The sequence below is a fragment of the Trachemys scripta genome, chromosome 9, assembly GCF_013100865.1.
Source record: "Trachemys scripta elegans isolate TJP31775 chromosome 9, CAS_Tse_1.0, whole genome shotgun sequence".
NCBI classification, from domain to species: domain Eukaryota; kingdom Metazoa; phylum Chordata; order Testudines; family Emydidae; genus Trachemys; species Trachemys scripta.
Window position 1 is genome coordinate 75,758,955 of NC_048306.1, and position 72,089 is coordinate 75,831,043.

Below are 72,089 nucleotides of genomic sequence, written 5' to 3' on the forward strand. Positions count from 1 at the left end.
TTTCCCAAGACCAGAAAAAAAGATGTTGCAAAAATCAAGATGTGAGACAATGAGAGCCTGGAAGGGAGTTCTCGATGTGTGCATGGATAGAAAAGGCCATATCTTAGAGACGTTACGCAGAAAATCGGTAGGACTTGAACATACTTTGGACATGAAACTCTAGAAGGGAAGGCCAATTTGCTCTTGAAAGAAATTGGTGAGATCCTGTGAAGAGGGAGAAGCATAACACACTACATTTATCTGAAATGGACAATATAGTGGCTGGAAGGGATCTGAATTTTCTGCATCATATTAGTTGTATATGGAAAAAGCAAGCAGAATACAGCTGATAGGAGAAAATCAGCTGAGAAGGGGTCACCAGAGAATCAATTAGGATCAGCTGAGAGGGAGTTACCTGAGGTCAATTAGGATCAGCTGATTCCAACTAAGGGCTGCCTGAGACCTTTTTAAACCCTCCCCTGTTGGGAGAAGAGGGGGAAGAGAGAAAAGGAGTCATGCCGCCAGTAGGTTAGGAGCAGCGAGACAGCAAGCCTCACCAGGAGGGGAGGCTGCATTCCCTCCCATAAGGGAGAAAACCAAGCCCAAAAGACTGGTGGAGAGAAGGAATAGACTTCCCCTGTGCAACCAGGCTGTTTTATCCAGGCCTATCTCGCCAAGGCTAAAAGCAGCAGAGGCTGGTGAGACCGAGAAGGTGCCTTGCCACACATGGTGTTAGAAGTGGGATCTGTGAACGAGACTTCGTGGCAAACCATCTCAGGGCAGGGTAAATCACCCCCATCAAGAGAAAAAAAAATGGAGAATGTAGCGAAGGCATTGGTGCAGGCCACCGCGGCCCAACAAGAGGCTACCCGGGTTCAGATAGCTACCGAGCAAGAGTCAGTGCAAATACAACAGGAGACAAATCAACTACTGATGAGCCAAGTGGCCCAGGATTGAGCCATCCTGTATGAGGTTGTGAACCAGCTAAAGGCCCTGATAACTCTGACGCACGGCCCCCATGGGACCCGGCCCCTGCGGGCAAGTGGCTACTTACAGAAGATGACAATGGACGACGACGTAGAGGCGTATCTCCTCGCATTCTAGAGAATGGCCCAGCGGGAGGCCTGGCCCCAAAACCAGTGGGCCATTATCCTGGCTCCTTTTCTGTGTGGGGTGGCACAGAAAGCATATTTTGACATGACAACAGAAGCAGTTACAGATTACCCCAGCTAAAGGCGGAGATCCTGGCAAGGTCCGGCGTGACGACAGCTATAAGGGCGCAACGGTTCCACGAGTGGAAATACTGGGACAGCAAAGCACTGAGGTCCCAGCTGTTTGACCTGATCCACCTCGCCAGGAAGTGGCTGTGCCCCGAGACCCATGGCCTGGAGAAAATTGTGGAAATCATAGTTTTGGATAGATACATGAGAGGGCTGCTATCGGACATACGAGGATGGGTCAGTCAAAATGATCCCTCCTCCTATGATGAGCTGGTTGCCTTCGTAGAGACACACCTAGCAGCCTAAGAACTCTCTCAGATCACCGGGGAAGGAAGGCGCCAGAATAGGAGGCAAGTTTCTGTGCCGAGGGCCCAAGTTGCCATAGCCCTGGGCAGAAGTATGGAGGGGAGGAAGGAGGCTAAAGGGCAGATGAAGATCACGGAGGGACTTGGGGACTGGGAGAGAAAGACTCCGGGGGTAAGGCCTAAGAGCCCAAAAAATAGGGGGCTGCCCCGAGCAGGGTACCGATGTTATTCATGTGGGGAAATAGGGCATATAGCTGCCCAATCCCTGAACCTAGAAGAGCCCATGCAATGCGACCTGAAAGATCTAGAAGGACTCTGTGACCTAATAAATGTAGTAGGGGTTGCAATGGTCCCTCATAGATATACTAGACCAGTTAAAATGAATGGCATAGAGACCACCGCGTTAGTGGACTCAGGAAGTGCTGTCATGCTGATCTCGGGAAAGTTGGTTGGGCAAGACCAACTATCCCGGGCCAAGCTCACAGGAATATCCTGTATTCATGGGGATGTCAATTACTCCCCGACCATCCTGGTAAAAATAGAAGTCCTGGGAAACCTCACTAAGGTCACGGTGAGGGAAACTCCCCTATCCAATCCTCATAGGACGAGACTTCCCAAGGTTTGGTGGCTTACTTCCCGGAAAGGAGTCAGAAGAAGGTAATAACCCCAAGAGCAATGGGATGACCCAGATAGCACACCCCGGGTCTTCCATGAATTTGCCCAGTATTTGTTCTCTCCCCCTGGGAAGCCCAGGAAGACTCGGCGAGAAAGGAGGGCAGATAAGAGGAGGGGGACAAGAATCTTGGCCCAGAACCAGAAGCCTTTTCTTGTAGGGGAAAGAGTTGGCCCAACTGACAAGGGGATTATGCAGGGAGTCAACGAACCAGCAGCCGGACCCAGTTCCCCGGGGACCTCCCTTGAGAGGGAGATGGAAATAGAACCCCCTGAGTTTGGGCAAATTGGACCTTCACTGGAGAATTTTGGGCAGGATCAGGCCAATGAACTGATATATAACAATATTTGCAAAGAAGTAGTTGAAGTGAATGGGGTCCCTGTAGAAGGGAGAGGCAAGGGCCCAGGATCATATTATATGATAAAGAGGGATCTGTTATACAGAATAGTCCGGGTCCAAGAGCAAGTCGTGGAAGAGCTCTTAATACCACAGAAGCATCAAAGGGGTGTGATGGATCTAGCCCACAGCCATCTGTTTGGGGGGCATCTAGGGATAGATAAAACCCTCGATCGAATTCTGCAGAGGTTTTTTTGTCCTGGAATTTATGCGGTGAGCCACTGATATTGTGCCTCCTGTCTGGAATGCCAATTACATGACCCCCGACCACACTTAAGGGCTCCTTTGGTACCTCTGCCGATTATTGAAGTCCCATTCAAGCGAATAGCTATGGACCTAGTAGGGCCATTGGAGAAATCAGCCCGAGGCCATCAGAACATACCAGTTGTTCTAGATTATGCCACCTGATACCCTGAGGCCATTCCCCTATGGAACACTATGTCCAAGACCATAGCTAAGGAATTAATCAAAATTTTTTCTAGAGTGGGGATACCCAAAGAAATCCTGATGGATCAAGGAACCCCCTTTGTGTCTAAATTAATGAAGGATTTATGTGCAATGCTCCACATATGGACCATAAGGATGTCAGTCTATCATCTGCAGACCGATGGCCTCGTCAAACATTTTTAATAGAACATTAAAGAACATGATACGAAAGGTGGTGTGCCGGGACAGGAAGAACTGGGACGCCCCTGCTGCCATATCTAATGTTTGCTATAAGGGAGGTTCCTCAGACTTCAACTGGGTTTTCCCCATTCGAGCTGTTATATGGTCGACACCCCCGAGGCATACTGGACATTGCCAAAGAGGGTTGGGAAGAACAGCTGAACCCAGGGAGAAACATCATCGAGCATGTGCTGCAGATGAAAGACAGGATAGCCCATGTCGCCCCCATAGTATGGGAACACATGGAGAGGGCGCAAGAGGCCCAACAGACATATTACAATCACCAAGCGACGATCCGAAAATTCCAGGTGGGAGATCAGGTAATGGTGCTTGTACCCACAGCAGAGAGCAAGCTCCTAGCCAGGTGGCAGGGGCCATATGAGATAATAGAAGCCATTGGAGAGGTTGACTATAAGATCCAACAGCCTGGTTGCCGGAAGCTGGAACAGATCTATCATATAAACCTATTGAAACCTGGACAAGACAGAGAAGCTTATGTGGCCACTCTAGGGTCACCACCCCCGAAAGCAACCGGCCCGGCCAAGTGGAAATATCCCTGACCAACGAACTGAAGTGATCAACATGATCAAACGCAACCAGGACGTATTCTCAGAAAAGCCAGGCAGGACAACTGAGGTTCACCATCACATCCTCACAGAGCCTGGAGTGAAGGTGAATGTCAAGCCATACCAGATCCCGGAGGCAAAAAGAGAAGAGATCAAGACAGAAGTCAGGAAAATGCTGAAGTTAGGATTCACTGAAGAGTCTCAGAGCCAATGGTCAAGTCCAGTTGTCCTAGTACCTAAGCCTGATGGCAGTATGAGGTTCTGCAATGACTTCCAGAAACTGAATGAAGTGTCCCAATTTGATGCGTACCCTATACCCCGGATAGATGAGCTAATTGACCGATTGGGAAAAGCATGATTTTTGTCCACCTTTGACCTGACCAAGGGTTATTGGCAAATCCCCCTGGCCAAGACTGACAAAGAGAAGACAGTCTTTTCAACACCAGAGGGACTGTATCAGTAAACTGTCCTCCCTTTTGGTTTACATGGGGCTCCCGCAACTTTCCAACAACTCATGGACAAACTGTTGCGTCCACATGGCAAGTATGTGGCAGCCTATCTCGACGACATCATTATACATAGCCCAGACTGGGAGACGCACTGGGAAAAGGTGGAAGCAGTCCTGGACACCCTGAAGAAGGCGGAGCTGACTGCAAATCCCTCCAAATGTACGACTGGGCTAACAAAAGCCAAATACCTCGGCTATATAGTTGGGAGGGGAGTGGTGAAGTCCCAACAAGTTAGAGACAATACAGAATTGGTCCCGACCAGTCCGGAAGAAACAGGTCAGCACATTCCTGGGACTAGTTGGATACTATAAGTGGTTCATCCCCCACTTTGCCACCAGGGCATGCCCATTAACAGACCTAACAAAAGCCCGTGGCCCAGACATAGTAAGATGGACAAGTGTGGCCGAGGAGGCTTTTGCAGATCTGCAGACTGCTCTCTGTACCGACCCAGTGCTGGTAGCTCCAGACTGGGAGAAAGAGTTTATCTTGCAAACCGATGCCTCTGAGGTTGGGTTGGGAGCAGTTCTTTCACAAATGGTCAGAGAAGAAGAACACCCAGTCCTGCTCCTCAGTAGGAAACTCCTGCCCAGGGAATGTAAACATGCCATAGTAGAGAAGGAATGCCAGACAGCAAAGTGGGCTGTTGAAAGCCTTTGCTACTACCTACCCAGATGGAGGTTTACCCTCATCAGGGACCATGCCCCTCTAAAGTGGATGCACCAAAACAAAGAAAGAAACGCAAGAGTAACAAGGTGGTTCCTGTCCTCCTTCCACTTCAGAGTACAAGATAGGTCCAGAATCAAGCATGGCAATGCGGATGGCCTGTCAAGTGTGCACTGTTTGCCAACCCAAGTAGCCCAACCCCTTAGTGTTGAGCTGGAGGGGGGGGGGGGTGAGGGAGGGATATGTGATAAACTAAGGACAGATAGCTGCAGGGGAGGGGGTAGAAAACAGTCCCAGAAGGTTAAAAGGCCCTCCTCCCTATCAACTGAGGGGGGTAACTACAGGTCAATTAGGATCAGCTGAGAGGGAGTTACCTGAGGTCAATTAGGGTCAGCTGATTCCAACTAAGGGCTGCCTGAGACCTTTTTAAACCCTCCCCTGTTGGGAGAAGAGGGGGGAAGAGAGAGAGAGAGAAGGAGTCATACTGCCAGTAGGTTAGGAGCAGTGAGACTCACCAGGAGGGGAGGCTGCATTCCCTCCCATAAGGGAGAAAACCAAGCCCAAAAGACTGGTGGAAAGAAGGAACGGACTTCCCCTGTGCAACCAAGAGGGACTGTTTTACCCAGGCCTGTCTCACCAAGGCTAAAAGCAGCGGAGGCTGGTGAGACCGAGAAGGTGCCTTGCCACAGGAGTTAATACAAAGCTTTAAAATAAACTAAGGAGGGGTATATTCTGGCTTTGCTTACACCAATATAATCCCCACAACACCAGTGAGGATTACATAGCTGTAACTGAGGGAAGAATTTTACCCTAAATTATTTAATATATTGTGGGTGGGATTTTCAAAACCAATTAGTGTTGATCCAATACTGTTTCCGTTGAAGCCAAAGAGAGTTTTACCATTGACTCAATGAAAGCAGTTAGGCTATCACGGAGTGCTTTGAAAAGCCCATCCTACATATATTCATGGAGAAAGTCTTTTAAGGACGATGGAAAATTAACTAAGCAGAATAATTAGAACACCTAGGATCACTTTATCACCAAGTCCTTGGCTTTAACAACTTGGCCACATGGTGCACATCCCTAATTAACATTAATGGAGAAATTCAATGTGATAAAAAAACTGCAACCTCTTTTTTTAACCCGCAATGGAGATTTCCACTGTCTACCAATTAGAAGCATCTTAATCCACTTACATGCCTCCTAAAAGGCTTAGCATGTGGCAAGTGCGTATTGCCGTACTTGCTCTTCTACTTCATTGCTTTGACTTTTATTTATTTATTAACTTTTTCTGTTTTATAATCTTTTGGGCCTAGATATTAACTTCCTTTGCCCAATGAGCAGTAGGATAGGAGGGGAGGGGTTAGTGGTTTCCTACAACCCTACAGTTAAGGTGACCATATTTCCTAAAAGGGAAAATGGGACACCACACGGGGCCTGAGCCACTCACCGAAGTCCTGCCCCGCCCAGCACCTGGGGCTGGCTTGCTCCCACCCCATCCCCACCACAAATGGGGCTGGCCCATACCCTGGCCCCCACCCCTCCACGCATGGGGCTGAACTGAGTTCCTGGCCCAAACCCTGCCTCCCCCATATGCAGGGCTCTAAGCCAAGCCCAGCCTGCTCCCCACGTGGGGTTGGTGTCACTCCTCACCCGAGCCCTGCTGCCCCTGCCCCATCCCCCCCCACACACACACGGAGCTGGCACTGCTGCTCACCCGAGCCATGCCTACCCCCCACCTCCATGCCCCTGGCATCACCACTCGCTGGAGTCCTGTTCTGCCTCCCTGCACCTCCCATCACCACTCACCCCTCCCACATTCCTTTGTACCCCACTAGGGGTGCACGCCCTACTTTGTTGGCAAAAGTTTGCTCTTGGACAAATGCTCACTTTTGCCAAAAAAAGTCAGGACGGCCAGACCGGGGCTTAAAAAAGGGACTGTCCCAGTTGATACAGGACATGTGGTCACCCTACCCTACATGTAGCCTTTGCCCAATGTACAGTAGAACTATATTTCTTCCAGTTTGAAGTTAGCCAGGCATATAGTTTTTAAGATATGGAATTTTTAAAAAGCAAAACCAAATCCATTTTCTAAATTGCGCTACATTTGTCAATTCAACACAAAACAGCTTATTATAGAGACTGCAGGTTTCTCATAGGCAGAGTTTCTCAGTAAGAACTAATGCAAAGGACCATTTTTAATTATTTAGGGTCAAATGATAAAGTTTTCAGATATATTGTAAGTTCCATGAGAAGCTTTACAGATGTTATAAATAGCGTGAAGTGTGGCTGTAGAACTTGTAATTTCTTTGACTTCTGTAAGTACAATTCATGGACTTTACAAGTCTTGTGGCATGGTGAGTAAATCTGATTCATGTGATCAACCATTTTAACTGTTGGAACCACCGTGAAGCGCCCTGTAAAGGTTACAATTGTCTCCACTGCTTAGCAAACCTGGATTCTAGCCCCAGTTCTGTCACAAGCTCATTATGCGACTAAGAAAGTCACTTCTTGTCTCCGGGTGGGAATTTCAAAAGCACTTCAGGGAGTTGGGAGCATAAGTCCCACTGAAAATAAAATGCACTTGTGTTCCTAACTCCCTGAGGTCCTTTTTTTGAAACTTTAACCCTCTGTGCCTCAGTTTTCCCCAGTGTAAAATATTGACGGTTAATTACAATGGAGAGCAGAGTTAGACCAATACTGAGCACTTTTGGAAATCCAATCCTCAGTGTTCACTGCAAATCTTCCACAAATTACAATAGTGTAATCTGAGTTGGCTCTTGCTGAGGACAAGAAACCTCTGCTAACAGCTGTTCCTATTCCCAGAGTTATTCCCAAAACTGAATCCAAGTAAAGGGAAAACCTGGTCTTTGTTCTGCGGACCTCTTCTCCTATATCCCTATTAAAAGGTAAGAAAGCTTATTGAAAATGTCATATTGTGATAAGATGTGCATTTTTTTTAATTACTTCCAGCCTCATCACTACTTTGGTGACATGGGAGATAAATTGCTGTATTTCCTGAAAATATGGGCTTCCGAATAGCTTGGCCGCTTGCTGTTGCTGCTTGCTGTGGCCGCTTGCAACCTATTTTGGGATATAAGTGTGAAATGTGTTCCGTAACTCTACATACAATTCACACAATCAGAAAGTCTATTCATGTACTCTGCTTCACTCACATACAGATGAGAAATGAAGGAGCACTTCAGAGATAAAGCACAGCTGGCATCAGCTTCTTGCTGACCTTCCCTTCTCTGTAAAGTGAGGGCCATGGTGAATATGTGACCAATTTTGGTCTTTTTTATTAAACTAAATTTAGTCATTTTAGGGCTGAAGACCTGCCTTTTTGCTTGAGAAGGCTCATCCCTGCTGAGAGTGACTCTCTGTGTCAGCAGCAGGAGGCAGGGCTAGAAGCAGCCTCCTGAAAAGAGAATACAACAAGCTATTATTGCTTTATACAGGAACATCCACAGCCTCAGGTTGTGCAAAGGCAGAAGGTACACTTGTTTCTCCCTTCCCAATTTTCCTCCTCCAACCTATCTATTTAAGATACTTATATGGCCCCCATCACTGTAGTATCTGAGCACCTCATAATCTTTAATGTATTTATCCTCACAACATGAAGTGGGGAAATGCTATTATTCCATTTTACAGATGTGAAACTACTAAGTGACTTGCTCAAGGGCACACAGTGAGATGGTGGCTGAGCAGAAAAGCAAATCCAGGTCTTTCAAGTTCTAGGCTACCCCCCTTAAACACTGAACCATTCTTCCTTTCCCATCCAATCTCCAAATAATTTGGTGGTCACAACACGGTAGAAGGACTCAGGGAGAAACACTCCCTCTTTCCAATCCAGGCAGGCTAGCTGCAGAGAGGCATTTATGCCTCCACCCTGAGATAGTTGGAAAGCTAGGCTGGAGAGTAGAAGTACCAAAGCCAATGTCCTGGCAGGCAGGCAAGCAGAGAAATTTGCCTTGAATGGCACACCCCCTTCAAAATTCTTGTCCAGACTCAATTGAACTGCCACAAGGCGGAAGAAGACCTACTTTGCGGGTCACTTCCTACACACACTTACACATAGGCCATTGTCTGTCAATGGTGGGAATTCAGCAGCCTTGCCCAGAGAGTGCGACGGGGCTGGGGGGAAGAGATTGACAAGTGATTCCTGCCTCCTAGAGACAGATGAGAAGACAACCTGGAATACAGCTCAAGTCCCCAAAGCAGTATGTTCATTTTTGTTTTTCAAAATTAGTTATCTATTTGCCACGATGATCATCATTTTTCAGAAAAGTCAGGTCAACATGTCCAGCCACCAGCCATTTAAGAAGAGAAAAATGTCAGTCATGTTCTCCAAACTCTCCAATTAGCACGGCCCACTAAAGCATGGAACTTACTGTGCAATGAAGGATAAAGTCTCATAAGTTTCTTCTGATGCACCAAGTTCTGCCCTCATTTAAAATCCTGTGCAGCCCCTATTGACCTCAGTGGAGCTACTTCATTGACAATTCAAGAGAGATGTTGATAAATTGGAGAGAGTTCAGAGAAGAGCCAAGCGAATAATTAAAGGATTAGAAAACATGGCTCATAGTGATAAAGTCAAGAAACTCAATCTATTTAGATTAACAAGGAGAAGGTTAAAGGGTGACTTGATTACAGTCTATAAGTACCTACACATGGGTTACAAATATTTGATAATGGGCTCTTCAGTCTAGCAGACAAAAGTATAACAATAGCTGGAAGTTGAAGTTAGACAAATTCAGACTGGAAATAAGATTCACTTTTAACAGTGAGAGTAATTACTCATTGGAACAATTTACCAAGGGTTGTGGTGAATTCTTCATTAACATGGATGGATGTTTTTCTAAAAGATCTGTTCTAGGAATTATTTGGTGTGGGGGAGGAGGAGGTCCTATGCCCTGTGTTAAACAGGAAGTCAGACTAGATGACCACAACAGTCTCTTCTGGCCTTGGAATCTATACTTCTGAATTCTACTTCATTCTGAGGGGGGCATCACTCATTTTAGTTTGAAAGTTACCTTCATGAATTTGGTCTACTCACTTTTATTGTTGATTATTTCCATTAGAAACAAAGAATCATGACTGTGGGATTATAGGAAAAGTTATTTACACTGACAGGACACATCTCACAGCATTTTTGGTTTCCTGCATGAATATTTTATTTTTGTGTCTCCATGGCTTAGGTCTTTATCGCATCTTGTGTCCCACATCTGGCCCTTGACGGGTTGATATGAACTGCATGGGGAATGATTTTTTTAAAAGCGCTCCAGAGGCAATCTTGGCAATTATAGGCCAGTAAGCCTAATTTTAATACCAGGCAAATTGGTTGAAACTATAGCAAAGAATGGAATGATCAGACACATAGATAAACACAATATGTTGGGGAAGAGTCAATATGACTTTTGTAAAGGAAAATGATGCCTCACAATTCTATTTGAATTCAGTGAAGGGGTCAACAAACATGTGAACAAGAGTGATCCAGCACCCAAACTTGGACTTTCAGGATCAGTATATACAGCAAAGAAAAACCCGCAGCTGGCCCGGGCCAGGTGACTCAGGCTCAGGCTGTGGGGTGTTTCACTGCTGTGTAGACTTCCGGGCTCGGGCCGGAGCTGGGGGTTTTGACCCTAATTTTATGCCTTTGGTTATGTAGTTACTGTACATAGATGAAGTTACATGTGACCTGTAATGATTAAAATGTAAAATGCAATTAAATAATTAGTTTATGTATATAAATAGGGCCATATTGTGTCATTGGTTTTAAATAGGAATCCCCATTAACTCAAATGGGGAGTTCTGTTTAATAACTGATGGCAAAATATAGCTCACAATACAGAACCACATAAGTTTGTGACATAAAATCTGTTTTTTTTAATATTAGCCTGAATTACTAACAATGATCCTATCACTGTCTAGTATTTAAACTTGGTAAAGAGCAACAACAATATTTTCAGATTATGACAATACTTATTTGATTGGAGCCATGTACTTAAACAGAACAGAATGTTTAGACCAAAAATAGACTAAATAGACCATTTTCCACACCAATACTGGAACAGCAAAAATAATGTCCAGAAATATCCTTCCACTTCCAGATGACCTACCATGTCAACAGAAAGGTAAGTCAAATGATCAAACAAAAATACTAGACAATCTCTAAGTTTCAACAACAAAATATAGGTTTCCAGAGTTTAATTTATCAAGCCAGTAAAATAAAGACCAGAGCCTTTATAATCAGAAGAAAATAAAATAGGGAACATAGATTGTAGAGGAATTTGTAACATGTTTTCTTTTTTAAAGAGATCGCAAGAACTTTAAGGCAAAAAATATAAAAATTAAGATTTTGTAATGAAAGTAGCTGTGCATCCTTTTTGTTAATTTTTGAGATTTTTTTGATCACTCCTTCCTAGTACAGATATTTATGTTTGTTGGCTGTGCTGAAAAAAAATGTTTTAGATTGATCCCAAAAGAAATGTTTCAAAAAACCAAAAAGTTGAAGAAAAATTTCATTTTGGGTTGACTAAATGTTTCATTAAATCAAAATGAATGTTAGTTTTGAGTTTTAATCTCTCTTTAAAAATAGAGTTAAAGTAAATTTCAAAACAAAATTGAAATGGTTTGTTTCAAAAATGTCAAAGTTTCTATTTTTTCAGAATTTATTTTAACTTTTTTTTTACTAAAACAGTTCAACAACTACAATACCAATTTGCAAACTATTTCAGTGAAAAAACTTTCAGACAAAAAATGTTGCCCAGTTCTACTCCTTATTGAAAATAAAGATGTATATTATTTCCAAGGTCAACATCAAGATTTAAACGATCTGCTACCTCGTGCCCCCGCTCCCCTGTCTTTTGTATCCACCTATTTTCTCTAGACCAGTGGTTCCCAAACTTGTTCCGCTGTTTGTGCAGGGAAAGACCCTGGTGGGCCGGGCCAGGCTGTTTACCTGCCATGTCTGCAGGTTTGGCTGATCACGGCTCCCACTGGCCGCGGTTCGCTGCTCCCACTGGCCGCGGTTCGCTGCTCCCACTGGCCGCGGTTCGCTGCTCCAGGCCAATGGGAGTTGCTGGAAGCGGTGGCCAGTATGTCTCTTGGCCCACGCCGCTTCCAGCGGCTCCCATTGGCCTGGAGCAGCGAACGGCGGCCAGTGGGAGCCGCGATTGGCCGAACCTGCGGATGCGGCAGGTAAACAAACCGGCCCGACCCGCCAGGGGCTTTCCCTGCACAAGCAACGGAACAAGTTTGGGAACCACTGCTCTAGACTTACAGTTAGATTGTACGCTCTTTGAGAAGGGGCCAACTTTTTGTTCTGTTCGTACAAATCTAGAAAAATGGAGTTCTTGTTCAGGGCTCCTATGTACTATGGCCATACAAATGGCAAACAACAACTAGTAAATAAATAATAATAGTTGGGCACTGTAGCAAGGTGCTGCAGAGCCCTCTTGGCTCCTGCCCCTGCTGTGCTGACAAAGTCTCTCAGAGACCCTGGAGTTCAGTAACCACTGGTGCTGTTTATTTACCGATTGTGCTCCCACCACCTTCTAAGCATACACAACTTGGATTCGAGTGTCTGCACCTAGGAAGAAGGCAATATCCCTCTGCCTTCACTCAGGCCCCCTCCGGTTTCTTTCCTCCCAGCTTTTATGTAGCCCTAGGCTAATTGGGCGGGCAGCTGTCTCAAATTCACCAATTAGGCGCAGGTTTTCGCTAGCCAGCTACAATTTACTTCCCTTAACAGGAGCTGGCATGACAGAAGGCTGAGTCAGCAGTTCTTGCCCAGCACCCTATCACAAGCACTAAATGTTGTAGTTTCATAAAGGTAAAAAAACTCGGTAGTTTAGAGCAATTATACATCAGTCGAGAAACAAAGTAAAAATTATGCCCAGATAATTGTCACTTGATATCTTTAAAGAGTAATAAAAACAAAATGTCCAATGCCTGATTCTCCTCTCATTTACACAAGTGTAAATTGGGAATAACCCATTTAAATCAATGGGGTTACGTCAATATAAGTGAGAGTAGAATCAGCTATTCATTTATTATACATCAGAATTATTCTCAGATATCAGAATAGCATTAAAGATCTGAGTCAAAAATGAGTGGGTTCGGTCTGATGCTAATGGGCATCTTTAACTTGAAAGATTAATATCCACTAATTCTGGTTCTATTATTCACCTAAAAGATATTTGGATTCATTCCAAATTCAGAATCTTAAATGTGATTTAGTGACATAAAACTGCCTCACTGTCCAGTTTAGGTTTAACAAATAAATATTCTATAACCAACATTCAGTTACAGAAACTGGTATTTTGCAGTTGTGCACAATGTACTCAAGTAATGTTATTTACATTGCTAAGTTTTTAAGAACAGGAATGAAAACCTATTATTATACTCAAGACAATTCCATTGGATTGGAATAAAATCTTTAATTAATTGAACTTGATGAGTATGTTAAACATTTGGAATGAACTAATGCCAGTTCACCATAACCACCCAGCCACTCTAAAAAACAATCCTGAAGTATACCAAGTGTTCAGTAACACAGCTCTGAGCAGTAGTAATATGGGTAGCAGTAGAAAATTGATGTGTACAACTAGCATATTATGAAGTCCAAAGCTATTCTCCACTGGCTGGTATCGTGTATAGTCAGTTACACCTGTGTAATTTTAATGCAACCTGAGATTAAAAGGCTGATTCAGAATTCCGGCATCATCCTTCAAAAGCAAACATGGTCAGGAGATCAGAGTTTAATTCCTGGCTCTACCACAGCTTTTCTGTGCGATCTTGGAAAAAATAATCTAATTTCTCTTTGCCCCAGTTCCTCATCCGGAAAATCGTGACAGTAATAGTTTCCATCTCCCACCCTTTGTCTGTCTTGTCTTCAAAATGATAATTCATAGATTTTAAGGCCAGAAGGGAAAATTATGATCAGCTTGTCTGAGCTTCTACATAACATGTGCCAGAGATTTCACTCTATGACTCCAGCATCAGGGCCATAACTTCTAACTGAGCTAAAGCAAACCTTTTAGAAAGACATGCATGCAATCTTTATTTAAAAACATCATGTGGCAGAGAATCCATCACATCCAATGTTCCAAAATTGTTCCAATGGTGAATCACCCATGCTGTTAATAATTTGTGCCTAATTTTTGGTCTGCATTTGTCTATCTTCAGTTTCCAGCCATTGGATCTTGGTAAGCATTTACAGTCATCTACTATCAGAAATCTTATCCCTATGTAGGTACTTCTAGGTTGTAATGAAATCTTCCCTCAACCTTCTCCTAGTAAACTAAATAGATTGAGCTTCTTCAGCCTCGTATTGTAAAGGCAGGCTTTCTGAAACATTGAATCATTCTTGTAGCTCTTTTCAGAACCCTTTCCAATTGGTCAGCCTCCTTTCTAAAGCATTGACACCAGAAGTGGAATCAGCATTCCAGTAAGCTTTCATACTATGATGTTGTATAGTGCCTAGCCCAATGGAACTCTGATCTTGGTTGGCACTCTAGGCATAACTGCAGTACAAATAATACCAACACTTGACTATTGAAGACCCTGTAATTGATCTCAGCTACCTTAGAACCATCATCCTGTAGTACTGCTGAGCAGCATAGCTAGGCTGGAAGAGGGAATTGTTCATCTCCCTTTGCAGTGCCACCAATAGCACTCCTCTATTGGCAAGATTTCAAAGAGAAACAACTGCTTCCTTCTGCAGCCCAGTCAGTGTCCAGCAGCAATTTAAAGGAATCAGGCCTACTCTGAAGTCTTATGAAGCTGAACTGTGAGGTGTTTTAAAGAAGGGGAGTGTGGGTATTATCTCTGTATTCATTGTATTAAGTAGGCTTTAATACTCCTGGGGGGATTCTGCACCACTGCACGTGCGCAGAATTTATGTCCCCCGCAGAAAAATGACTTTCTGATGGGGAAGCAAAGGGAAGCCACAAGAGCTGTCATGCGACCTTCCCCAGCAGTATGTTTCAGATGCCCAGGGCAGCCGGCAGAGAGGTAAATCACTGCAGGGCAGCGGGTGGGACTGGGGAAGACCTGGCTGGTGGCTCCTACCCTGCCTGTGCTCAGTTTCTAGTTCCGGCTGGGCTGGAGAGTACAGGACTTTCTCTTCCCCAGCATGGCATCCAGGGCCATGTCAGACCCACCCCCAGATTTCTTCCCCAGCTGTAGGAAGCTCTGCAAACTCCGCCCCACCCCCGTGCTTCCTGCACCCATCGCTCCTCAGCTACAGGGGGAGGGATCACTGTACAGGGAGCTGCTCCTGCATCCGCTCAACCTCTGTGCATCCAGACCCCCCCAAACCCATACCCTTTCACTGCGCCTCCCCCCCCCTGCACCCAGACCCCCCCCCAGATAAGCCCCATTCCCCCTGTCCCTGCACCACCCCAAGGAGTCACCCACACCTGGATCCCCACCCTACTGAGCCCCAACCAGCTGCACCTGGAACCCTACCCCACTGAGTCCCACTCCCCCAGCATCTGAACACCCCCCTACATTGAACTGCCCACACCTAGACCCTCTCCTGTTGAGCCCCAACCACCTTCACCTGGACCCCCGTGCAGAGTCCCATTACCGTTGCACCCAGAACCCCCCCCCCCCACCAAGCCCCTGTGCATCCAGATCCCCCCTGCACCCGGATCCCCCACTAAGCCGCCCACACCCAGATTGCCCCACTCAGAAGCCTCTAAACGCACACCTGGACCCCCCGCACTAAGCCCCTCCGCATTTGGATCCTGCCTTGCTGAGCCTGCCTGCCCACACCTGGTGCACCTGGCATGAGGGAAGCAGGGCCCGGGGGTGTTTCTGGGGCAGGCCCAGTCCTTGCACCATGTCAGGGTTGAATGAAGCCTCACCATTGAATGCGTGTCCAGGGGACGGCAGGAGCTGCACAGTGATCTTCAACCTCTGTGCAGCCAGTGGCCTGTGATCCTCAATGCCATGCTGGAGATTCCACATTTATTTGACAAATAACATTTGCAGAATTTTAAAATATTGTGCACTGAATTTTAATTTTTTGGCACAGAATGCTGTCAGGAGTAAAGGCTTTAAGAAGGAAAATGGAATAGGGAAGAAGATACTAAAGTTTCTTCTCTCTTTGTGTGTGTGTGTGTGTGTGTGTGTGTGTGTGTGTGTGTGTGTGTGTGTGTGTGTGTGTNTGTGTGTGTGTGTGTGTGTGTGTGTGTGTGTGTGTGTGTGTGTGTGTATGTGTGTGTGTGTGTGTGTGTGTGTTAATCCATCTAGTGGCTGTAGATACTTTCCTCTATTTTAAGGTCTCAGCTGTGCACCACTGGGAAATGGTCCTCAGTTGTGACATCAAAAGAGGTCCAACTGGCCAGTGTCCAAAGTCAGACCCTAATATTCTGTCATCCTGCCTAATGCTGCTGTGATACCAATTAACCACTGGAAATATGACAAGCCTGAAACTTATTAACTGTTATAATGATTGAGACATATGATTTCTGTGCTGTGGGAAAGTCCAGTGCTGGACTGAAATAACGCATGGTATGCTTGGCTAACTGCCTGAAGTGAAGAAATCGTAACACATTGTGGGATACTGATTAAAAAGTTTATATGTTTTCTAACAAGGAGTGGGTTTGACCAAGAACTAGATGTCAGTGGTTCTGTATGGTTGGCTGGTTTTTTAAAAGTCAGAACATTCCAACCAGGATAAGTTGGTGAAATAATTGCTCTGTGTACTACAGACAATATACAGAATTTGTGATGATATGACTAGTGCAAAAAACCCCAGAACAGATGTTTACAGTCTGGATTTAAAAAATAATTGCTGATGTGTATTTCCTATAGCTATATTCCAGATTCATTTTAACAGCATCTCCTTCATCTCATCTGGACTGAATTTCAACCCCTTGCTATTGTTTTTGCCAGGCAGGGTGACAGCACAATCTGTACAGCTTTGTATTGTCCACAACACTAAAGACACTGCAGGCCAAATCATCTCATTATCTCCCCTTCTCCCCTGTTGCCTCACAACCCTGATGAGCAAGAGGAGTGACAAAAGAATGTAGGACTCCACATGACACAACCTTCAGGGAAGATAAGCAATTGCCCAACACCACCCTCCAGGATCCATCTAAGAGGAAAGAACAGAACCTCTGTAGTGTAATTCCATCTACGCCTGCCAGGATTCATGGGCAACTCATTAAAACCTCATGGTCAGTGATATCAAAGGCTGCTGACAGCTCTAAAAGACCCAGCATGTATGGATGGTAGTCTGTCGTGAGGACGATATCAACTATCAATGAGATTAGCCAGTCTCCGTCTGTTTCCCAAATATAGTCTTTCTTCATTGTTACAAGGTAAAATTACCTAGGCACTGAACAACACAGATACAGCAGGTTTCTCAGCCACTGGTAAGATGATCTCAGCTACTTTTAGAACTGTTCACCAAGTGGTGGAGCAGAGGGGAGAGAGACACACTTTTGTATATTTTAAAATTTGACATCAACATCAAGATATATTCAATTAAGGTGTCATGTCTCATCTCAAGTGGAAAAACAAAGGTAAAAAGCCAAGTGGTACAATAGCATTTAACAGCTGATAATAGTGTTTCTGCTTGATTTGGTGTAATTACACAGATTGAACATGCTCTGTGTTACAGGCAACCATTAATTATCTGTTCTCTAATCTAAGTATATATTTTTCCTCAGATTTTTTTTTTTATGGTTAAGGTCCAAATAAAAGTATTGCACATAGAAGTTAAAAAACTACTCCTCTCCCCACACCCAGCAACTTTTTATTGTTGCTTCCTTTACTGCAGACATTCAGTTTCAATACTGATATATTTGACAGTACCTATGTGACATCTCACGCAAGACCTAAGTGAAAATACCAAATATTTATCACAATATTTCATAAGAAAATATTTAAAATTAAATACTGAGCCATTTCATGCCCCCTCCTAAATGCACCTTTTTGCATTGAAACACACAAAATTTTGATATATCAAGCTTTCCAAGGAGAGAATTGATGATCATAAAAAATAAATTCCTAACCTTGAAAGGTTCACTAGAGACCAGAATATTTTTTTCAAAAAATAGTGTGGTTTTGAGGTCTTTGGATTTCTCTGAGAATATTTCATACAGTACTCTCACACCTTTATACAGGTCAACAAACAAACAAACAAACATCAATCACCTTTAATCACATTTGTTATATATTTTGACCCTTCAGACTTTGATTCCCTGCCTTTTAAATGTTTGTTTAAAATAATGGGGACATATAAATGATTATCACAGTTATGTGGAATAGTTATCTACTGAAGTAGACCTTTGCAGGGGATGTACACAAGGGTGCTGGTTGGACTTATACAAATACTAACCCTTATAATATATGTCGAAATATAATGGGGAATTCTAAGAATAAAAGATGTTTAGATATGAATGTACAATCCTTTGAAGTGAAGGAACATTTTGGACCTCATTTACTTGACAGAGTAGCCGTGATGAAGTAAACAGTTATTGTTAGGCAGCAGAGATAATACAGTGTAAAACAATCCTGAAAATCTATTAACAAAAGTTTACCCACTCAGTTACTCAGAATAAAGAGCTAACTATAAAGTCAAACAAAGGAGAACCATGGGGATTTTTGCTTTAAAACCCTTATATGGTGTAGCCCAGAGGCTTTACTTGTTTATAAACACATTTTAGAGACTATGTCCTTGATACCACAATACAGAGTGCAGGCTATCTACCACATCTGTACAGAGGTCCTTTAAAGTAAACGGGCTTTGCATAGGCACATCAGTCCATCTCCATGCTCTACAATACAGAATCACAGCCTATGTTGTTCCTGGGAATGAGGTTGCCTGCTCTTTTTAAAGTTGAGACATGCCAGAATTAAAATATTTGCTGTCAATACTTAATGGTAATCCAAAAATAACTACATATTTGTGAACACTGTTGTGTGATCCTATCATGACAGTAAGTACAGTAACACCTCTAGAGTGGCACCTAAATCTGAGGTGCTGAGGGTGTTAGAAATGCCAAAGATATAAATAGAGTGGTACTACCTTCACTATAATCTCAGCCTATCAGTAATTCCAGTGCCGACCTCCTTTGAAGAACAGTGCTTAAGGAAACGGTCCTCACAGAAATAAATGTTTTGGCAGGATTCTGATCCAGTCATGATCTGGCCACCACAATGTTTGTAAGTCTCCTGGAACACAACTATGTTAATTTATTTTGAAAAGCCAATGCATGAGTCTGACACTGTTCCCACTGCTTCTAACTGTGCATGTGTGCAACGTGGTGTCTGTTGTTCAAATCATTACACAGAGAAGCCAGCTCCTCTTCATTTCTTTTTACATGTCAATTGCTCTCTTCATTCTAATTGTTATTTTGGGTGTGCATGTGCCTGTTACAAACACGTTTATTCAAAGTGAACACTTTGAGGAGCAACAGCTCCAGTCCCCAGCCTATGAAATCTATGTCCCTGCCTATGGATACAATTCCTACTGTGCTGTTATTTATACTCAGTAAAACACAACAAATTCCCATCAACATTCTTGGGCAATGTAGCCTCTAGAGGCTTTCTGTGTCATTGTGCTCCGCTTAGCTCTAAATCTGTATTCCCATATAGATTTAACATGAGAGCCAGGAAGATTTCAAAGTCTCAGTCACTGTGATATTTAAGTACTCCACTGGGTACAAAAGTATTGCTGATCCGTTTATTGCTTTGTAATGACCTACCACAAAAAGATGTTCTTTGGGGAAACAACTCCCTCCCCCCCCCTTCCATTTCAAAATGTGAAAAATCCTACTTCTTTTCCCACTAGACAGATAATAACTGGCACAGTAGTAACTATTGCACTAAACTCTTATACTAGTCAGAATATACACTTCTGTTTATTTTAATTTTTGTTTTAAAAATTACACAAGCTCAAATAATGGTTTCTTTAGTCTTATATTGTAAATCATGTGCCAGAGCCTCATCTAATTTAGGCTGGTCTATCTCCAGAGTAGCTACACCATAGTCAGTGGGCCTGATTCCCCACTACTTAGCACTTTCATAGATACAGAGAGTTTAAGGCCAGAAGGGACCATTAGATTATATATCACAGGTCATTGCATTTCACCCAGTTACCTCTATATTGAGCCCAATAACTTATCTTTGGCTGAAGCACACTTTCCAGAAAGGCATCCAGTCTTGATCTGAAGACCTCAAAAGTTGGAGATTCCCCCCACTTCCCTTCGTAGTTTTGTTCTAATGGTTAATCACCCTCGCTTTTAAAAATTTGTGTCTGTTTCTAATTTGAATTGGTCTGGCTTCAGCTTCCAGCAACTGGTTCTTGTTTTGCCTTTTCCTACCAGATTAAAGAGCCTTTTAGTTCCTGGAGTTGTCTCCCAGTGAAGTCCTTATACACTGTCACCTCTCAACCTCTTTTTGATCAGTTAAACCAATTGAGCTCTTTAAGTCTCTCACCATACAGCATTTTCTCCAGCCCTTGAATCATTTTGTAGCTCTTTTCTGCACCCTCTCCAGTTTTTCAATATCCATTTTAAAATGTGGATTCCAGAACTCAACACAGTATTCCAGTACTGGTCTCACCAGTGTCCTATACAGAGGTAAAATCACCTCCTTACTCCTGCTCCCCTGTTTATACATATTTGTATATTAACTTACACATGTGCAAAACAGAGTGCAACAAAGGTGTAAAGTCTTTAATCAGTGTCAGATTCATGGCTGCACTTGTCCTAAGGCCACTGCAAGGACAGAGGAAAGGCAGCACATATCTCCCCCATTCCGGAGCTGTTTACCCCACCACCCACTGCAGACTTAGGCTTTGTCTACATTAGCACTTTTGTTGGCAAAACTTTTGTCAGTCGGGGTGTGAAAAAACACATTCCTGGCCAACATAAATTTCACCAACAAAAGCTCCGGCGTGGACAGTGTGCTACGTCGGTGGGAGACACTCCTGCCAACATAGCTACCACAGCTCATTGGGGGTGCTTTAAATATGCTAGGAGGAGAGCTCTCTCTCCCATTGGCATAGAGCAGCTACACTGTAAGGAAGGGATCAACAACCTTTGGCACGTGGCCCATCAGAGAAATCCGCTGGCGGGCCAGGACGGTTTGTTTACTTGCACTGTCTGCAGGTTCGGCTGATCGCAGCTCCCACTGGCTGCAGTTCATGTTCCAGGCCAATGGGGGCTGCGGGAAGCAATGGCCAGCACATCCCTTGGCCCACGCTGCTTCCCGCAGAGGTGTCCCTAGCCTCTGTTTGTCAGAGGGTGGTGATGGACAGCAGGAGAAAGATCACTTGATCATTACCTATTAGGTTCACTCCCTCTGGGGCACCTGGCATTGGCCACTGTTGGTAGACAGGATACGGGGCTGGATGGACCTTTGGTCTGACCCAGTACGGCCATTCTTATGTGTCTCTAATAATTTATTTTGTCAGTATGACTGCACAGTATAATTAACACATTCATTTTTCTTACATATCAAAGTCCACAATTCCCCAATCATGTCTGGACATGCCCTAGGCTATTATTTTGTATTATTGTTTTTAGTGCTTTTATTTTACTAAAGAGCTCACTATCACTCCACTTTTCATGTGGCCTGCTCACAGAGTTGGTGTCATACATCTGGAGCTCCCCAACGCAGGAAATATTGTGCCTCAGTCTGAAACATCTTCCTACCAACAGATAAAGCTTCAAGCTCAACACTAAACACTAAGACTATGACAAAAGGGACACTTCTTTACATCCAAAATTGAAGTATATCACCTGGGCTTCCCATCCAGATTAAAGTAGTCCACAGTGTATCCCTTTTAACATATGATGAAACAGAGTCTGGATATGGATCCAATCTTCTTCAAATTTCAGGGTGTTCACATGCAGAGTTTTGGTTCCATGGCTATTTTTAATATTAATACCTGTTATACATATACATGCATATAGATACAAAGCAAGTGCAATAAAAGCAATCCAAATATCTACCTGTTTTTTTCTAATAATACATGTAATGAATAACTAGTATAGTTTGTTTATTAATTTTTAAGCATGATTCCACACAGGAACTTTGAATGTGAAACTGTATTACTAGGTTTGTACTAAGCTTAGGTGATGGCAGACTGTGCAATTCTGGTTGTGGTTGCAAGTGGTTTGATCAGCCCATCTCAGCTGTGCACTACAAGTGAACAGTAACCTATATTTTATTGCTCAGTTTGCTTCCTAGTGCATCATTCTGTCCTGGGAGAGGGATTCTTTCTTGATTCTAGATGGCAATTATCTCCATACCCTGAAGCCGAAAGAAAGTTACAAAAATAAAAATCATGACAGATACTTGCTCTGAATGTAAGTAGTGACATAGAACAGATCCCAAATTAATTTTATCCAGAATGTTAGTTCTCCAAAAGTTTTTTCTTTTAAAACCTACCCTTTATTTTGGTTTGTCCAGCAAACATCACTAGAGAGAAAAATTATATCTACGAAGTGCACAAATGCACTCTCCAAACAGTCATCCAAGCCAGAACTGGACACACACACACAAGAGTGCCATAAATTTAATATCACTAGATTAATATCCCCAGATGCACAGCAAAGTACATAACTCAAAACAGAGAAGCAGATAAACAAAAAAAAAAAATTGCAGTAAATATTCAGGTTTAGTAAAGGCCAGTGGCCAAGAATGATGAAGGACACTGTATCTCTCTCGACAGCAACAAAAGTTTGTCTTGCATCCCAGTGTCAGGCCTTAAGAATTCTGTAAATGAGTGGGGCCCCACCCTAGAATCATTGACTTCAGTGGGAATTTTGACTTCAACAAGAGAAGCAGTGGGCCTTTGGAATCCTTGATTCACATGCCCATTGAAAACAAGAAGGGGATGATATTGCAATATATGATCTTACTCAACATTTTATTAGAACAAACTGCTTGTCAGATAATTTTTATCCATCCTAAACTAATTATCAGGAATCTTAAATAAAAATCCATTTTGGCCTTAAAATATCACAGAAGTGCCAAATTATGTTAAGCTGGAAGCAGTAGGACTGGACAATCAGTCCCCAAACTTCAATTTAACTCTGTTCTCTGTAAAAATATGTTTACTATACTTCTTTTTTGGCTTTTTCCACTTGCCCCAGGGTGAAAACACTGGCAATACTAAAATATGCCAAAGGGCAAAGCAGTTTGTACAGATATGAAACATTTGTTACATATACACAGGGCCATCCCTCGACATTTTGGTGACCTATGCAGCCCCCTCCCCGTGGGGGGGGGGCTGGCCCCAGGCATCCGTGGGAGGGGGGGTTGCACCCAAGGTCTGTGGGGGGCAGGAGGGAAACCACCTCCGCAGCACGAGCCGGGAGAGCAGAACAGGTTGGGGCCAGGTTGCTCCACTTCCTGCCGCCAGGTGATTGCAGGGCGGGCCCGACCCTGCACTCACGGGGCGGCAGGAAGTGGAGTGACCTGGCCCCAGCCTGCTCTGCTCTGCTCCCCTGGCTCCCAGCCTTCGGACTTGAGGGGCAGGGGGGAACCTGGGAGCAGCGTGCCTGGGAGCCGGTGGAATGGAGTGGGCTGGGGCCGGGTCGCTCAACTTCCCACCACCCGGATGCCCCAAATTTCCTGGTGCCCTATGCAGCTGCGTACTTTGCATATGGGTAAGGATGGCCCTGCAAACACATTTGGGCCTGATGTTTGAATTTTGCTTGCCATCTACCTCTCATCTCAGTCAGTGTAAACCCTTTCACAGTTCTCCTAACACTTTCCTTCCTTGTTATGTGCAATCCTGCCCTGAGTATGAGAGGCAGCGAGGGGCCGTGTGCAGCTAGAGCTAGCTCCGTGGAAATGGTGGGGGAGTGGGGTAGGTTGTGTGTTCTGGTGTTGACGAGCCCTAGGTGTCTGATGTGCTCAGTCATTTAGCTTTCAGACTGGCGAATCAAATAGAGAAGCTGTTTTGCTCCATTTCAGAACTGATTGGCATTTTAATTATTCTACAGCTGCAAGTGTTAATCACGCTACAGAACAAGGTGATAATTCATAGCTAGTAAAAACTTCCCACAATGGCTTTACAAGCACCAATGTGCACATTGCTTACTTCATTTGTAAAAAAAAAAAAAAAAAAATCCTTAATGTTTTAAAATTCTTTTGCAAACAAAATTGACAGCCTGGAATCTTAACACTGAATTTTTGCTTCATTGTCTCAGAAAGTCTAAGTCACTGATGAGTTATTTAGAGGGACTAAAACCCTTCACTTATTACATGCATTTTGATTGGTTAAGAAAGAAGTAAGACTGTCAAGTTTCTCTCTCTCTAACACCTTGGTGATGAAAGAATCAGTGAGTTTTGTTCTTTCAATTTTCAATTACAGGACAGAGGAGAAGCTTCCCATACTGTATCTTCTAGGTCAGAAGCTAAAATCTTTCTATAGAAGATGAAGTGATGAATACATCTCTAAAGGTTAAGGTTTTACATACTTTTATTCACCTTGAGGGCATCTGCCCTTTCCATACAAGGAATATAATAAATAACCTCTAAACATTCATTGACTACAGATAATAGAAATTGCACTTGCCTTTCTCACAGCCATGAAGGGCAGGATCTCAGGAAATGTAGGATTTCACAGTACAGTGTGTTCTGTGGCATAAACTCACGGGTATTTTACATTGTGAAGTGACAGTCAAGTGGAGCTTAGTATCCGGGTTACTGGGTACTACCATGCCACAAAGGGCCACTCTCAGAAGCTGAAATCTGACTGAATTGGTGGGAATGGGCAGTCAAGTTATACTCCCTCAATAGACCTGCCATTACAAAGAGGGATGTAGACACTTAATAGTCACTTTAGTGCCTAAATCAAAAATGTAGATCTTCAAAACCCCAGTTCAGCTGCCCTCTAACCCTGTAGGCACCTAAACTCCCTCCATGCCTAAGTTTCCACTAGAGAAGTCCCCTAGCCATATACATTTTCTGCCAGTGGGTATGCCTACAGCCCGCTCAATCCTAACTACAGCTGGGCAACATTTTTTGTTGAAAATTGCAGTTTCAATCAACCTAAAACTATTTGGCAAATTTACACATGGGTGGTGGCTGACTCATAGGGACATGGTGAGTGGTAGAGGGCCTCCCAGGGAAGGCGGGTGGAGAAGAGGAGAGACACAGTGCGTGGAAGTCAGAGAGGACCTTGTGGGGGTGGGGTGGAGAAGAGGGACACAGAGCGATGGGGGTCTTGCAGGGGAGGAGGTGGAGGAGAGGAGGGAAATAGTGAGCAGCGGGGACCTCCAGAGAGGGGTTAGAGTGGAGAAGAGGAGGGACTCACCAGGCAGCAGCGGATGGTGGGGGCCTCAGGGAAGGGGTAGAGCAGGGAGGGGAAGAGGCAGAGCACAGGTAGGACCACCACAGCCCACAAGTCTGATGGCAAGTTAGCAGCGGCTGCACCAGGAGAGGCTTAGCCTCCCCTGGCCTATTATACCCGCCACCTATGGGGGCAGGGATTAGACCAAACCCCTATCCTCAGCATTTTCTAATGGCTAGCTCAGATGGCTCCCAGTCAGTGTACTGGCTTCTGTGAATCCCTTTTTTAGGTATCTAACTCTCCCAGTGCATTGTACAGGGAGCCTGGGTACATATCTCAGGGCTGTGAATCCCACTTGGCAGAAGGACACCTAAAAGTTAGGCACTGCAATGCTCAGACCAAGTCCCCCTTGGAATACCATTTTAGGGATTTAGGATCCTAAATCCCATTGACTTTCCAAAGTTCCTTTAAGTATTTGTGAAATTTTACCCATAATCTCTTTGGCCCAGATCCTCAAAAGTATTTAGGCACCTAATTCCCATTGAAATCTGTGCAAGTTAGGCACCAACCTCACAGGGATGTTTGTGAGTATTAAAGATTGTGAGGAACTCAGATACTACCTTAACGATGGCCAGCTAAGTATCTTAGACAGATATCACTCCACTATACTTAAATTTGAGACAAGCTTTCACTTATGCAGCTCATTCTTCTAATAGATAGCTAGAATGGAGAATCAAGTCCATTGTCTCAGTAGCAGCACGTTAAAAAAAAAAAAACAGACATTGTTTTTAACTATTTCAAAAAACCTAAATCCTTCACAAAAACATTTTAAACATGGGTTTGTTTGTTTGTTTCTGGAATGCACATGTGCAAAATGATTTATCCTCTACACACCCAGCCAACTGACTGCCTAGGGAGCCTGCAGGGAGGAAAACACATTAAAATTGAGTGGCAAACTAGATTCCTGTATTTTCTGAGAATTGCTGTCTAAAACCTTACGAGATCTGTGGGTGTGGTGGCTGTCTGGCAGTATCTATATGGGCCCAGATTTGGTTGGCTATAGCATTGCACCATCTGTACCGTATGGACAGATTTTTTCCATTTAAATACTAGATGCAATTATTCTAAAAACAAAAATCACATATCCTAATTAGGACTGTCGATTAATTGCAGTTCACTCACGCCATTAACTCAAAAAAATTAATCGCAATTCATCGCAGTTTTAATCACACTGTTAAACAATAGAATACCAATTGAAATATTTTGAAAGTTTTTCTACACTTTCATATATATTGTATTCTGTGTTGTAATTGAAATCAAAGTGTATATTATTTTTATTACAAATATTTTAACTGTAAAAATGATGAACAAAAGAAATAGTATTTTTCAATTCACCTCATACAAGAACTGTAGTGCAATCTTTGTCCTGAAAGTGCAACTTACAAATGTAGATTTTTTGTGTTACATAACTGCACTCAAAAACAAAACAATGTAAAACTTCAGAGCCTACAAGTTCACTCAGTCCTACTTCTTGTTCAGCCAATTGCTAAGACAAACAAGTTAGTTTACATTTACAGAAGATAATGCTGCCCACTTCTTATTTACAATGTCACCAGAAACTGAGACATTTTCATGGCACTTTCGTAGCCGGCATTGCAAGGTTGTTCATTTTAAGAACACTTTCACTGCAGATTTGACAAAATGCAAAGAAGGGACCAATGTGAGGTTTCTAAAGATGGCTTCTGCACTCGACCCAAGGTTTAAGAATCTGAAGTGCCTTCCAAAATCTAGGTATGGAGCATGCTTTCAGAAGTCTTAAAAGAGCAACAGTCTGATGTGGAAACTACAGAACCATCAAAACCACCAAAAAAGAAAATCAACCTTCTGCTGGTGGCATCTCACTCAGATAATGAAAAGGAACATGTGTCGGTCCACACTGCTTTGGACTGTTATCGAGCAGAACGCATCATCAGCATGGATTCATGTCCCCTGGAATGGTGGTTGAAACATGAAGGGACATATGAATCTTTAGCGCATCTGGCACGTAAATATCTTGCAACGCTGGCTAGAACAGTGCCATCCAGGAGAACGCCTGTTCTCACTTTCAGGTGACATTGTAAACAAGAAGCAGGCAGCACTATCTCCTGTAAATGTAAACAAACTTGTTTGTCTGAACGATAAATAATGCCCTTTACATGGTTGCAAAGGATCCAAATAGCTGTCCCAACCTGCATCAGCAGCTACATGAATGCGAGGTCAAGAAGAATCTGTCTTTGCTTAAAGAAAAGGCAGATTTAAAAGGAAAAAGAAAACCACTACTTACATTACACACAATTATATATAAAATGTCTAGGGTTCCAGCCCAAGGACTTAGCCCACCAGCTTAGACAAATGCATAACTCACCAGTCCAGGAAACAACTAGTGCCCCATGCCTGTTTCCAGCTCTTTCCTTAGTGCACATCTATTATTCCAACATAAAAACAATTCAATTCCCTGACCAATGCAGACTGCAGCTCTGAGATGTTTTCTTAAATCACCTGCTGGGGTCATGTGACAGGTAGGAAGCCCATAACCCTTTCCTGGATATTTTATCTGGTCACAACATGCTGACTTTTATGTATTATGAGTAGCTCCATTGACTTAATAAGATTATGTATTAATGTGTTTAACTTTAAACACTACAAGTTTTTGAAAGACTAGGGCCTAATTGGATAAGAGAACCATCTTTTAAACCTCTGTCATTTTTCTTATTCTGCTATACAAGTTATAGAAAAACATTTCAAATTGTGAAAGATGGATACTATATTGTAGCAAAGTGTGTAATTTTAGTGTTTCTGGATTATTGGATATCTGTGTTCATAGTTATCAAAAACATATGGCTTGCACAATAGAAATATGGAATTAGCTGCCCAAATTTAGGCACCCATATCTGAAAATGCTAGCCAAAATTTTTCCTCTCTTTTCTTTAGGAGAAAACTGGCTGCAATTGTTAAAGCTCAAAAACACTAAAATTATACACCTATTTGTTTCCTAAGTAAACAAAATATTTCCAGCAATAAAAGACAAACTTTTTCAAACCAATGTTAAGCATTTAAGGATAAAAATGTTTGCGTATGCCTCTTAGTCTTATCAATATTTTGCCATTATATTTTATTTTAAATTTTTACTGGATCTTTGTCTACCTTTCTGAAAAAGGCACATTAAATATTTGTTCAAGAGCCCTTCATTTTGGGCACTGTCAGAATTACCTACGCCATTAATCTATTGTACCCAGCAATGACTTATTATCTTTTGCATTATGTTAGCAAAGACAATATGCCTAGTCTCACATTTTTGATTTAGTGCATTCAGTAGATCTTGATTTGAACTGAGGAAAGATAAGCTGTTCATACAGTTGTGATAGAATTAGAAATCCTAAATCTCAACTCTCCCTTGATAATACTAATTTCCACTGAAGTGAATTGGGCTTAGGGTGACAAGACAACAAATGTGAAAAATCGGGAAAGTGGGTGGGGGTGGTAATAGGAGCCTATATAAGAAAAAGACCCCAAAATCAGGACTGTTCCTATAAAATTGGGACATCTGGTCACTCTAATTGGGCTTTTGTCCCTCTAATTTCATTTTTGTTTAAATAAGAATGTCATATCCACTACTGCAAGACTACTTGCCTTACTCACTCAAGGCAACGGAACTGCTCACATGAGTAAGATAATGAGAATTTGCAAGTCTCTCCAATGACCCCAATGGGTGTTATATCATGCACTATTTTTCAATGTCATTGTTTGCAGAGTTTCTGAACTTTTTCATATATCTACCTTTATTTATTGGTAATAAAACTTTAAAGATAAAGAATAGATTTGAAATTGCAGCAAAGCTCAAACAAACAGCACACTGTATATAAACAAACTATTTTTCTTAATGATGAAAAACGTAATCCACTCTGAAGACTAACTGTCACTGAACTACCAATTTGAAAACATTATAAGCCATTTCTTCACCTCCAGAACATCACAACATATGTAAACATTTTTAAAAGTGACCATGTCCAGTTACAGATCATATCATTTACTTATTTTGTATACATTACTAAATTTTACTCAGCTTATTAAAAGGTAATGGGCCTAATCATGATATGCTGCTTGTGTGAGTAAGTAAACAAACAGAAGGCAGCCATGTCCATGGATCTAAAACACCACATCATACAAATAGCTTCTGTAGCTAAAGAATGACAGGGGAAGCAAGGTTAGAAGATAAAGTTACAGGGAAAATAAATAAAAATTGGAAAATTAGGAGAGTTGGATATTATTGTTTTCTTAGAGAGAGAGACAACGTTTGGAGTAGCGTGCCATGGAGAAAAAGTGAACTCCAAGATGAGATCTGAATGAGCAAAGGAGAAGACTGTAGACAGCATAGGAGAACAGAAACAAGGACATAGAGAGATCATGGGGCCATATAACAAGGTGACATAAGATGACTGAGGGGTGGCTCGGGGAAAGTTTGAAGGTTAGGATACAGATTTAAACTACAGTGTGTGCTACAAGCATAATAAAGGGCAGACTGAATGGGTTATGGTGATTGTTCTGGAGGTCTTGCAAGGGCAAAGGGGAAAATCACCTTGTGCCCAAGTTTTTTTTTTTTTTTTTTTTTTTTTTTGTGATGAAAGCCAGAGTGGAGGTTTGACAGGAATTGGTCAAGGAAAGATTAAGAACAGATTTGTGAGAAAGTCCTATGGGAATCAGCAAAGATGCCAATAAAGAGGGAATGCTTGGTTGCCTATATTATATTTAACCCATCTAGGTAAAGGGAGAGGGGGAAAAAGTCACGCCTGATAAAAGTCACAAAAGTATGGGGGGGTGTCTACACAAGAAGAGATGCACTGCTTTGCTTTAGCCCTTTGCAATGGGGGAGCATAGGCAAAGCGGCAGCAGAGTGGGGCTTTTGTATCTTGCAGGAGTTCCCAAATAGACTGGGAAGAAGGGAGCCACTGGAGCAGCCTAGGAGGTCTGGTGTCTTTATGCTTATACAGAACCAAAAACCCATGTCAAGACACTTAAGGACAGTATCACAGGCTGTAACAGTGGTAACAGGGACCTGCACTGCAGCCCCAATGCCTGCCCATGAAACAGAGGGTTGGATCCCTGGAGCACACCCACATAAATCCCAAATTCTCTGACTTTGTGAGAGGAATGGATTTCTCTCTTCAAGCATGGGGACTTGCATAGCAAGTTTTAGCAATATCTTCACCCAAGTGATATTAAGACTCCAAACTACACATTTTTTATTATGGCAAAGCATGAGGCAAATTCACCATTTACCTTCACCTTGTGTTGGCATTTACACCAGTGCAAAATGAGCATAAAGTGGGTATAAAATGGTACAGGTCTGATCTGGTGGCATTGTACCCCAGCTCTGCACTGGTGTAAATGACAATACAACTTGCAGGGCAATGGTGGATCAAGTCCATTATCAGCACTACCGCTGTAGGTATAGAGGCTTAAACAAAAGTGGAAACATTCTGGGGAAGTAGTTTTAAATCCATTTAAAAAAAAAATTTAAAGCCAGCACTGACAGCATGGCAACAGTTAGATGCAATCTCAGCAACAGCTCTCTCAAATAAATCAGCAATGCTTCAGAGGCACAGGGGAAAGTCTCTGAAATTCTGGAGTGCTGTGCTTACTAGACAATATGCCACCTGTGGAACAGTTACTTTAATGCTAACCAGATTTATACACTAGGGGTGAAAGCCAGGGACCATCCTCTCCACATTCCAGAAGAGCACTTTGATTGTTCCAAAGTACAGACAGCTTCAGAAGGAGCCTTTCCGTATCTTCACAAGACACAGTGGCTGCTGGGAAGACTTTGAGGCCCTAATACTGCTCTCACTTATACCAGACATCCAAACATCTCAGAGTCTACTCAGTATCAAGTGATTCATTCCCAGAAACTTAAAACAGCTCTTCTGGCTTCCCAGGCTAAAAAATAAAAAAATAAAAAAGGATGAGATTATCTGTAACTGAAAAGGAGGGGAGGGGAGCAAGAGAAAAAGGTGTTCAGGTGCTTCAAGGAAGATCAGAGCTGCAATTAAAGTCAAACAGAATGAGGAGTGTAGAAGATAGTTAAAGATTTGTCAGTGTTTGCCTAGGATGCTTGGACCCTCTGTTTTCTTGGCATTAGAGGTTTGACTTGATTTATCAGTTTGGAACTGGCTACTGGATTTCATATGTTCTGTGGGGGTGGAAAGATAAGGGAGAGAGAAGAGTAGTGTTATAGGGGCTGACTTGACCTTTAGTGAAATACAAAACATGAATAGCACTCCAGCATTGAAATTGGCACACTCCAGAATATCATTCATCACTTCATCCCAAAAGACAACAGTTAAGGGAAGTTAGTCATTATTCCTTCTTCAGTGTTGGTCCAGCAAATATTGGAGACAGAGACAAAATTTCACACCAGTAATAAATAACTAGTCACTAACCACAAAAGAAAAAACAATACGACAACAAGTAGCTGTAGAGGTAGTAAGGTTTTTTCAAGTAACAAAAATCAAAGATGGCACAATGTACAAAAGACTAACAAGAAAAGCAAAATAATAAAGAAAACACACAATGCTCTATGAAGGGGAGCAGTAAAATGGACTCTTTAAAATAATAAATAGTGCAAAGGACACCAGTGAAAGCATTAGGAACTTCAGGGACTCTGAAGCAAAAGAATTAAAACAAAAAGAACTACTGAAATTTTAGAGTGTAAAAGTAAACATAAAAAGGTGCTGAATTTTTCTATTAGCCATCTGTTAGCCCTGGTCTTTTTGCCACAATTTTGAAAATAAAATAAAAAACCTCCAGAGTTAGTTATCATAGGCAACAGATTACAGAGGCAGAGTTTCAAAATCTACAGGTTGTTAGACATTATAATAAATAGTCTTAAATATAGATCAGAATGTCTTGGCCTTAAAAGGGTCAATAATATAAAAATGATGTACATCAATGAAATTCATATACAGTATGTTAGATTCTGTACTCAGTGTTTGCGTGTATTTGAATGAGGGAAAGAAATGTATACACCATGATGAATAATTTTTTAAATGATAACTAACGCTGAATTAATTCACAACTATAATTTATTGCATGCTTTTTTTTTTTTTTTTGTTCACTATAGCCCGAACAGAGAATGAAACAGAGAGTGAAATTATTCAGGAGATTAAAATAGTAATTCAAACAATTCATGTAATTCTTCAGACAAATAATTCTTGGCCTGCAGACTGATTGATTTTGAATATATGTGAATTGAAATTTTGTGTTGTCTTAGATGGTTAAATAAGTCATGTGGTATTATTTCTGTTCCCTGATTGGATAGCTTATGTAAATAATATAATGTGAATTCTGAATTTTACAGTAGACAATGCAAAGCAAAGTTTGCTTTTGGCAAAAATTCAAGCTACTAATTGACTTTCCACAAATTTGTGCTAATAAAATTTGAACCCTGTAATTAATAAGAAAAAAAGTGAAAGGGTAATAACCATGATCAAACTAAAGTTCACCATCCTGATCTCAGAAATATATTTTTCTGTTTGTTTCTGATGCTTAATATACAGAGGGAAAAATGGTTCAAATTATCTTAAAGGAATAAAAAGTAAAATCATGCAACATAAATAGAGAATCCGGAAATCCAGCATTGCAGCTCAGACCTGCCAAATGTTCCAGCATTTCATCGGAGTTCTTCTCCGAGTTCAATTCAGTGTCTTGGCCGGATACTAAGCAGCAGAACTTCAGGTACAGATCATTCTTAATAATTTAATTTTGATCCCTCTGCCATTAGAACAAATACAGATCAGTCTCATACCATGTTGGGAACACAGCAGAACTCAACACTGAGGGAGGGAAATGAGACCCTTGGTGTAGCTATTAAGCCAATTACTTAACTTTATTGAACAGGAGCGAAAGGAAGAGTGATTCCCTTTAGTAAATGTTTACCATCTGTGCCCTAGGACCCAGCAAGTTAAGTGAGATGTTCACATGCAATCAACCCAAGGCAATAAAAGAAAGTTGTGTGCTGACAACACTGGAGGAGGTATCCAATAAGAAAATAATCCATCTTATCTCACCACTAGTGATCAATCACTGCTCTCCCTCAGCTTCTCTTATGGCTCCAGCTACTTGAAATTGATCTGCTAAGCATCTCAAATCCAGAGCACCTGAGTACTAGCTCCAGAAACTGCTGAACAAGAGTTTCTGGGTTTAATTTAATTTCCTTCATTTAATAAATCCCAGGAAGAGCAAGATACTAGAGTATGTCAGGGAGTTCATATAAAATTAGGGTTGCCTGGTGTCTGGTTTTCGACCAGACTGCCCAGTCCAAAAGGGACCCTGGAGGTTCCAGTCAGCACTGCTGACTGGGCTGCTAGAAGTTTGGCTGGCAGCATAGCGAGGCTAAGGCAGGCTCCCTGCCTATCTTGGTTCTGAGTAGCTCCCAGAAGCAGCTGGCATATCCAACTCCTAGCGATAGGGGTGGCCACAGAGGCTCCGTGCACTGCCCCTACCCAGAGTGCCGGCTCCCCAGCTCCTATTGGCCCAGAACCACCTTAACTCCCACCCAGAGCCTGCATCCCTCAGCCCCTCCCACATGCCAACCCCCTACTCCAGCCCCGAGACCCTTCCTATACCCCAAACCCCTCATCCCTGGCCCCACCCCAGAGCCCACACCCCCAGCTAGTGCCTGCACCCCCACCCGCACCCCAACTAGGATGACCAGATGAGAGGAAGAAAATATTGGGACACATGGGGGGGGGGTCCACCAGCGGAGGGGAAAAAAAAGCCAAGTGCTGCCGGCGGGGGGGAGGGGGGGCGGGGAAAGAGGAGTGCTGCTGTCTGGTCACCCTTAACCCCAACTCCCTGCCCCAGCCTGATGAAAATGAGTGAAGGTGGAGGAGAGTGAGCAACGAAGGGAGGGGGGACGGAGTGAGTGGGGGACACTACCTCAGAAAAGGGGTAGGGCAGGGACAGAGTCTCAGGGAAGGGGCTGGGTGGGGGGAGCAAGGGTATTCAGTTTTGTGAAGTTAGAAAGTTGGCAATCCTATACAAAATATAATTTATTGTGGTGATAAGCATTAAAGTGAATCCGTTTACCAGTTTCGAATTCACATTAATTTCCAAAACAAACTTCCAATTTAACAACTGTGGAAGGACTTGCCTTATCAAAACAGTGCTAATGAGAAATGGAGTATAAAAAACAAATATCAATACAATAAAAATAGCTTTCATAAACCCTACATCACAGACTAAAGGCTAAATGACATTCACATAAGTGCAATTAGGCATTTTCTTGGGTGACATTCTGTTCTCAGTTATTGTGGTATGAATCCAGAAATAACTGCGTTGCGTATAATAGAGAGAAATCTGGAATAAATCCGTGTAATTGACAGCAGGATTTGACCCCTTAAGTGTAATGAACCAGGTCAGAATTTAGTGCTGTAGGTTTAGAAAGGTCTGAACGGGCTGTGCTCAGTACAGGAGCAAACACAGTCAGGGACAGAGGCGGCTTTCCTATACCAGCACTGCAAATGGGCAGATGGATGTATGCTGAGAATAGAGACTATGGGGCAGATCCTCAGTTGAGAATCTGGCCTTATACTTAAAAAGAAAATTCCAGAAACATGTAGTCTGATCAGTCATTTCCGATCAATCACAAAATATTAACTATGTGGCCAGATGTAGCTATGCTGATTTACACCGCTGAGGATTTGGCCATAGTGGATATCTGTTTAGGAAGAGTCTCCATTAAAGAGGAGAAGAGTAAAGACACAGGTTCACGTCCTGAGGTTCATTGACTATCCTATTAGCTATCTCGTTATTTATAAAACTCTTAACATTCCAAGAGATAACTCTGGCCAACTGTGTATAGAATAATTTAACACTGACATTGTTTTAGACGTTTCAAGGCAGCAGTTATGAATCTATGATGAAATATAGTAAATACAAACATTTTAATGATGGCAAAAGACAATTACCATCATTATATTCTGACCCCAATACCATTTAGTCTATTACTATACTACAGCAACCAGAGTTTCTTGAAAGTTGAAAAAAATTGAAAAAAATTGAAAGTTCCAAGTTGTTCTCATTTTCAAAAGGTGTTTTGGGGGGTTTTTTGGGCAGAAATATTCATTCTTTTAAAAAAAAAAAAAAAAACCTCCCCTCCCCGCCTGTAATAAAATGTAGTACAGGTTTTCTTTTCAGAATTTCTCCAAAGGAAAAAATAAAAATTTGAAAAACTTACAAATTAACAAAATGAAAATTGAAAAAAAGGACAACAAAAACCCTACACATCATTCGTCTATTGCATTCAGTGGCAAAAAAAAATAGTAAGGGGGGGGAAGGAAAAAAGAGGGAGAACGGATAGAAAGAAAACTCCAAAATGTGGATATTTTAAAATTTCAAGTGAAAACTGGATGCCATTTGTAAAAATGAAAGCTTCTCGCAGAAGTGGTCAGGTTTTTTTAAAGGCCATTTTTATATATAAAAAAAGTTTCAAATGAACAGTATCTCCCAGTTCCAATAGCACCTGACCCTCTTGTAATCACTCAAGGTTAAGGAGCTGGAGACAAAGACTCCATTTCCTTTTTTGTGTGATTGTTGGTTTGTTTTGCCTTTAGGAAAGAATGATGTTCTCTAATGGCACAGAGAAAGTGTGGTCTTGTGCTCCACAAGGAATTAAATCTTTACATCTGCCCCTGTACCGTATGTAGTAAAAATGTCCTAACCAAATTGAACTGATGCTAAACACCACACCTGGATTACAAACATGACTCCTCTTCCAAAGACACTTATGGCAAACATCTGTGGGCTCTATTCTCTGATTCTTCAACCATTGTAAATAAATAACTAAACAAGGTCTTGCATAGATAACTATTTTTTAATTATGAAAAATATTTCTGTATGTGAAAAAATAATTAACAAGTCAGAATCTAATTTGCTATATGTCTGACCTTATTCACAAACACTTGCATTGAAAAATAATGTTTTAGTAGGAGAAAAAAAATCATCTACTTAAAAACAGCAAGTACAGCCCTGGGTGTAAATACAATAATCAGAACCATTTGCCCTTCTTGAAGGAATTGCTATTCCTGCTTTGCTTATTAAAATGTGAATAACTAGCTATTGTGATTTTCTGTCATGTGCTGAGTTTCAGCCTCTGATGATAGCTGGATCTTCCCACTGCATTACAGCAACTGAATAGCTTGAAATTTATCACAGAACTGGAACATTATACTTCTGTAATATGTCAGGAAACTCTTCTAAGTGTCCAACAGCCCTATCATTTCTCTGGCAGGCTGTATAATAGACCTGCTGTTAAAAAATATATCAGATTAACATGGGGTCACTGGACGGAGCAGAAGGATATTTACATTGGCTCCTTAGCATCATTTTTCTAATTTTAATTAGAGAAAGGAGGAAAACAAAATAGCAGTGCTCCATCCTACCTTACACTGTAGTATTATAACTTCTTATATGGCATGTTTACAAAAGACATAGTCAAAGTAATTCAGATCTTATGTTTTCTCTAAAATTCAAGTCCCGTAAGATTAAATAAAGGAGAGCAAAGTGCAGACACGTAATTTACAGAACATTTAACACAAGGCTGAAGATTTTTAAATCACTGGGACTATGACAATTTACAACAGCTGAGCATTTTTGCCCTCAGGAGAACAAATCTATTATAACTCAAAGTGGTAACTGTGGTTGTCAATAATGTTATATATATATATATATATACATACATACACACACACACACACAAATAGTGAGACAAATATGTCTAAACTTGTATTTAAAAATAAGAAGGATAACATTCTTACTCCAATGCCCACCTTTGTTTGAAATATTTTCAGGCTTTTCAGACACCAGTTTTACCCCCTGGATGGTTCATATTAGTGTAGCGGGGTGGACACCCGCTCCTGCCCGGAGGGGCTTAAAACAGCCTTAGGAAAGGGCTCTGGCAGGAGAAAACAGCCACTGGGCTTATTGGGAGAAGCAGGCAGAGCTGCAGCCACTCCCCAAACAGAGCCCAGCTGGCCCCTATATAAGAGGGTGGGAGCCAGGAACTTGGCAGTCTCTCTCTAGCTGTAGAGGGAGATGGGCCTAGCTGCAGGGAGCTAGAGGCAGGTTACCTGAGTGGAGCAGGGCTGGGGAAAGGCAGAGGAGCTGGGGAGTTCCAGCCTGGAAAGCCCCAGGCTGTGACCTATCATAAGGCTAATAGGTATTGGGGGTTGCAGAGGGCAGCAGGTCCAACCCCCCCCTTGCCAGTGATGAGTGGCATACACTGCAGTCTGCCCCAGGGAATGGGGGCTAGTTGGTGACTGGCAGTAGCCTTACACTGAGGCAACGTGGAGATACTGCTGGGGGCAGCATTACGGTTACCATACGTCCGTTTTTTCCTGGACATGTCCGGCTTTTCGGCACTCAAACCCCCGTCCGGGGGGAATTGCCAAAAAGCTGAACATGTCCGGGAAAATGCCAGCCAGGCACTTCCCCTCCCGCGGCGGCTCTGCTCCTCCCCTGACTCTTCGGCTCTGTTTAAGAGCCGGGCTGCCCGAGCGCTACCGGCTTCGGGCAGCCCCCATGCCTCCAGACCCTGCGCCGCCGGAGCCCGGGAGGGGAAGTGCCCTGCTGGGGGCACAGGGTCCGGAGGCAAGGGGGCTGCCCGAAGCCCGAGCACTACCGGCTTCACGGTTTGCCGGGCACCCTCCAGACCCTGCGCCCCCGGCTGGGCGCTTCCCCTCCCAGGCTCCAGCTGCGCTGGGGAAGCGCCGGCCGGGGGCGCAGGGTCTGGGGGCTGCCCGGCAAACCGTGAAGCCGGTAGCGCTCGGGCAGCCCTTTCCGTGTGGCTGGGAGTGGGAGGGAGGAGGGGGCGGAGTTAGGGCGGGGAAGGAGCGGAGTTGGGTGGGGCTGGGGTGGGAAATGGGCGGGGCCAGGACCCCGTGGAGGGTCCTCTTTTTTTATTTGTTAAGTATGGTAACCCTAGGCAGCACCCCAGAGAAAGGGGCACTGGGGTCCTGGGAGGGACATGGGGGGCCAGTGATAAGGTGGATCACTGGCCTGCAAAGGGCGCTCTGGAAGCTGGACAAGCTAATTCCCTGAGAGACCAGCACTAGGTGCTGCAGGGGTGAGTCCGCATGCTTACAATTAGCAATAAAAAGGTTAACCTAGTCATCAGAAATCTCATCTCTTTAGACCTGTAGTACATTAGACAAGAACAGATCCCTATGAAACATTACCCATATGGAGACACAAGCTTTTCTTACAATTCTATTTTTGTCTTCACACAATAATATACGAAAAGGTTCACTCTACACTTACATTGCAATCATAGTGGTACATGTTAATTTGTCAGACCCTTATCTTGTTGGAGCTGATATAGAAGCATCACCAATATTTTCTAAAACAGAAACTAAAACCAAGAAGTTTCAGTATAAAAATACTTAGATAGATTTTATCATAGAATTAAGCCTATTAAAAAGGGGGAGGAAATGGGTTAAGACCAAAATTTGGAGCATTGATATTGCAGGTGACACTGGAAGCTATATTATATAAAGTAGCACATGTACTGTAATGTTGGGGGGGTGCATTAACAACATGGTCTGCACGGTCTAAAATTATGAGTTTCTGACATGGCATTAATGATAATGAAACATGCTTTGTAGTATCACTGTAACCTGACCCAAACTAATCCAGAAATATAGGTAAAACAGAAGTTTGAACAACTTTTTTTTGTTATTACTTTACACCTACTGCCTGTGACACATTTGTGTATTGCCCTGCTACCAGTCATTGGCAAGGTTTGAGCTCAGCACCGATGACAACCACCACGTGAGCAAAAGGAGTAATTCCATTAGTGAGCAACTGCTATAGACTGCTTCTCTTTGTTACCCAATGGAGGGGCCTCTACACACTCTTTATTATCATATTAAATTTGTACTCTGTGGTCCAGATTGTGAGTCTGCCTTATGCACCCACACAGTGGTTAAAGGGTGGTATTATATCCTCCCACTTCCCTGGGCATCTTCCCCGCATCTCTACTACAGGTGCAGCAGGTGAGAGCAGAGTCTGTATGCTCAATAATTTACCTCCTTCCTTGCCCCACAAAAGTGGGCAGGAGTGAGTGAAAATGGATGTGGAATGGATGGAGTCTTGGCTCTGTTGCCGCATAATGAATCAGTCAGCACAGATGAGAGGAGTAATCTGCATCTGGTAAGGAGCATTAGTTCATTCCTTATCCTTGGGATGAGGCAGGAGCAGGGATGTAATTGTGCCTTACTGAGCCACGTCCCTTCCATGGGATCTTCCTAGGAGAGTGCAGCTACAAGTCATCTGTTACATAGGGCTGTGTCTAAAAGCACTATCTTACCATATGTGGGGATGCACTGTAGCCATTCTGTATGTTTAAGAATTATGTCACAATCAAATATCAAAAAGCAAAAGTGTTCTAGATTATAAGGAAATATCTTAGTTTTCCTGCCCTTAAATTTAAAACCAAAACATTAGAAGATATTCAGTTTCCAAGTCACAGATGACACAGAGGTACATAAAAAGGATCAGCACATACCTCTGTTTCTGTAACTATGAGAAAAGAAAAATGGCATGCATTAAAGCTTCATCCTGATGACAGTACATAGGAAATATGAGCTCACAGTAATGCCAAAGATGAGGAAATAGGGAAGTATCAAAGGTCATATCTGGATTACAAGAATTAGTAACAAAGTTGAGAAATAATCTTTCCAATTTAGCCTCTAATAGTTCACTGTAAAATCCAGTATGGGAATAGGCCTGTCACACAAGAAATACATTTTCAATCTGTTGCAACAGTGAGCTTTACTTTTGTGAATGTGTGGCCCTAAGAATCCCTCAATGCCCACAGGCAAAGGGTTCACTGTTGTGTAACAGCTACCACTAACAGACCTGACACACATGCTACACTTAACATACCACTGTCATGGTATTTATCCATAAATGATATCATGGGAGGTCTCTAATAAAAGCTAATGTCATAACGATCCTCATATCATGGCAAGATCTATATACAGATTTGTTTAAGGAGTTGTGTATGTATGTACTAAAAATATGTTTAATGTCTGTCACCAACCAAAGGAAAAAAAAAACAAGTTTCTTCCAGATAGGAGGTAAGATGTGTATCTCTTGGAAAATGCAAATTAACCATTGAAAGCCAACACAATGGAAGCCCTGTTTACATTTGGAGTCAACTGGAAAGAAGCACATAGGAAAAAACAAGGGACAGTGGTAGTACTATCTCTGAGGATAGACAATGAACTTTGGGGATGTAAGTGGAAGGCAAGGAGGCACCCCTTTGTCCTGCACCTGAGGAAGTACATGGACAGAGCATTTACATTCATGACAACAAGATCTCAGCCAGGCTTGAAATGCTGCAAAAGACATTTGGTATGAAATAAGCTTCTATAGACAGCTGGTTAAAGTTTAATCTCTAGGAATTGTGTTATGAGTTTGCTTTATATGTAAACTTTCCATTCACATTGTCCTTACTCACTATCTCTCAAATCTAAATCTTTAATACACTTATGACTGTTTTCACTATAACTCCCTCTCTGGAGCTGATTCTAAATTGTTCAGACAAGCTGGTGTGTACACTGTTCTTGTGGAGACAGCTGACCTGGTAATTCTGTGAGTGTGCAGTGGATAAGTGTGTAGACACTACAGGGGAATGTTTCAAAGGGGCTTAGAGCCTGGGGTGTGTCTATTGTTAGCCTGAAAGGTAAAGTAAGGGCTGGCATTGCCCAAGGGAGAGTGCATGGGTGGCTAACAGGCTGGTGGTGTCAAGAAGCTGACACCAGTTAAGCACAAGCAAGTCTGCTTCTCGCAGGAAGCAAAGGATAACAAAGTGACTCAGAGTCCTGGGCATCCTGAGAACTGTCACAATCTGAGTCTCCACTCCATTGACGTCAGTAGGATTATTCCTGACTTACACCAGGAAAAGTGATATCTGAATCTGGCCGTGTATCTCTGCAATAAGCTTAATGTCATCACTAGCAGTCTAATAAGATTTAGCTATAAAGGGGTACAACTCTATCTCCTGCACCAAACCTAGGAATCCCACCTTGGCAATGGTAAAGTTTTGTTGTCCTCTCCCCAGCCTGCAGAGAAGTGGGCATTGGCTGGCAGGTATATTCAAGGGATATATATGTTGCAAGAATATACTTCTGTGACATACCAGAGACACAATCCAGACCCATGAGTAGCTGTGTCACCTCTGCCCTGTAACCTGCGGTGCCCTTTATAAAACCTTGCTGCTGTAGCCTCCTACCTGGGCTGCTCACAAACAGCCTCCAGCATGTAAGTCACTCCCAGTTATGTCCGCATGTATTGCAGCCAGCCAGCCACACCTTGGCTCTTACCATCCTTAAAGATTACCACAGGGTGACCCCAATAAACTCCCAGACCCAGATTTTCCCCCAGAAATATATGTCCTGTACTGCCCTGCCCTCTCCTGGACAGTATAAATACATTGTCTGTTATTCCTTTATGGGGATAATATGCACACAACTTGTTGCCCCCAAGTTACGAAGATGCTTCAACTTGAACACACTGGATTAGATAAAAGCATAAAAACACGTTTATTAACTACAAAGAGAGAGCTTTTAAGTGAGTATATGTAGAGAGGCATAAAAGTCAGCAATGGTTACAAGAAAAATAAGAGATAAAACACTTACTGGTATCTACGAAAGAAATAATCTTAGTTGCAAAGCAAACTTGCTCACCACATGCTCCAGCAAATTAGTGACCACACCTGGTCAGGACCCCTCCACCAGAGTCAAACAGCTGCTTTCATTGTCTTTTCAGGTGCAGAGAATGCAGTGGGCAGAGAGAGGAGTGTCTGCCCCTTCTTTTTACAGGCCTGCTCGCTTTTGAGAAGCATTTCCAGCTGGGACCAAGGCAACAGGCAGTCTGCCTGGAAGGAAACTCGATGTTTCTTTACTAAATGTAGAATATTTTTTGACCCTGCTCTCTTTCCTGCCAAAACAAAGAATGGCCATCTAGCAGGTAACAGTCAATCAGCTTTGTTAATACCTGGCTGAGACATCAGCTTGCCCTTTGTCGCTGAGGAAATGGTCTGGCCATTCTCCAGATTTATCTAAAAAACACTTTTAGTCATGAGCTCATCTTATGTTTATAACTTCACATATAAGTTATATGTGCTTTTTGCCATGGTATTACTGATCAGCTAATTATGAGTTTTTAAATGATATCTCACAAGGCATACCTGGTATAAACATTGTTAGAACAGTATGTAGGGTGTGAACACAGGGATATATTCTGTCAGAAGTTCCCAAGGAAAAGTATAATGCATAAATGTATAAAAGATCTCCTTGACAAAGTATTAATCTGACTACAAGTCCATGCCTCTGCAAATTTAGAGCCTCAGTCAAAGTGCATTGAAGTCCATGGAAAGACTCCCATTGGCTTCGTTAGGCTTTGGATCAAAAGGATCTCAGAGAACTTACAGAAAGGTTGATTGTGAAATGCAGCATTTGATTGTAATACCTATCCAGTATTTTTCTATATCAAGCTGAAAAGGATGGCTTCATATTCTAAGAATCATGTTTGTAATACCCAGAATCCCCTATAACCATAGCCATAAATCCATGTGGTGCCGACTCTGACTTCCATCCTTCAGAGGCAGACAAATTGAATATGATGCTGTTTCCTCTGTGAGTTTTCCAGAAACCACCTTATAATGGAGAACATATTGTATCTGCTCTACATGGACCTAAAAGATGCCACTGCACAAGAATTACATACATGTACTAGAGCAATATTGTATACACTTTTCAAGCTACTGCAGTGTCATTTCTGCCACCATTCTTTAATTGTACACCTCTACCTCGATATAACGCTGTCCTCGGGAGCCAAAAAATCTTACCGCGTTATAGGTGAAATTGTGTTATATTGAATTTGCTTTGATCCACCGGAGTGGGCAGCCCCGCCCCCCCGGAGCACTGCTTTCCTGCATTATATCCGAATTTGTGTTATATCGGGTCACGTTATATCAGGGTAGAGGTGTATATCATTGATTCCTTTGCTGGGCAAGTAAAACAAAAAAGTATTCAGGAGTAGTCAAATTCCAAAAAAAAAAAAAAAATTTAAATTGGTAGTATTCACTAACCCTTGAGGGAGCAAAATTTTCTTTGCAAGGAAGTTGACTGAGAAAGTGTTGTGATTTCTCTTGTAAATAGTACTCAGAGGGGTCTATTTCCCCATTAAATGGATTGATTTCCCCCAACAATGGGTAAGCATGTTTTTCACTTTCCTTCCTATTAAAATGGAGAAACTGGTTTGCTCAGGACTTTTCAAATAAACTCACCTCGGGGGGGGGGGGGGGGGGGAGGGGAGGGGAATCAGCTCAAATGGTGATTTAAGGAAGTTAAAAGCAACAAGACAGGACCTAGAATGAAAACATCTACCTAATGCAACCATAACTGTTTTTACCACTCCCGCTTTAATGCAAAACATCAGGTTTTAGAACACTAATCTTATGAGGTTTTAGAATACTAATCTTATGTGAATGCTATTCCTGGCTTTGCGAGTTAATACACAGTTTGACCTTCCCTTTAAAAATAAAGAAATCTTGTGAGAATTGTGTTTTATGATCTTTTTTGTGCCCTGGTATCTCATGAGACTTCGTTTTCCAAAATGATCAGGTTATGTGGTGAGGGAAAGTCCTTTATTTTTATGATGAGTACATGCATGACAGCTTATTTTTATATATCATTATAGTAGGGAACATGGAGTTCTGCAGAGAGACAGGCAGTTCTGGATGGCATCTTTCTGTGAAAAGAAAAATAGCATTTCACTGGGAGCTAACCTAATAAGAGAACACATTAGTAGAGCACTGCACCTGTAAGCATGCTATTATTCAAGTATTCATGCTACAATTCACTGAGGGGAAATTCACACCTGTGCAGAGAGCCAGCACAAGATTGATGCACCACTTACATCCCTTGGAAAAGCCAGAGTATTTGGGGCTAGGTTCACAAAAGGGACTTAGCTGCGTAAGTATCTTTGTGATTTGGGCCCTAAGCAACCGCTAACTACCAGGAGTTGCCTCCTTCAATCAGGATTCTGAGCTATGACTCCTCTGCAGGAGTTAGGTGCCTATGCCAGGTCAGTTCTTTCTCTCTCTCAAAAAAAATATATATATATATTGATAGATAGACAGACAGACACAGGTTCAAATCCCCACTCTACCTGATTTAGAGCAGGAACTTGAACCCAGGTCTCCCATGAAAGTGCTCTAACCACCAGGCTATTGGTTATTCTGGGGGATCCCTGTTTCTTAATTCAATATTCATTGGGCCAGAAAGAAAGAGAGATTGACTGTACATCACAATGGTTAGGGTACTCCCCTGGTTACAGGACTATCAGGTTCAAGTCTCTGCTCCAATGAATAAGTATTTGTGCTTAATGTTATTGGTGCTTAATGCACACTAGTTTGTATAAATGGTGCAGGTAATACATATTATTAATATGATATATATTTATATGATGGCTAGCATATATTATTCAACAGACTCTCGCTTGTCACCTTGATGATTGCTATAGTCAAGGCCAAATTAACATATGAATTAGTGGTGAGGGCCTTTATATGTGATTTATAGTGTTTTAACAAACTGCGTAAACAGCAATACATAAATTAACACAACTAAAACTAATACACGTTGTAACACAAGAAAAGCCTTAGATGCAACTTTTACCAAGTATGGGAAATCAGTATTTTACGATCCCCACCATGGATAAAGTCATTCAAGGTTTGTTTTACCTTGTGCATGTCATTGCTAATCAGAATACTAATAGTGTGTCTGTGTGTTTTTTGTTTAGCAATGGTTTTAAAATGTCAAGTGATTAATATGCACGTTAAAACTGGTAGGTAAGTTTTAGCTTCATTCTGGTATTGGAGCTCACTTTGGATAATAGATTCATTTTGAAAAACTGGGATAAGCGTTATAGTGTGGCCCCCAGTGCTTCATACATGAGGAGAAAAACTGAAATTTGTAGTAGTGACACTACAAGTGAGGCGTCCATATATACATTTTTTGTAATTAGTTACTGCATATACTGCTGTCCATTTATATTGTAGGTTATCCTAACTGCTGCTTGTTGCCATTTGGTAAGCTGTACAAGCAGGAGACTGAAGCGGCTGGATTCTCTATCTTATTGTTCTGAGCTGAGCCATTGTGACCACACACTGGAGTGGCAATGTCAAAAATATCACTTCAGCACACACATTTATATCCCTTAATGGAACAAGCTGTGTGTGGTTCCCTCCAGGTTTGTGTTCCTATGTGGAATTGCAGGAGATCCAATTGTTCCTTGTAGATGCAGCTTTCCAGATAACCTATTTATTATCCAATTTATCAAATATCGGCATGTCAGGATCCAATATTGATAGTGATACCATCAAAGAAATGTATATGGAACCAGACACTGAGCAAGATTGTTTTGAATAACATGTGCCTCTATTAGGATGAGGTGCCACTGACCCCAGATTAGAACTGGTACTAAAAGGGAATTTGTTTACATGCTTTAATACTCTACCAGTTAGCCTTAGTTTTTGTTAGCTAACTGGTATTGCCCTCAGTGTATAACTGTTCACTTTTAATAAGTTCCGGCAATTTTCCTTTTTTAATGTGCCCTAATGAGTTGGTTATGGTAGTTACTATATAATTCCCATAAGCAGTTCAAATAATTCTCTACCAACCTGGTTTTCCCTTACCTTCATATTAGTTGTTCCAGTTAGTTTGTTAATTTTTACTTGTTTACTGCTGAGCACTCTGTTTTAGCAAAAGAGTTAGCAATGGAATTTTTACCCAAGCTTTTTAGAGTTAATTTGTTTGTGATAGGAATTAAACCTTTGTTAAATATTTGAAAGGACAAGCTTTAATAACCAATAATTTTTTAACATAACACCAAAGAAAAATTAAACCAAAATGAATTTTAAATCAGGTTTATGCAAATACTTTGAGGGTATTAAATTTTCATGACAATAGGTTGTTCTCAGTAGACAAAGGTAGAAGCTTGTTGAAATTGTTTGGTTAGCTAACAATTTGCAACAGAATCAGACATATATACTGTTATTTTTAGATATTTTGCTATGTTTTTATAATACAATTTTTGTGCTTAATGTTACTGGTGCTTAATGCACACTAATATATATGAATGGTGCAGATAATACATATTATATATATATTTATATGCTAGCCAGCACATAATAGTTAACACTTATTTTTAAGAGGCTGGCAGTGGATACTGAGAAGTGTTATGTCCAACAATATATAAGTTTTCAAAACAGCAGCTGGCTCTTCAAAGACAGCAGGAGCTGAAAATATGAAATTGATCTGAGTGTTGGCAGAGGTGAAGCAACAAAGGTGAAGGACTTTTTCAGGTGTCAGACAATTGGCCAAGTAGGATGAAATGCTTCTCCAAATACTTTATGAAGTTTGTTTGGACTGTGGTTTGAGTAAGTTATTGTTTTCCACATCTCTAATGATCACGTAACTCACTTAGCCTGAGCCAACAGAGGGCTGGAACTTAGCACCACAGCTAAAAGAGAGCTGAAACTAGCTTGTTAGCTAACTTGGGTTAAAATAGCAGTGACTACGTGACAACTTGGCTTTTAACTCGGTTTAGTCACTTTAGCCTGTAGGGGATCCTAGGAGTTAAGCTGATAACCCGAGTTAAAAGCCAAGTTGTCATGTCATCATTGCTATTTTAACCTGTTAGCTAACTCCTGGTTAGCGGGGGTGGGGAGGGCATTGAAGATATACCCTGGGACAACTCTGGTATCAGCTTTTTTTGTCCCTCTGTTTATAATTCTCAGGTTTTTCTCTTAAATAATGCATAACTAGAGGCAGATCAGGTTGAAATAAAAGATAGACTGAACAGCCACATCATTTTCCTCTGTTTGAACTCAGCCTATTTACTTTTGCATACACTCTTCTCTTTACAAAGAAGAAAGTTCTGTCTTGCTCCTTTCAATTACACATATAATACTCAAGCATTAGTTTCACGTCTTTTGGTTACCAGTTCACCTTCTATTCAAACATCCATCAGAATAAAATCTACAAAACAATTTTGTATGGATCCCCATCTCATTGATGCATTTTTAACCCCAATATGATTCACACTTCAGATTCACAAAGGAACTATCTTGATGACACTATTGCTAGGAGTCTTTAGTTCCTATAAAATCACAACAGCCTTCACATCTTTAACTCAAACTTCTTTCAAGTGACATTCTCTCATTGCTACCTACTTCTTTCGCCAGTTGAAAACAAACCTTTTTTCTTTCCTAAATCCACTCTCTGAGGGGACTTGGTGAAACCCTAGCCACCCCTGTATTCACACCCTACACACAAGTAGAATAATATTTGTACAAAATATGTCTTGTGAGGTATCATATGAAGGCTAATAATATGTTGGTTATTAATATCGTTGTAAAATCCATGTGTTAGCCTTATATGTAAAGTTACGTATTCTTGCTGGATGATGTTACTAAAACATGTTTAAGACAAGACAGTGCTGTGTTAGTTCAATAAAGTGCATGCATGCTTCTAGAAAGCTAACAGGTTGAGTGTTTTGCTGCCTTTGTAAAAGCAGCTAACCTAACACTTTAAGTGAAGGGGACTGGTTCCTGCAGTAGGATGATTTGGGGACAAATTCAGGAGTTGAAGGGTACTAAGATCAGCCTGCAAGGAGTAACCTGGCTGAGCTAACCCAGAGTGAGGCTTGTGGGCTGCTGGCAGGCTGTTGAGGTCAGAGCTCTGGACCAAAGTTGCACAGACACAAGATACCCAGGATCACAAGGTGGACAGTGACCAAACCCCTTACTGGTCGGGGTGAACCCCAAAACATCACACATAGGCCTGGTTTGCACCGAAAAGTTATATCAGCATAGATACATCAGTTAGGGGTGTAAAAAATACTAAACCTCTCACCAACACAGTTAATGAGGACAAAAACCTTCAGTGTAGATGCAGGTACGTCGACAGAAGAGTGCTTCCGTCGATGTAGCTAACATCATTCGGGGAGGTTCGTATGCCAACAGGAAAACTCCTTTCTTCAATATAGGCTGCATCTACATTAAGGTGCTGTGCTGGCTTAGTTATGCTGGTATTATCGCTGTAATGCAGACATACCCTTGGTTATCCTTTTGGTAAACATGCTACTTCTTAAGCTCAACTCTATACATTTACCCTCCATAAAAGATGCTTTCCTTAAATGTTTTCCAGATACGTTATTAGCAAAATAGTATAATCACTGCCTTTCATTTGCAGACACTTTTCACTATTATTTAATCATAGTTACAGTGTCTGGCATCAGCTTTTGTATTTCCCATTAACATAATGCAAATTTAAGATATATTCATTTTCTTTCAAAAATTTGATTCTGTGGCCCACAATTACATTAATCGTTTACTCTTGTTTTTTACCTTCTCTCTTGCCTATAGCTATTAGTGATAAATATTCAGCAAGACTTATATCCAGCTTCCCTTGTATGCCTGCAAACACGTGAGCATATCTGGCATATGAAAACACCTGCCTGTGCTTCCAAAATTCCAACAGACATGGCAAGGGTTAGAACTTCTAATGTATTTATGTTAGCATTTGCACATGTCAAGACTGAGGGCTGAAAATGTATCCCTTGGCCTCTCTATCTTGGAATAATTTTATGACCAAACTTTGCCATAGCGAGAATCACATCTGCCTGAGGAGCTACTTTCCCTCCCATTTGTTGTTGCAAATATTTGAAAGACCATCATCCAACTGGCAATAGCTGTTAACAACTTAGCATCTTTATTGACTTTTATGACTAAGATCTGTACTTTCTAAATTAGCAGTAATCACTGATTAACATTGAAGACACGAAGAATTCTGTCACCCAAAATAAGTCTATATTCAAAAAAAACATTCCCAATAGGGAATTGTATTATGAGAATCCACAAACCATAGAAAAAAAGTAACAAAAACTCAAGAGAGAATATTGGGTACATACCATCATATTTGACATATAAATGTAGTAACCCACTCCATAGTTTACAATGTATAGTATATTTATTAATTCACGTTAGAAAAGTGCACAGTAATGTGAGAGAAACAAGAGGTACTTGTTTACAAATAAGTTCATAACTACCTAACAGAATAAATCTACACCAATTCATTTGAGCAGAGTACACTTCAAATTGCTGATATACGTACATAATATCAGACCTGTAAATCTCCTCTGCCTATACAGTGTTTGATATTTACAGTAAATTTAGTGATCTACTGTAGCTCAAATGACTGATTATTATAGCTGAAATTAGAAAATGTTTCATTTTACATTTAGGATAATGAGGAAGGATGCTTATTTAGTTAAAGTACATGACTGGAAGTCAGGAAATCTGGATTTCATTTCTAGCTCTGCCACAGATATCCAATGTGATCTTGGGCAATCATTTATCCTGTCTGTCCATCTGTTTTCCCCATCTGTGAAATGGGAATAACACATTGCTATCTCACAGGGGTTTTGTGAGGCTACATTCAATAGTGAGTATAAAAGGTCTTTCAGATTTAACAAAGTGATGCCCAATAGGTGTACGGATCATTTGAATCACCCTTACCATTCCAGAGAGGCACAATCAACCCCATTCTCCAATCATCTGGTAGCCTAGCTTGATCCCAACAAACACATAGTAATCTATGAAGCCACTTCACTGTCTCCAACTGCCTTGATCATATCAACAGTTCTCATCTTTACCAGCTGCTTTACCATTCTTCATCTTATTCAGTGCCTCTTCTACATTCTCTATAGCGATTGATACCTGTGAGGTTTCCCTCACAACTCTTCTTTCTATGTTTCAGTTCAACTGTAAAATAGGGGAAATATTTTTTTCTCCTGTTCTGTGTCTTTCTTGTCTATTAAGGTTCAGATCCTGCAATGTGATACACGTGTCACTGAGGATCCCCACTGACTTGAGTGGGGTTCTGTATAGCTGCAAGTCCACCCATCAGTATCACATCACAGGGTGGAGGCCTCAGACTGGAAATTGTTCAGGACAGGAAGCGTTTCCTACTATGCATTTGTACCGTATATTGCATAATGGGGCTCCAGTTTTGATCAGTGTCCCTAAGCACTACTGCAATATAAATGCAGGTACAAGAATATAAATAAGAATAATAAAAAGGATCAACAAGCTGAACAAATGAGAAGGCTCTGTACATTAAAGATGTCTGATCAGAAGTTATTCCCAGAATCCTAGCCATAGATACAGTCTCCAAAAATAGAAAACTGGGAAATCACTTCCAAATATCCAAGGTCACCCACCTGGCCAACTAACCAACCAAACACTGATTTTAATCGTATTCAAACTTAGCTTTAAAATTTAAGTATGGCATCAGACAAACATATGAGACTTAACCAATAAAAACTGAAGATGATGAATTTGCATCATCAGAATTAAAATGACACAAACCCATGCAAATGAATTAGTTCTCCATATAAATAAAAATAAAATATCAATGTTCCAAGAACAGAAACTCTAAAAGAATGCTGACTGATAAGACATAGGAATGGGAAAAATGTCCGTTAAGATATGACACAAACTACTGTGACTGATGGCTTTCTGCAAAGCAGAGGATAGCTGATTAAGCAGAATGTTAGTCAGTTTTATCAAAAACTGGAGTTTAAATCAAACAGAATTAAAATCAAAGATAAGCAGCAAGACAAGTAGTCAAGTAATGGAAAAGACCTTGAGCCATGCAGTTTCATACAGTGCCTTATTATAATACCACACCGACAAGCGCCAAACATCATGGTCACAAAAGAAATGCATACAGGAACACAGAGTAGGGACTGCCATATTGAATCAGAGCAGTGGTCCATCTACACCAGTATCCTGTCACTGACTGAGACTTCAGATGTTTCACAGATGGGTGCAGAAATCTCACAGAAAATTGGAGAACACCTTCACCATAGAGGAAGTTCTTCCTAAGCCCTTATCACAATTAGTTGGCTTATGCCCTGGACAATGAGATTTGCATTTCTCATATTTTTTTATTCTACTTAATGAGAACCATCTAAAATTACATCATCTACATAAGGGTCTGACACAGGCTAGCTCTTTGAGAGGAACTGGGCTCAGTCTCACCTATAACAGATCAGCTATCTCCAAATGACCCTGATCAACTGGGGATCATGTGACCCAGTTCAATTATCATACCCATCAGGGGAAAAGTTGGATGATTTCCATGAAGGGCTGGGAAACCTCAGTTGGGGAGGAGAGCTACATGAGGAAGATGGTAATTTCTGTTGGGAAAAGGCATAAGGAGAGGAGGCAGCTCCTGTGGCAGCCCTGGGAAAAGACTAACCCAGAGGCAGATCGCCTAGAGACAAATAGAGAATAAGGCTTCAGCCTGGGGAGAACGAGGCTGGGGGAAGGACTCCAGGGAAGAAGTCCAGAGAGTCAGGAGCTTGAGGAGGATCCAATCCTCCAGGGAGAAGGTCTGGAGAGTCAGCAGTCTTTCAGTGAGTGGTGTAGCAGGCGTAACCCAGGAGGGGCAGAAAACCTTTGGGTTTTAATGGCTTTTGGACTAGAGAGTGCTACTTGACAGAGCCTCCCTTGAGGAGCATAGGCCTGTTACAAGACTGTTTTGGGGACTAAGAGGGAAAGAGCCATTGCTACATTGCACCACTGAGGGCCACAAAGGGGTGCAGTAAGATATAGTGCCAGGGTCATCTTTTTTAAACTTGCTAAATTTTTGGACTCTGACATCTTGTAGCAGTTAATCAACATGTTAATTATGTATTGTGTTTAAAATAGGTCTCTCTGTACTACTGAGAGAGGGTAAATAGAAGCACCTGCTTTATCTTTAGAACATAAGAACGCCTCTGACAGTGGTCAATGGCAGATGCCCTACAAAAGAATGAACAGACAGGTTATCATCAAGAAGAACAGGAGTACTTGTGGCACCTTAGAGACTAACAAATTTATTAGAGCATAAGCTTTCATGGACTACAGCCCACTTCTTCGGATGCATATAGAATGGAACATATATTGAGGAGATATATATACACACATACAGAGAGTATAAACAGGTGGGAGTTGTCTTGCCAACTCTGAGAGGCCAATTAAGTAAGAGGAAAAAAACTTTTGAAGCGATAATCAAGATAACCCAGTACAGACAGTTTGATAAGAAGTGTGAGAATACTTACAAGGGGAGATAGATTCAATGTTTGTAATGGCTCAGCCACTCCCAGTCCTTATTCCATCCTTTGTTGATTGTGTCTAGTTTGCATATCAATTCCAGCTCAGCAGTCTCTCGTTGAAGTCTGTTTTTGAATTTTTTCTGTTGTAATATAGCCACCCGCAGGTCTGTCATTGAATGACCAGACAGATTAAAGTGTTCTCCCACTGGTTTTTGAGTATTATGATTCCTGATGTCAGATTTGTGTCCATTAATTCTTTTGCGTAGAGACTGTCCGGTTTGGCCAATGTACATGGCAGAGGGGCTTATGCTCTAATAAATTTGTTAGTCTCTAAGGTGCCACAAGTACTCCTGTTCTTTTTGCGGATACAGACTAACATGGCTGCTACTCTGAAACCTGTTATCATCAAGTGATCCATCCCCTGTCACCCAATCCCAGCTTCTGGAAAACAGAGGGTACGGACACCATTCCTGCCCATCCTGGCTAATAGCCATTGTTTAACCTATTTCCATGAATCTATCTAGCTCCCTTTTGAACCCCATTATAGTATTGGCCTTCACAACACCCTCTGGCAAGGAGTTCCAGAGGTTGACAGTGTTGCATGAAAAACTACTTTCTTGTGTTTGTTTTAAACCTGCTGCCTATTAATTTCATTTGGTGACCTCTAGTTCTTGTGTTATAAGGAGTAAATAACACTTCCTTATTTATTTTCTCCACACCTGTCATGATTTTATAGACCTCAATCATATCCCCCCTTTGTCATCTCTTTTCCAAGCTGAAAAGTCCCAGTCTTATTAATCTCTCCTCATACAGAAGCCGTTCCATACCCCTAATAATTTTTGTTGCCCTTTTATGAACCTTTTCCAATTCCAATATATCTTTTTTGAGATGGGGCGACCACATCTGCATGCAGTATTCAAAGTGTGGGCGTACAATGGATTTATATAGAAGCAATATGATATTTTCTGTCTTATCTATCCCTTTCTTGATTATTCCCAACATTCTGTTCACTTTTTTGACCGCCGCTGCACATTGAGTGGATGATTTCAGAGAACTATCCACAATGACTCCAAGGTCTTTCCTATGTTAGTCATTATTTTGTATATCTCATATGTAGCCACTAATTCAGCTCTATACTAAACAGTATTAATATTTTCAATCTCTAAACCCCCTTTAGTTCTAATATTTGAGATTTGTGGTCAGTGTGGAACACATTATTCGAAGTCAGGGCACATCGTGGATTTATATAATTGTTATTTTCAGTTTTGTTTTCTTCCCAATCACAGCACACTGAGATGTTTTCAACATACACATGACCAGACTAATGATAGAACTGTAAACATGGTTACATGCAAGGCAGACAAGATTGTCCATGAACATTGCTGGCTTTGCGCTGTTTATATTTTTCATGAGATGTTAATGTGCTTTGCTTCAAAGTGATTAATGATGACATGACAAATCTGCTGCCACCTTGCTCTGTCATGGGCTGTTGCTTCCCAGTTGCTGGGGTCAAACTTGAAAACATGTCAGGCTGACATCAGTGTCTTTATATCATTGGACTGGCAATAAGAACAGGTGCCTTGCTTAGCTGACCATAAAATCTGGTCTTGGGTACTCTTGAGTCAGCCATATTAATAAAATGCCCAGATCAACACAGGTGAGCTTTTATGAGCATGCTTTGAAAGCCACACATCCAACAGCAATGAAGAACTTAGATACTGGGAATCTTGTACCACCTTTGACCCCACAAACAAACTGAGGACAACACATATGGAACTAATCAAGTTTCCTAAGGTGGCCGTATGTTTCCATATCTCACAATCATATAGAAGCATTGTAAGTAGGACTTCCTGATAGACATTTAGCTAAGTGCTTATTTTGACTCCCCTATCGCTCCATAGGCAGCATGACAACATTCCAAATGCAGAGCTGGCCTTGGCTATGCGGTGAGTAATCTCAATCAACAGTGGCATTCTGTGACCGCATACACCCTAGGAGCAAAACTTCTCCAAGGATTTGAGCAGCATTGTTGATCTTGCTAATTGGATAGACGTTAGCATCCCCCAGCACAGGTTGGTACAATACTTCGGTTTTCTTTAGGCTGATTGTGATTTAACTGCATGAGCAAAGTGATCATTTATAAAGTGAATATCAATCAAGTGAGCAACCAGTTCACAGTCATCAGCAAATGAAAGCTCCTGACTCAGTAAGTCTGCCACTTCTGTGTGAGCATGGAAGCACTGCAGATTAAATAACTTCCCCATCTATGTGAAACTGGATATTCTCTGTTAAAGTCATGATATGCATCCATACGTAAAAACAACAACAAAGATAGAGAAGTGTGTGAGAGCCAGCACACAACCTTGTTTGTTCACATGAGTGACCAGAAAGGGGTCAGATCTCTCTCCTTTTTCCACCACTGTGGCCATCATCCCATCATGGAAGGGCCAAATAACAGAAATGACAAGGCATCCAAAGATGAACAAAAGCTTCCCGAGTCCCTCATGATTTACTGAGTCAAAAGTTTTAGTTAAGTCTTTGAACACCATATAAGGACCATAACAGCAATCAAGTAAATGTCACAAGGAAAAGCACCAGAACCAGATGCTGTTCCAGCAGAGGTCTATAAGCAGAATGGCTACCACATTAAGAAATTAAGTAGCACCCAGAGAAAGTATGCACTCAGTCAAAGGCTACGTTCACTTCAGTTCAGCAGTGAAATTTTAGATGAGATACCACTATGCAACATATACTGTCTCTAGGGTTTTCCTGAAAAAAAAAAAAAAAAAAAACATGGGGGACAAATTGGACCCCAGGCAGGTTCCTACTCACTGAGAGTCATGCATGTGCATCTAAATAAGTTTTCCCTATGCAGATATGTAAGAATGATTTTGCATGGTTGTAAACACAGAAAATAACTTAAACTTGTAGTGTACAAATATAAGTGTAATATTTATTCTAAGTCTACAAAACAACCCAAAAAGAAAGCATGAGGTATTAGTTTAGAGCACAGAGGCCAGATCATAAGCTGACATAGGACAACATAACTCACTGACTTCAGTCAAGCCCAGAATTTTTATGCATTTTCCTTCCATAGGACATTTGACTCTTAGGCACTCAGAAATTTTCATAAGTAAAGTTTCAGCTCCCAAATACTTGTTCCAGTCATAGCTTGTTACTTAGGCAGCTGGCCTTAGCAATATTAACACAGCTTAAAAACTGTCCTTTTTCATTTCTTTTTACTGCTACTGAAGCTTGAAAGCATCACCTAATAGCACAAACAGTACTATGAATACAAATCTCTTTTCAAAACTGTTTTGATTACTTTAAGGACTGGAGGTACACATAAGAAACTGTACTGGCCACATCCATAGGAATGTTGGACATAAAAATATGGAATATATTTTGTTCCACATAAGAAATGTGTTGATGCATTTCACTGAACTCCATTTACTCTATATACAGGGGAATTTTGAGCTAATATTTCATATCATTCATATTTTCCCTTATGCAGATCAAGAGCACCCTTCTCCAAAAGGACTTAAGCAAGCAGGAAATTAGCATTCTGACCACAATCTTTAGATCTGTATCTTTAAAGAGAATTTAATTGTCTGTACTGGGATTAATTAGATGAGGAATCTGCTATTTACAGGGTCTGAGCAAAAGTGTCTGCTGCAGTAAATAGTTCAACATCTCATCTATAGGCTGCCATATACACCTCTATCCCGATATAACGCAACCCGATATAACACGAATTCTGATAGAACGCGGTAAAGCAGTGCTCCGGGGGGAGGGGGAGGGGCAGATCAAAGCAAGTTCGATAGAACGCAGTTTCAGCTATAACGCAGTAAGATTTTTTGGCTCCCGAGGACAGCGTTATATTGAGGTAAAGGTGTATCATTAATACTTTTTTTTAATAGAAGAAAATTTGGGAAGCTGTCTGATCCTGATGACTTCTGACTTTATATAGATGTTACTGCTTGGTCTCTACGTTCTGTGCTAGATTCAAGAGAAAAAAAATCAAGACACCTTTAATGAATTCTCTATATTGTGGCGAGATGTAGATGAGTTTGGCAGGACACTTGAAATCCTGAGTTATACCTTTGGTTCTGAAGTTTGTTGCCAATTATCTTCAATTTGGGATATAAGGTGTGAAGCCTCTTTCTGACTTATTAGCCAACGTAAGACACAGCCAGTTTTGTATCCCCATTCATATCATGTTTTGCTTTATACTTAAAGAGTGGTAGCTAATAAAATGGTTTCAGCTCTGGCATTCACTACTTTATCATCCAAAGATCTATGTGAGACCAAGTCATGCTCTTCTACCACCAGTAATAATATTTATCTCTTATATAGAATGTTTCTTCTGTACATCTCAGAGTGCTTTTCAAAGGCAAGGCAAGTATCATTATCCCCGTTTTACAGATGGAGAAACTGAAGCACGGAGGTGAAGCGACTTGCTCAGAGTCACACAGCAGATCAACCGCAGAACCAAGAACAAGACTCAAGATTCCAGACTCATTCTCACACTCTGCCTCAACATATGGAATCAATTTGCTATATGGTGCTTTTAATCCAGACAATGGCTTGGCCAAATATAGCCTTTGTAAAGGCTTCCCATCTATTCTGGGATAGCAGTTTGACTGTGTTGAAAGTGTTTTTAATTCTAACTCTTGTGCTTATTTATAAGGGGCATGCCTACCTCTGAAGGTGAAAATGCTGAACTCCGGGGATGGGGAGGAAAGGTACTACAAGAGAAGTAATTGATAAAGAACAAATAAGGAGATATTTGGCACATTTAAATATATACAAGTCTACTCCTTCCTTTAACTCATTTGGATATATATTACCTGAGTTGGCCAATCAATTCTCCATTTTAGTAAACAAGTTTTGAAAATCAGAGAACTGGAAAAAGGCAAGAAAAGAGTGGTAAAAATCTTCAGAAAAAAGCAGCAAACTTGGCAATTGCTGCATGGTGAGTCTAAATTTGATTCCTAGAAAAACTAATGTGAACAAGTAGTAAAACAAGTCATTACAAATTAGTTTGCACAGCAATTTTAGAGATAAGGTAAGTGCTATGTAAATGTTAAGTAGAACTGTTACAAATAAAACATCTAGAAGATAACATACCCATGAGCAATGAGCCACATGGATTTATAGAGAACAAATCTGTCAGACAAGCTTGATGACTTTAGGAAAGTTACAAAGTTAGTAGAACAAAGGAAAAACAGTTGATGTAATATATCTGGATTTTATTAAAGCAGTTGATGGTCTCATGATATCTTAGGCCTTAAGTATACTAGGAATATTTTACTAAAAAGTTTCCCACCACTGCTACCACTTCATCTCCATCAGTGGCGGCAATGGAAGGAATGCAATTGTAGACAAGGTGCCAGCCAGTTGTGTAGACAGATCTTTCTGAGTGCCAAGTTGCATAGACGCACTCTGTAGTATTAGATTACAGTGTTTCAAAGCCCAGTGCCCCACCCAGTGCCCTTAACTTTGCTCCCACTGTAAAAATAGTGGGAATTTTGGAGCCAAAAACCCTAATACAGACATGCTCCCATTTCTGAAAATTTATCCATCAGAGTGGGATGGATAAAACAGTCATGTGGATTGAAAAGTGGATGAAAGACCATAAACAAGTAGTAATGACAAATAGTATTGTATCAGCTTTCCCACAGCAAAGGGAGACACATGGCAGAAGATTCTAGAAGTGAATTGTTGGCTAGGTAACTGGTGCAGGGCTTTGGTTTTGTGGAACATTGGTCCACCTTCTATAGGGAAAGGGGGCTGTATAGTTTGGATGGCTTCCACCTCAGGCGAAGGGAGACCAGTCTCCTTGGTGACAGGATGGCTAGAATAGTCAGGAGGGTGTTAAACTAATAGCAAAAGGGGAGGGTAAAAAGCGGGAAAATATAAGCACTCAGCACAAAAATGGAGATGTTGAGAACAGAATTATTCATGGAACCAAAGGACATGAAGACAAGAAATTCTTGAATTGCCTATACACCAATGCTAGGTGCCTGGGTAACAAACAAAAGAAATTGGAATTGCACATTTACAAGTATACGTTCAATCTAGCTGGGATGATTCACACCACTGGATATTTTTTTTAAGCAATGGTTATAACCTGTTTAGGAAGGATCAAGTGTGCAAAACGGGAAGGGAGTAGCACTCTGTCAAAAACAACATTACCTGTTTCTGAGTCACAGATAACTTAGAAGAAAATGAACTTGAATACTTATGGATTAGTGTTGTAACAGATAAAGCCAAGATGGCATACTAGATGCTGTCTGCTACAGACCACCAGGTCCCACTGAGGAGCAGGATAACTGCTTCCTTACACACTACTGCCAATGTGTGTGTGTGTTGGGAGGGAGGGGGGGAAACTTATCACGGGGGACTTCAATTTGAGTGACATATGCTAGAATCTCATGTTGCCATTACTAAAACAAAAAGAACAGGAGTACTTGTGGCACCTTATAGACTAACAAATTTATTAGAGCATAAGCTTTCAGCCCACAAAAGCTTATGCTCTAATAAATTTGTTAGTCTCTAAGGTGCCACAAGTACTCCTGTTCTTTTTGCGGATACAGACTAATACAGCTGCTACTCTGAAACCTGTCATTACTAAAACAAACAACCTTGGAATTTCTAAACATTATAGATGACAATTTCCTTACTCAAAAGTGTTGCAAACAACATGGGGTAGTTCTACATGAGACCTTGTACTAATAGATGAAGATCACAGAATTAAAAATTAATGGTAGCTTAGGTACAAGTGATCATGACTTGATCACATTTATAATGTGCAAGTAGAATAAAGTCCAGCCCAGTAATATATACATGATGCTTTAATAGCATCGATTTCACACAGCTGAAAACAATTATGAACCAAATTAGTTGGGAGGAAGAATTTAATCAGAAAAGTATAAATGATCATTGGGAATCATTTAAGAATACCGTACTATATGCCTCAAAAGCCACAATCCCACCACTAAGGAAGAAGGCTGTGCTGGTTAAAAAATTAGCCTCATTTAGATATGAAATGAAGGCAGCTCTAAAAATAATATATAACTAATGGAAGAAAAGGGGAGTTGATAGAAAGGAATATAAATCAGAAGTTAGGAATTGTAGAAAATTGATAAGGGAAGCCCAAGGGACACAAGGAGACATCTACAGCCAGCAGAGTTAAGGACAATAAGAGGCAGGTTTTTTTAATTACTAGGAACAAAAAGAATCCTGACAATAGTATTGCTCTATTGTTAGATGGATATGGCAAAATTATCAATAATAATGCAGAAAAGGCAGAGGTATTCAAAAATATTTTTGGGGGCAGGAAGATTAGATGATGTAGTCTCATCATGTGTGATAACACTTTCTAGTCCACTTGTATCTCTGGAGGATGTTAAATGGAAGCTACTGAAGTTAGACATTTTTAAATCAGCAGGTCCAGATAACTTGCATAAAAGAGTTTTTAAAGAGCTGGCAGATGAGCTCACTGTACCATTAATACTGATTTTTAATAAGTCTTGGAAAAGTGCAGATGTCTGGAAGACAGCTAATGACAGTTTTTAAAAAGTGTAAACAGGATGACCCAGGTAATTATGGGCCTGTCAGCTTGACATCGATCCCGGGCAAGGTAGTGGAGCAGCTGATATAGGACTCAACTAATAAGGAAATAAAGGGAAGAATGTAATTAATGCAAAGAAACATGGGTTTATGGAAAACAGACCTTGTCAAGCTAGCTCCATTTTTTTTTATGAGATTACAAGTTTGGTTGATATAGGTAACAGCATTGATATCATATACTTTGACATGGTGCCAAACGAAATTTTGTTTAAAAAAATAGAATGATCTAAAATTAACAAAGCAAACGTTAAACAGATTAAAAACTGGCTGACTGATAAGTCTCAAAGTAACTTTAAATGGGGTATTGTCTTCAAGCAAGTCTGTTTCCAGTAGGGTCCACAGGGGTTCTTGGCCCTATGCGATTTAAAACCATTACCAATGATCTAGAAGAAAACAAAATCATAGATAACATTTGCAGATGACACAAAAGTTGGGGGAGAGGTAAATAATGAAGAGGACAGGTCACTGACACAGAGCAATCTGGATTGCTTGGTAAATTGGGTGAATGCAAACAATAGGTGTTTTAATACAGCTAAATGTAAATGTATACATCTGAGCACAAAGAATGTTGGCCATGCTGACAGGATGGGGGACTATCCTGGGAAGCAGTAACTCTAAGTCATGTGGATAATCAGCTGAACATGAGTTCCTAGTGTGATTCTGTGGCCAAAAAGCTAATGCAATGCTGGGATCCACAGAGGAACCTGGAGTAGGAACATGGGGCAAGGGTCACTTGCCAATATGCACTAATAAATTGTAGATTCTCTGTAACTGGAAGTCTTCAGTGACTCAGACAGAGGTTATGAGTCTATTACAGGAGTGGAAGGGTGCGAGTTTGTGGCCTGTAAATGTGCAAGAGGTCAGACTAGACGATCACAATCGTCCCTTCTGGCTTTAAAGTCCATGAAGAGTAAAGAGGTTATTTTAAGTCTGTATATGGCACTGATGCAACCCCTGCAGGAATACTGTGTCCTGTTCTGGTGTCCACAATTCAAGAAGGATGAAGGTTGGAGAAGGTTCAGAGAAGAGCCATGAGAATGATTAAAAGATTAGAAACCATGCCTTACAGTGATAGGCTCCAGGTGCTCAATCTATTTAGTTTAACAAACAAAGTTAAGGAGGGATCTGATTAGTTTAAGTACCTACATTGGAACAAATATTTAATAATGTGTTCTTCGATCTAGCAAAGAAAAGTATAACACAATCCAATGGCTAGACAAATTCAGACTGGAAACAAGACATAAGTTTAGATGAGAGTAACTAACCATTAGAATAATTTATAGTTGTGGTGAATTCTCCATCACTGACCATTTTAAAAGTCAATAATGGCTGTTTTTCTAAACAATATGCTCTAGGGGTTACTTTGGGGAAGTTCGATGGCTTGTGCTATACAGGAGGCAGGCCGGCTCCAGGCACCAGCCCTCTAAGCTTGTGCTTGGGGCGGCACCTGGACGGGGGCGGCACGGCACAGTGCTCCGGCTCCGGCCGCCGGGGAGAGCGGAGCCGCAGTGGGCTCGCCGCCCTCCCCCGGCGCTCTGGCCACCGGGGAGAGCGGGGCCGCGACTCGGCTCGCTGCTCTCCTCCTGACGCTCTGGCCGCCAGGGAGAGCGGAGCCACGGCGGGCACTCCACCCTCCCCCCGATGCTCTGGCCGCCGGGGAGAGCGGAGCCCCGGCTGGGCTCTCTGCCCTCCTCCCGGGGCTCTGGCCGCCAGCGGAACCGCGGCGGGCTCGGCGCCCTCCCCTGCCGCACTCCGGGGAGGGGCGGGGGGCTTTTTAGCCTGGGGCAGCAAAAAAGCCAGAGCCAGCCCTGACAGGAGGTCAGACTAGATGACCACAGTGGTATCTTCTGGCTTTAGAAACTATGAATCTATCAATTTAATTTGGGGAATGTCTCTTGTTAGTTTTTACAGAGATCAGTATTAGCTGTAATAGTCTTTAGCAGCTTCTTTAGTGGTCTGAAAGACGCGGCAAACAGAATATGAATGAATTTCACAACTGACAGACTGAGACTGTTTGTATATACCAGAAAGAGGCAAAAATGAATACAAAGGGCAAGCACTTTGCATACCTGGGGAGCTACTCAACTGTCTTTAGGCTTCTGCAAGTATTGGTGAATTGCATGAAGTTCAGAGAGTAGTAACCAGAAAAGTGGGGGAGTGGATAAAAGACATGATCTACAGATAATTCCTCCACCACTTTCAACTCTTTCACAAGTTATTGATCAAGAAACATATTTTGCTTCACCTTTCACGTGTGAAGATGTTTAATCAGTGTTTGATCTAACATGTGCATTTAATTTATGGAATTTACAACTCACAGCAAATTAGACACTTGGGTGACTGGCAAACAAATGGTCAGATTTGCTGTAGTCACCATGGACACAAAAGTAAAACATCAATACAATCTCAAATGTCTGCTGTACTTAGTTGTCGGTACTCTGATGTTGAATCAATTTTTGATCTTAAACTATAATTTTATACAGATTTGTTATCAAAATTGGATCGGCAGCTATCTGTTTAAATGTCTAATTGGTGTCTGGTGTATTATATTACCTGAGTATATTCAGCTGAATGGTGTTCCAGTCAGCCCCAAGAAGCACAACATAAATGAACAGTGTTAGTTAACATACTATTAAGAATCTAGCAGCAAAATGATTTTTGTGGCAGATGAAGAATTTAAATAGGTAACCTTTATGTTCCATCTAAATGCCAGGTTTACCGTATTTCCTATTATACTCTACAGGACCATAGGACAGACTTTCTCATTTGAAGGCCTACTGTGACCAGACAGCAAATGTGAAAAATCTGGACTAGGGTTGGGGGGGGGAGGAAAATAGGAGCCTATATAAGAAAAAGACCCAAAAATTGGGACTGTCCCTATAAAATCAGGACATCTGGTCACCTTACGAAGGCCCTCGCTTGTGGAATTCATCCCTATTTGTAGTTTGACATGGTCTGCATTTAGGGCTGGATCCAAAGCATATTGAAGTCAATGGGAGTTGGTTCTTGGTGATTGCAACATTTGGCAATAACTGTTTTGTTTATAGTTGCTTTGTTTATATTTCTGCTTACAATTATCGGACTTCCTCTGCAGCTTATGCTATCCAAAATAGATATTGGCCTAAACTCAGCCCTGAAGTATGTGTCTGCAATTTACACTGAAGTCAATAAGAGTTGTGTCTATCATAATTCATACAGCATGAATTTGACCCATTTGTATTTTCAACTTTGTATTGGAGCACTCCCTTATTAAGGTTAGAAGCATGTAAGTTAGTTACTAAATAGTTAAATTTTGCTAAGTGTACTACACCTGGAACTTTTTATGTATCATGTGTTGTATAAAGGTACTGGATGCATTTTGTATTTTGAACCAGATTGACAGATGCTTTTCCCCCTACACAACTACATAACAAATCTATAACAGCTTTTAGTAAATCTCTACTCATTCTGGCTCTCTGGACAGGGTTCCCTTGAAATGGTCAACATGTTTTTCAATCAACGCATTTTTTTTCAATGTTCCCATGTCAGAGCAACTGCCACGGAGAAAAATAGCAGTGATACTCAGTACAAGAAATTCCATTCATAAAAAAACCCTAGTAAAGCAGAGCCAGATTCTGATCTCAGTTGGATTAATGTAAATCTGAGCTAATCCTTAACATTTCAAGACATTTCCCTGGATTTATACTAGTGCAACTGAGAACAGAATTTGGCCTAGTAGGAGAGAGCTTGTTCTTCGATTTTATAAACTACGTTACAGTTACAAAATGGAGTGCCACAGAATATTATGGGCTCTTCCTATTGCAGATGTGTACAATAGTTCGGCAGGTTATGAGTCAGTCTGGTCTAGTGGACAGTGCATGAGAGAGGGAATTCACATATCCCCAATGTTCTAATCTTCATTTTGCCCAGATTATCTGTTGCCTTCTGCAAGCTGCTTCACTTATGTGCCTCAGTTTCCCTCTCTGTACAAAGGAGATAATATTGAAGGGGTGTGATGAGGGTTATTTAGTTAAAGTTTATTCAGTATGTGAGTATGAGCATGTATGTAAAATGAACTGGTCACAGAGGAGAGGTGTCCAAACATCACAAGCCATACTATTTCAATTAGCAAAGTCAATGGATTAAATGAGGGTGGCAGGCCATTTTCTGCGTGCAGCGGTTCTCAAACGTCATAACACCGTGACCCCCTTCTGACAACAAAAGCCCCAGGAGGGGGGACTGAAGCCTGAGCCTGCCTGAGCCCCAACACCCTGGGCAGGGAGGCCAAAGCCAAAGCCCAAGGGTTTCAGCTCCAGGTGGGGGACCTGTAACCTGAGCCCTACCACACAGGGCTGAAGCAGTCGGACTCAGGCTTCAGGCTCAGGCTTGGGCCCCGGGCCCCCAGCAAGTCTAATGCCAGCCCTGGCAACCTCATTGAAACAGGGTTATGACCACTTTGGGGTCCCAAACCACAGTTGGAGAACTTCTATGCTAGTGTAATCCAAAGAAGGAAGTCCCTGGAATGGAATTCCAATGATGCAAGACACTTGCAACCTCTGCTCCACCAGATGCTGCACTGATTAACTGCACCACAAAAATGGTGGCATTGAATAGAAAGAGGAGGGTGAGGATGCACTGATTTAGACTTGTGCAGCCTCTGATAGTGGGGCTCTGACTTCAATTGAAAGCTGCTCTCCCTCAGCAGAAGGAAGTGATGAATAACTAGATTGTCCTCCCCAGGGGAGGAATTGCCAGCCATAATCACAGTGTTAGGGGCATCTGATATATCCCTGAGCCAAATGGTCCTTCAAAAAGACAGGGTTTGAACACTGACGTTTCCCATTGACATTGCCCAGGATGTTCTTGTTGTGCAACACTGATTCTGTCAATGTCACACTATTCACAAGCACTAAAGTTCAATTTAAAGACATATATAAGAAAGGAAGAAATTCTACGTATTGTCTACTGCAGTCTGACAATTAAGTACTATAACATATCTATAGGAATGTACAAAAGGGAATGAATTATTCAAAACGGTAAATCAAATGATTATGACAAAGCACAGCATTCAGTACACTGTAGCAGACAGTCAAGTACACCTCTACCCTGATATAACTGTGTTATATCGAACTTGCTGTGATCCGCTGGAGTGCGCAGCCCCGCCCCCCTGAAGCACTGCTTTACCGCGTTATATTCGAATTGGTGTTATATCGGGTCACGTTATATCGGGGTAGAGGTGTGTATATATATTTTGAGCTACATTGGTATTCACCAGGGATTGCAATGCTACAAAAGATATAAAATTAGAAGTACCCAAGAGTGCTCTATTTAAATACTCCATCATTTGATATATCAGATGCAAAAATGAAACTGCTAATGCAATGTAAAAATTGCACAACTCAAGAAATGGAACAGTTTTTTTCAATCTGAACATTTACATCTACCACAATGCACCTATTAGCTGTCACTAGTGACAGGGCTCTTATCTGTGGGCCAGCATGATCTTAATAGTTAGCACTTACATAGCTCTTCACTTGCAGATTTTCAAAGATTTTACAAAAGGAGGGTAAGTATCATTTTACAGATGTGGAAACGAAGACACAAAGAGGTGAAGTGACTTGTCAACCTCACAGAGCAAGTCAGTGACAGAGCTGAGAATATGGGCTATGTTTCCAGACAGAAATCCTGTGCTCTAACCACTGGACCAGCTGGTTCTCAAAAATTAAACATATTCACGAAGTGAGAGCTTTATAGCAGTGTAGTCATAGAACGGGAGACCTAACTCTCCTCACTCCACACCCACAACAATAGTGTGGTTGGTATCAGCACAAGTGAGAACAAGAAAGGGCAGAAAGGACTGAATGGTTGTTACATGGAGGAGCTTAGGGGGAGGGGAGCAAAGATATGGGTGGAAAAGATGCTTTCAAAGAAAGAAAGAAAAATGAGCGAAATAAACAATGACATTTGATAATGGGTATGACCAGCACCCGAAATAGAAGTTGATTTTCCTCTGAAATACTTACTTCATCCACACCTACTGCTACACTCATCCTTAAAATATTTGCTTTACCATATAAAATGCCCTAATATTCCAGTATGGAGATCTAATTAGTCAGGATCTAATTATTTAAATCCAATGTGCATATTGGAAGAAAGCTATTTCAGTCCCTGATTAATTTATTTGGTACGTTTGATGAAGGTAAAAGCAGCACCCTACTATACATTTGTTTTTGGTAGTATGCCATTTTAGCTTTTATAATTAATGTAGGCTTAAGTTGCTGTAACCATTTCTACATTTCCAAATAATAAAAGCTGCTGATTGGATTACTGACAAATTATAGCCAACTTCAGTTGGCAACTAACACAATGAAAGGGCACATATAGTGCCACACAGAAGGTGAAGCATCTAGGACCTCTGAATTTCAATTCCAGTCAGGTGACACTTCGTAAAGTTTTGCTTCTTGTAAAATAGGTTAGGCAAAAAATAAAATCCAAAACCTTCTGGGTATGAAGGCTATTTACTGAAAAGTGAATGTGGGGCTTTTGTAAAAAAGTTCTAGTAAGGTGCTGCTAATATGAAACATTAACATTAAAATGCAATTTTTTTTTTTACAGAACATTTTGGTGAAGAGATTTTTTTTAGTTTCTGTTTTCAAATACAGAACATTAAATAGACATTGCCGTCTCAGTAAGTCTACAGAGTAGGAGCTCAGTTTTGCATATAGATCTCAATACCTCCATGCCCATACACACTTTCCACCATCCATATATCTATATTACCAAGAGCCAACATTCTAGGCTGTGGGCAGACCCGGTTTTGTTTTCATATTTCATTTGTGAATTGATGTTTGTCACTTGGCTCTAGCCCACTTTTCCTAACTTGTCAACCAAAGCTCCAGGTTACCATGAAACAATGTATATACTAACAATGTAATAACGTACTTCCCACTCAAACTAAAAACATTTACTTTTACCTTCTGGAAATAAACTATTCTATAACTACCCATCCTTCTCTGGGCATCCATATGAAAATATCTTTGCCAACGTAAGTGCTCAGTTAGCAAGAGTAAGTCTTCTAATCTCCTCCCATGTGTATGGCAGATAAGTGATGACTGGGTACCTCCTATGACTTATGTGAGTTGTAGGCATCATGTGAGCTTGGGGGGGAGGGGAATTATGTACATAAAAAAGGATCTCACATCCTCCTTTTCTTTGGACTAGTATATCCCATTGACTTTGATGGAGTAAATCCTGATTTATGCTGGTTGAGTGACAAGCTAAAAACATGGTAAAACAAGCAAACTCTGGGAAGTATAACTATAAGAAGGAAGCATGTCTTTGAAAGGAAGAGGCAAAATAAAGACCGGCAGAATGATCACAGAGGATCGGCTTAAAGTGTATTTTTCTATTTGCCAGACAGCACAATTTAAAAAACTACACACATATTATACAGTAAATTTTTACTCCTAAAATAACCAACAAGTCACCAGGATGACCTTACCCTAACCAACTCTGACATGAAAACAATCACATCATTATCAGAGTTTCCTTAAACCTTGTTTCTATGAAGTGCAGCTTTTAAACACTAATGCCTTCTGATTGCACTCATTCTGGACTAGTATCAGAGGGGTAGCCATGTTAGTCTGAATCTGTAAAAAGCAACAGAGGGTCCTGTGGCGCCTTTAAGACTAACAGAAGCATTGGGAGCATAAGCTTTCGTGGGTAAGAACCTCACTTCTTCAGATGCAAGTAATGGAAGTTTCCAGAGGCAGGTATAAATCAGTATGGAGATAACGAGGTTAGTTCAATCAGGGAGGGTGAGGTGCGAACACCAAGGGAGGAGAAACTCCTGGACTAGTAAGTGATGAACTCTTTAGCCTATTCCAGTTCTCAAATATAGCCAATGTAAGTCTTTATACTGAGTTCAACAGGAGTTGGACTGGATCCTTAGTGCCTAAGTACAGTACCAGAATTTTACATCAGCACAATGATACATCTCAGCATGTTTTGCAGAAACCACTGTAAGCTATGCATTATATGAAAAAGGGAGTTTAAAAAATACAGGCCATGAGGACACATGAGATTTTCTGAAACTACACTACTCAGTATGCAAAGATATCATTGACTTTTCACTTACTAACATACAGGGGTCAATGCAAGAGGTAGAGAACTTGAATAACTGACTCATGAATAATATGGCTATCCCAAATTCATGCCAACTGAACTTATAAAACTGTAGAATGCCACACCAACACTTAAGTATCTGTCAGTCAATTTCTGGCCCACATTCTGTGGGAACACAGAATATTTTTCTAGGAAATTTATAGTAATATGCCAAGCATTTTCACATGATTCCCAGCAAGTATTTGGTACATATAGACTTCATAAGTACATACCCACACAGCCACCATTAAATATTGACAGATTGAAACCACAGTCATGCAACTGCAACCCCATGTTGAATGTGTTGCATATTCCACCTCTGAGGCTGATCCAGGCACGGTACCCCTACAGCTGCCAACTACAGGACTTGAGCCCTCTTTCAGCAAGTTCATCCCTGATTACTAAAGCTCTTAGCACATGCTTAATTCCTTTAAGTGCTTTGCAGAACAATGCAGTAGAGGCTCATGATTGAGCTCTGAAGGTCCTGTGTTCAATCTCTGGTGATGGCCAAGACAACAATCATTATAAACTGTCATATGCCCCAGGTTGTATAGTAATCCAAAGTGAAATGGTCTCCAGTCAAGCAATAGCTCAGACCAGAAGGGTTGGGTGAGAGAATAAATTCCTTTCTTGTCATAGTTAAGACTCACAAAATTAAACAAATATTTAAAGATACTTCTGCTTAGATGATGAAGGGCAAGAAACATATAAAAGAGATACTGCAACATAACATAATGCTTAGCTGTGGAAAGAAAAGATTAGGGGCAGGTAAAAAAGCCTCTCCCCCTTATATTCATTATAGATTATGAAATTAATAATGAGAAACTGAAAGCTAGGCAGAAGGAATGATAAGGATGAAAACTAGAGAATCAGAAACCAAGTGAAAAAGATTTGTGCCATTATTTAGATTATTACTGGAATGTGTGTGCGCATCATAAATTGTAAAGATATCTGTGTCTTCCTGCCTTGTTCAGAGGGTCTGAAGATGACAAGAATGGAAGCAGCAGCATTCCATGCAGGTCAGAATGGCAAAGTACAGAGCCCTCTGGTCCAAAAGGAGAGACAAAATATTTTCAGGATTATCCACTGCTGAGGAGGATGTTGAGTTGACTCATTCATATTTAACCCTTTTAAAATGTCATGCAAGTGGGGGGACTGAAATTTTTACCTGAAAAAATCCTATAACAAAAAAATCCAATATCAAAATCCTGTTCCTATAACAATCAATATTACATACTTGAATTAAATGTACTGTATACATAGTCAAAAACTGGTGATAGATTTAACCTTTTGAAGGTGCATGTGCTGGCTGCCTTTTAAGAGTCATCTTATGGCTATTTTCTCCATCATGCCAATTCCCTCAAAGAGATGAGCATTAGTTCACAGTGACTTGATCAAAGTGACTTTTGGTGATCAGTCCCTGCTAGTGCCCCATGAGTGTGGTCTCAAAGGGCTTGGGCTAGCTGTAGAGTCATAGCCATACTCTACATACACACTGGCTATACAACACCTCTGGACTTGCACTTCAATCTGAACATCCTAGGAGCCTCCAAAAAGAATTCTAGCTGACTCAGCCAGAATCTTCATGGGGGGGCTTCAGGCACACAACAGCCCCTCTGCATGCACAGTTTTGCGTGTTTGAAGCATGCAGAGCAGCACTGCACCCACAGTTTGTTCTGCATTTTAGAATGTTTATAAAATGCTTTGGGATCTTTCTGAATGGAAGACACTCTATAAAATCATAATTACCTGATGTTGAGTAATTTCCTCTGCCAGCTGGTGACCTTTTCTAGCCTAAGATTCTCCATGGATACCTCATGGAGTGTTCTTTAGACCCTATGGCTAGGAGCAGAATAGTTACCAATAGATGCCAGGTGTTTCAAGACAGCAGTACTAGATAATAATTATCTAGCTTTTAATCACTGCTGTTGACTTTATGGGTTTTGGAGTTTTATTAACTTTATTTTATTGTACAACAGGCAGCAGGATACAAAATATATTATAGCACAAATCCCTTCACAGGAAGATGAGCATGTTTCAGTATCATTTCCATTTTGTTTTACATCTAAAAGAGATAAAGAGCAGTTCATGCATGTAGCGAGGCAGTGGGATACCCCACAGCCCCGCTGAGGGCCAAACCTCCCCTAACACCAATGTGGGTGGAGCCACTGGGTTCGGCGCCCGCCCCTCAGAGGTCACGGCGCCGACCCGGAAGTATAAAAGCCCACCTGCAGAGCTCACTGGACAACAAGCCACCAGACAGAACTGACGTCTGTGGCCGAGCTCCCTCTAGGGAGACAGCAGCAGGCCGTGACCGGCCTGAGGACTCACCAGGCCAGCCAAGCCTACCGCTCGCCCGTTACCCTGAGGAGGACTGGCCGAGCCTGCCCCCTTCCAGCTACCCCGAGGAGGAGCCAAGCCTGCCCTTCATTACCTACCAGGAGGAACCAATGCTGGTGGAGACCACCGAGGACACTAGTCCGACCCAGGTACCCTACGAGGGGGAGTGTGGAAGTAGCCCGGGGGCAGCCGACCGCAGTCTGGCTGCAGCACTGCCAGAGCCTATGTCAGTGTGTTGCGGCCAGGATCCCCACTGACAGCAGCGAGTTTCCGCTGCTGCTAGGGCCCCGGGCTGGGACGCAGTGGAGTGGGAGGGCCTGCGTCCCCCCTGCTGCCCACTCCTTGGGTGGCAGACTCCCCCTTTCTCCTGGCCTAGAGAGGCTGGGATATCTTGCTCATTAACTCAGCCCCTATTTAAGGGCCTGGGTTCCTGACTATTTGATTGCTGCCCTGCCCTGGCCTAGGGCCTGGGCTGCTACAAACTCATTGACTCAGCCCCTGCTTAAGGGCCTGAGCCCTAGACTGCGTGATTGCTGCCCTGCCCTGATTGAGGGCCCGGGGCTTTTCCTGACCTATTGGCTCAGCCCCTGCTTAAGGACCTGAGCCCCTAACCGTGTGTTTGCTGTCCCACACTACCGCCGGACCAGGACAGACGGCGGACCAGAGCAAGGCGGTGGGATACCCCACAGCCCCGCTGAGGGCCGAACCTCGGCCGAGACCTCTACAATGCAATATAGGGATCAATTCTGCAGCCTCTACTCCTGATGAATAATTCCATTGATTCAAGCAATACTCAGTGGGTGAAATTCACCTGTGTGAAAGCCCTCCACACTTCTTAAGCTCTGCATAGAGGCATCATGGAGGTTCTGCTGGGTGAGCAGCTGTACTGTGGTGTGTCCATTTCCCCCATGGGACAGAAGAGATCTCCATGCCAGGCCTACACAGGTCGGATGGTTACATAACACTGAGTGGAGAGAAAGGTGGCCTAGGAAAGGTACTACGGATACACACTGATGTATTCCACAGAGCAACCCCTGCACTCTCTAGCCCTTGTGCATGGATTTCACCTTCCCAAACCAACCCCACACTCCAAACAGAACCCTAATATTGAGGCCTTTTGTCCGGGGGACAGATTTAGCCCCATGTGAATAAGGGTTGCAAAAGTCAGGCCCTAGAGAGTCTTACATGGGAAAACTGTTACTGATTGCATTCCCAACGAGAGTGGGGACTTTAAATCATTCTCTACAACAGAGTTTAAATCAAGGCATTAAAAAAAAAAAACACATGACTTAAGATCTATTTTGTAGAGTTCTCAAGATCAGCTTTACAGGACAGAGTCAAAGATCAGAAATCATAAGTGGACTGGGGGACATTCTTCCTAAAAAGTGTTAGTGGCTATTTTTCATGTCAGTTTTTGAAACATGATTCACAATTAATGAGCCTTTTTCTGAAA

General features: G+C 41.7%; 1 long non-coding RNA gene across 1 annotated transcript; it reads left to right on the forward strand.

Annotated features, from left to right (window-relative positions):
* The first annotated feature begins 7,770 nt into the window (after positions 1-7,770).
* On the forward strand, positions 7,771-43,248 carry LOC117883154. Its single transcript, XR_004647193.1, has 3 exons — positions 7,771-7,886; positions 24,332-24,420; positions 42,119-43,248. It is a non-coding gene; the product is annotated as an uncharacterized LOC117883154 (long non-coding RNA).
* The last annotated feature ends 28,841 nt before the right edge of the window (positions 43,249-72,089 follow it).